This window comes from Rattus rattus, chromosome 13 (genome assembly GCF_011064425.1).
Source record: "Rattus rattus isolate New Zealand chromosome 13, Rrattus_CSIRO_v1, whole genome shotgun sequence".
NCBI lineage: Eukaryota > Metazoa > Chordata > Mammalia > Rodentia > Muridae > Rattus > Rattus rattus.
The window spans coordinates 72,142,638-72,204,654 of NC_046166.1; the positions used below are offsets into that span (position 1 = coordinate 72,142,638).

The window sequence follows — 62,017 nt, forward strand, 5'->3', positions numbered from 1 at the left end:
CCAGGTCCAGGCCAGGAGGGATGCCTCCCTCTAGGGTAGACAGCTATGGCTCTGGATGGCTGCTTCTGTGTGTGCCCATGTCCCCGGCAAAGCAGACACTCCCAGAGAGCACGGACCTGCTTCAGCAATGGGCCGCTCGATGGCTTCAGGATTTCTGTGGAAAGAATGTGGATTCTCCCATTCTTGTTTTGCTCAAAGTCCAGGGGTCATGCTTGCTCATTTTCCCAGATCTAAATTCGGGGTTTTCTGCTTTGGTAAGCATCCCAGAAATGTGGAGGGCTGGGGAATGAACTCTGCAGCCGTCCCACAAGGGCACAGTGGGTAGTCCTGCAGAGGACTGCTGTGGAAGGGGGACAGCAGCCACAGCTTGCCTGAAGTGACACAAATGGTAGGTCCATTTATACACGGTGGCTTTCTTTCCCTCTGCCTGTGACATCTGCACATCTGCAGAGCCGTATCTGCACGGCAAGGCCAATAGGGGGGCCCCATCCCCAGTACCCAGGTCTCAGAGGCCTCCCCCAACACCCTCACTCACTGCAGAAACTAGCCGGCTCCCCAAGCCCTCTGCCACACTGACCTTTGCTCCTTGGTCCTTGTATTCTGCAAGAGCTGCACCCTCACCCCCCTTACTATCTGGCTGCCAAATGCTCTTCTCCCTGGATACCACATCTGTTTGCCCCCAGTAGTGTCTCTCCCTTCATTCACACTGGCCTTCGTTCACACTGGCCTTCGAATCCGTTCCCTCCAGCTTAGCCCATTCTGGCCCCTGTCTCTAGATACCAGAAACTCAGTAATTTGTGAAAAAGAAAAGTCCCTTTCCTACAGTCCTGGGGGCTGGGAGTTCAAGGCCGAGGTGTGAATGCATTCATGTCTGCGGTAGCATGGTCTCACAGCAACCCCAGAAGAGCAGAAAGCAAAGGGCCAGAGAGGCGTGTTCCTTAGAGACGCCATCCTGCCAACCGACCTAGGTAGGTCATGGGGCTAGGAGTATATGAAAAGGAAAAAAGACAATAAGAAGGGATTTCAGAAAGGAAAGGAGAGCTGGCCAGCTGGCTTGGAGAGTGGAGTCGCTTGTCACTGAGCCCGATGGCCTCCACGGTAGGAGACGATCAACCTCTGAGACAGGTCGTCCCACACAGAGCGTCACGGTGAGAGAAGCGTGAAGTGACGTCAGAGCAGCTTCTCCGCAGATTTCCGGGGTTGGGAGACAGACAGTTGTGTGCAGAGAGATGGGGAGGGTGCTCAAGCTGGGGTGTGTCTCCCCAGTGCCCTGGGAATGTGGGGAGTGACTGAAGCACCTCCAGCAGCTGCACAGGTGGAGAGCCTGCCTCATGCTCTCAGGACCTCCCCGGAATCAATCGCCCAGCTGTGGATACAGCTGCTCCTGTCAGGTGACCATCCAGCTGCTCAGTTCACAGCTCCATGGAGCGAGCAGCAGAGCTGTGGCCCCCAAAGGAGACCAGCCAGTCCTGTCTCAGAGCTGGGGTCACTCGCTGTGGACAGAGCCTCCCAGACACAGAGGGCAGGACTGTCTTGCCCTTTGCACCACCCAAGCTGAGTCTCCTGCTGTGCCCTTCAGTTCCTCAATGGTAGGCTCTCCTTTACTTCTCCCTGGGCCTTTCTTCACCTTGGGGCTGGGGCTGTTCCCAGATCTCAGCCCCCTGGGTAGCTCAGTTTCTAAAAATAGACTTTCTCTCAGGGTGGCACCAAGCGGTTGCCCTTCAAGTCACAGGGAGTAATAAAATGGAACTCTTGTCCACCACTAACCCGTCTTCGGGGAGGAAACACTGTCTCACCAAAACCAACAAATGGACCTGAGGTTTGTGAGGGCTGTGGCCTTGTCCCCAGGGTAAGACTTCCACGTCTCCCATGGGCCCCACCAACATTTGATTTGAATTTGAAAGAGAGAGGATGAATAATGGAGGTGAGAAGTCTTTGACGTGGCAAACTGAAAACACTGAGGTGTAGAGAGGGCACGCAGGGTAAATTACTTCATCTCACTGAGCCTGTGTCCTCGGAGGGGTGGGGTGAATGCAGAGGTGTCTACGCATGGGCTACTGGGCTGAGTGGGATAAATGCTGTTTATGTGGCTCCTGAGCTGTGTGAGCAGCAAAGCTTACCGACCATATACAGTAGGGATAGAGATCTCTTCCTCTGCACTCTTTTCTATACCATGCCATCCCACCTCATGCCCCAAATGTGACCCGGCCATGACAGAGCATTCAAGGACAAGGCTGGGCTCCAGAATAAACTCCCTTTGTCACCTGTGTCCCTGAGGCACTTTGGAAGTTCAGGTGGTACAATGAAAATTGCTTCTGTGGCCATGTTCCAGGCGAAGGCCCCTGGACCGTAAGAAGGAACTTCACAGAGACTTGAGTACTCTAAGGCAGGCTGCACCATGCACTCTGGGCCCTGGGGTAATGGGAGCCAGGAATATAGGCTGGGGTTTGTAAGGAGTTAAGTTCCTGCAGTATGTACAGCTGCTTTGTTCTCTGTGAGGTGCACACACACACGCATACACACACATGTGCACGCATGCACACACACACACATGCACACACATACATGTGTACAGACAGGTAGTGCTATGCATTTGGTATCCAGAAATCTGCTGCTGCTGCTTCTCCTCTTCCTCTTCCTCCTCTCCTCCTCCTCTTTTCTTTATTGAGACAGGGTTTCTCTGTGTGGCCTTTGCTGTCCTGTAACTTACTATACAGACCCAGCTGGCCTCAAACCCAGAGATCTACCTGCCTCTGCCTCCCAAGTGCTGGGATTAAAGATGTATGTTGGGTTGGGGACTTAGCTCAGCGGTAGAGCGCTTGCCTAGGAAGCGCAAAGGCCCTGGGTTCGGTCCCCAGCTCGAAAAAAAAAAAAAAAAAAAAAAAAAAGAACTAAAGATGTATGCCACCATACTGGGCTCAGAAATCAGCTTCTTGTACCTTCTACTTGGCCATTCCAGGAGCAGAAAATGCAAGATGACTTTTCAGGGAAATTGAAGGTAATGGGATTGACCCTTAGGCAAGTTGGGTCAGCAGGGATGCTAGACACCAGTGACACCCACAGGCTGCAGCTCACAGCCACGGATCCCCAAATAATCTAGACCAACCCTGTGAGTCCACTTCCATCAGGTCCATGGTACAATGCCTTCGAAGAAAGGTCTTCCAGAGCTAGTTCAGAAGCTCAAGGCTGGAATCAGGACAGCTACTTCCGTGGGTGGCAACAGTGAGCTAATGCTGCTGCCTCTGGCTCTCAGTCAGCCTCTCTGCTTCCAAGGGACAGTGTTCAGGGACAGCACTCCATAGCTCTCCCCTGGGACTGCCCCCCTGGGACCAGCACACACAGAACCAGATGTAGTCCCCCACACCAAGCTCAGACATTCCCAGTGAATGTGAACATGGCTGGCAGACCCACATTGCACGCTCCCTCTCTGTGAAGCTCTTCCAAGATGCAAGCATTCTGACAAGGCTTTCCATAAATAACGGGCTCCCTCGCCTGTGTTCCTGGAATATGCAGACACTCAAGTGCCTGACTGATTAAAGCAGGCACCACTTCTTTTTGCAGTCACTAAGGGCAAAGGGCCTGGAGACATCCAAAAATAATGTATGTTCCAAAAGGCAAGGGGGTGTGACTTCCCTTGAGTTCTGAACTTTGTGTGTCCCCATGAAGAACACTTACAACAACATCACAGATGTGTGTTTTGTCTGTCTGGTTGATTTTTTTACAACATGGTTTCAGTATATAGCTTTGGTTATCTGGGAATTCACTCTGTAAACCAGGCTGGCCTGGACTCTCAGAGATCTGCTTGCTTCTGCCTCCCAAGTGCTGGGATTAAATGTGTGTGCCACTATGCCTGGCTACAGAAGTGTATTTTTAAAAGTCCTGCTCTTTTTAAAAAAAAAAAACCAAAGATTCCTTCTCTCTCCCTCCCTAGGGGACCAAGAGCATTGCACACGGTCTTAGTTAGGGTTTTACTGCTGTGAACAGACACCATGACCAAGGCAACTCTTACAAAGAACATTTAATTGAGTCTGGCTTACAGATTCAGGTTCAATCCATTATCATCAAGACAGGAACATGGCGGCGTCCGGGCAGGCATGGTGCAAGAGGAGCTGAGAGTTCTACATCTTCATGTGAAGGCTGCTAAGACTGGCTCCCACATGGTTAGGAGAAAGGTGTCATTGCCCACCCCCACAGTGACACACTTCCTCCAACACAGCCACACCTCCCAATCGTGCCACTCCCTGGGCCGAGCATATTCAAACCACAACTCACATAGACATTGTCAACATAAAAATATGCTGCAGACCATTCCAGGTCAGACGCACAGTGGGCTGCATTGTTTTCTTCTCTCTTAGTTTCATTGTTACCAAATAAGTAAGTTTTCAAGGCTGAAAAGTAGAGAGACTTAAAGGGTGTCACTAGGACTGGATTACTTATGAAATTTCTTTCAGGAACGAAACAGGTTATGGTCCCGAGCAGCTGTTTTCCTTCCCCAAGTCGGAGTTGCCTGAAGAGCAAGCAGGCCTTTTATCTTTACAGCCTACAACACAGATACAATGTGTCTGTCTGTGGCTAACATGTAGCACCGGGCAGCAAAAGAAGAACCAGATAGCAAGGGCTTCAAGTTGGTGAGCAGATAGTCGTTGCTGCTGCACTTGAACAAAGGCACAGACCAGACGATATTCTAAGTGAGCGGATGACACGGGCGTGTTCTAATAAAACTTTATTTATAAGAACAGGCAGCAGGTTGTATTTGCTCTTCAGGCAGCATGACGACAACCAGCGATGTGCACTGTCATTAAACCAATGATATCACGACACTGACACCACTCTACAAAAACTATTCTCCCTCTTGAAGCAGTTGGGGACTTATACTCCCATAGATGCCACTCTCCCTATTGTAAATGCCCTATAGACAGGACAGTGAGAGAAAGGCCCCGGCTTGTTGCTCTATTCTTTTACTGGGGAAACCTGGATTATTCTCAGCAGGAACAGTCTTAGCACGCTTCCATTCCCAAGAATGAAACTTTAATGTGTTTTTTTTTTTCTCTTCCCATTTTAGGTTCAGTAGTAGGACTCAACTTTAGCCCTGCTTTCTTCACATTTCTGTGGGTTTTTTTCTTCCTGATCCAGGAGATACTGGGGTGACCTGCACCCTTTCTTCGATGGCTCACCTATCATGACTAGAACATCCTATGAGGCGAACTTCTGGATGTGTCTGGGGCTTTCCAGAGAGGCATAGTTGAGGGAAACCCTCCCAGAATGCTGGAATGTGGGCGGCACTGTGCCCCTCGCTTCCTTGACTGAGCAAGGAAAAGGCTGGAGGAACAACTTCCACACCTCTCTGGTCCACGCTGTGTGTGGTGCAGCTGCCCATGCTCTTGTTCCGAGGTCCTCTTGCCACGATGGGACGAACCCCTGTAAACACAGAGCCAAAGCACACCCCTGCTTTACATGGGCTTCCCTACCACAGGAATGAGAAACATAACAGACACACCTTAATTTGTCCTTTTGTTGTTTTTAAGGCAGGGTCTCCCATTGCCCAGAGGCACTGTCACTAAGGATGGCCCTGAGTTTCTGACCCTCCTTCTCCCCAGCCTCTGTGATGCTGGAGTCCAAACCCACTTTGCACGTTGGAGCAGCAACCAGCTGCGTCCCCATCCCAGCCTTGCTCCGCCTCTTTAACACGCTCCTGTGTTCTGTCTCTCGCCTCCATGGACGCCATGAATGGGGCAGTCACCACAGAGCTTGTTCTCAGAATTCGGCCTGGATGCTTGACCAGTTCCACTGTGATCCAACCTGCACACCCACACAAGTCCCTAAAAGTGTAAAAGTGAGTTAAAAACCATAGGGATGGGGTACAGAGTTGTCACCAGCAAACGTGTTAACCACTTGATGGAAGCAACACATTCTGTTTACCTTTGTTATTACATTTTTTTATTATTTTAAAACTTTTTAGACAATTTTTTTTTCTTTTTTTCGGAGCTGGGGACCGAACCCAGAGCAAGCGCTTTACCACTGAGCTAAATCCCCAACCCGACAATATATTTTTGATCATATTCTTTCCCCACTGCAAGTCCCCTCAGATTCTTCCCCCACCTTCATATCTATCCAACTTCATCTCCACACCACCCCCCCGCCCCCAGGAGCTGAGGACCGAACCCAGTGTAGCCAATGAGATGCCTCATTCCAAGGCAGCTCTGAGACGCCCCGAAGTGTTGAGATGGAAGAATCCCAGAGGGAGAATGCTAGACAAATCTAAAAGTGAAACCTGTCTGCCTCAGGGCCACAGTTACCTTAACAGTGGTTACTGCAAGGCCCTGGGTTGGTCCCCAGCTCAAAAAAAAAAAGAACCAAAAAAAAAAAAAAAAAAAAAAACAGTGGTTACTGAAGTGTGGCCTGGGCAGGTTGGGGGTAACAATGAGGTGGGTGTACACATGGCTTCTCCAGTTCTACTGTTTGTCGGTGTAGAAATCCTTTCTCACTGATACCTAACTTCCTCCAAGCCCCAGAGTTTCCTAAACTGAGGGAATTTCCTATCTCTGGGGCTGGGGGTGTAGAGTGGAGTGTCTGACAGCAGAGGGCACCAGCAGCACAGCGGCTCCCTGGTCTGTCTGCTTCAGAGACAGCAGGGGCCCTCGTGCACCTAATGAAAGACACCAAGTCTGCCTTCTCTGTCCATCTCTGGACACTTCCACCTCCAAGTGTCCTTTCATCCTCTCCACACTCAAGCAGCCCCAGTCCACACACGCAATGAACACACCAGGGTGCGCATGCACATCCTACTGTATTGATCTGTCCTTCTGCCTCCATCCCGGGCTATGTGGAGAAGGCAGCCCAGCTTCTCTCCGGGCTTCACTGCACCCGTGGTAGGTTTTAGGTGTCTAGCAGGCAGCCTGTCCCCTCTGCGATGCTCTCAGTATCTCAATGCCACAGAGGATGAGGATGGAGAGCGGGCATGGCTGAGCTTGTAGTAAGGGAACTGCCAGAGAACCTGATTAGATTTGATGCCAAGTGTCCTGCAGAGTTCAAGTTGCCAGGTGACTCCGGGCTGCCTGCTGGCTGACAGTCCCACCCACCATCTGAGGCGTGTGTGTGTGCGTGTGTGTGCGTGTGTGTGTGTTTTGGTCCCAAATCATGGCCACCTTCTGCCCACACTGTGCTTCTAGCACAACTGAGGTCATGTTAGAGGGACCATTCTGCCCTTAAAAACCCATAGGCTGCCAACAGCTGCCAAAACTGGAACAGAGACCTAATCCATCAGCGACCTAGTCCATGGTTCCAGGAAAAGCCCTGCTTTTCAGCTTCTGTAATTCTGCTTCTTGATAGGGAAATTTGACAACCAGGATGTGGGTTTTGTGCATAAAAGACAAAGGGCCTTTGCTCTGAATAATGGCCTTTATTCTGAAGCCACAGGATGGAGAAGCCATGGGAGGGAGTGCTGGGTCTGTGCTGTGAGCCTACCCTCCTTTTGGACACTGAGTTGATGTAATAGTAAGGAGAGAGATTTTTGGTTTTTCGTTTTCCCCTGTTACTTAGGGTTTCTTTAGAAGCAAGTTATAGAAAATCCTGACCAAGGAGGGTTTTAAAAAATCTTTTAAATCCCAGCACATGGGAGGAAAATGCAGGTGAATCTCTGAGTTTGAGGCCTGTCTGGTCTACATAGTGAATTCCAGGACAGCCACAGCTACATAGTGAGACCCTTTCCCAAACACACACACAATTATCTCGAGAAAACTTGCAGCCTTTAAAATGTTGGTCATTAGGAGTCTCCAATCCAGTCCATGGGCTTTATGTATCCAGGAACAGTTAACATTGTCCCAACCAAAAAAATTTATAAATTTAGTTAAAACAACATGAGATTTTTGTTGCAATTTTCTTTTTGATAACTCAATCGTTCAGTTTGGGGCATGAATTCTGTAGATGACAATATTGTATCTCAGTGTCAAAAGACTGGACATCCGTGTAAATCAGGAGACAAGTAGGGGTTCATTGTAAGACTTCAGTAAACCAGAGTGGCTCTAAGAGATAATAAATCATGCTATTGAGCCAAGCACAGCAGGAGACATGGCCTATGGGAGGACACCCATCGGATGTGCCGGTTTCCTTTCCAAGTCCTTCCAAACTGCTCTTCCTTTTTTTTTTGTTTTTTTTTTTTTTTTTTTTTTTTTTTTTCGAGCTGGGGACCGAACCCAGGGCCTTGCGCTTCCTAGGCAAGCGCTCTACCACTGAGCTAAATCCCCAACCCATCCAAACTGCTCTTCCAAAAGCCCACATGGGGTCCACATTCCCTGGTGGGGAGATGTAACTGTGTCACGTGATGGGGAGAGGAAGGACCACGTGCTGACCTGAGAGGCATTCCTCCGAAGCTTATTGGGTACAGTTTTCCCATTCCTGAGTGTTATCGCCTTGCTCTCCTGCTGGCTGGCGTGTTTTCCCTACAGTTCTATCAACTCCTGTACCCATCAGAAGTTACCATTGTCCCCACAGCACCTTAACTATAACTTCACACAGCTCAGTTTCCCTTCAGTTAAGCTGTCTTGTCCCTCAGCATCCGCCTTCACATTTATCCTTGCAACAACTCCACATGTTTTTCTTTATAGATTTGGAGCAGGTGGCAGCAGGGGGTCTCACACTGCAACCTTGTTGGCCTGGAACTATCTAGACCAGGCTGGCCTCAGACTTACAAAGACCTGCTCCTTCTGCCTCTAGGTAGGGATTAAAGACGGGCACGCTGACACAGCTGGCCTTTTTAAGACAAGATCTCACGTAGCCCAGCCTGGCCTCCAAGTTCTTACACAGCTGCAGAAACCAACTCCTGATCCTTCTGTCTCCAACTCCCAGGTGTGGTGATATCAGACGCGGGCCCTGTGTCCAATTTACACGGCCATGAGAGTAAAACTCAGGGCTAAGTAGGGACTTCATCAACTGAGCTACATCCCAAGGCCCCCATAGTTATCAAAATCTGTTCACGTTTTCCAACTGATTTTCCATGTCTTATTACACCTCGGATTCTTTAGAATGCTGTTACACTAAAGAGAGTGGGGGGTGTGGTCTGTGTGCCGCTGGCAAGCTGAGACCCGCTGTCTCATCCCTGAGAAGGTAACACGCGAGCTACATTTGCTTGTATGCTACTCCACTCTAGCCGTGTCTGGCAGGGGCACGTGAAGCTGTGTGGTCCCTGTCATCCTCAGAGGAGAGAGTAGCACAGCAGAAACCCAGGAGCCTCTCCTCTGCAGGACTGGGGGCAGGGAGCCGAACTCACAGAGACCCTTTTCCATCAGACGCCACCAGCCAGCATCCGCACACGCCAGTCCCATGCATGGCCTCTGGTGTCCGCCGAGGTCCTCTGTTGTTTTAGATTTTTGGACCTAACCCTGGACACTGCACGGTTGCAGTGCTCATCGGTTCCGGTGTCCTCCCCCAGGCACCTGCTGCTGCTAGACTGCCTGTCCCTCACTCTGGCACTGTGGCTGGCATCCCGCTTCTTCCTCAGCCTGGGCAGGGCTTGGGATCGGGGCAGGCACTAGCAGACTTTCCAGAAAATAAGTTGTTTTCTCTTTTTTTCCTCTTTTCTCTTCCCACCTGTTTGACTGTGAAAAGTTCTCAGGGAGAACTTCTCCTCGGGATGGAGGTCCTCTAACTCAATGACCAGACCGAGACCACCGGATGTAATTAGCAAGAGGATTTGGTTTATTGTCGGGATACACAGGCACAGACACCTGTGGGCGCTTCAGTCACTCGGGGGACTGGCGCGCCCCACGGAACCAAGGATGGGCTTTTTATAGGATTCTGGGGAGCAGAAGCAAGCATACAGAAGCAGATGCATGGTTACAGGGATATAATTGGTGGATTCTAATGTGGCAAGGGTTCAGCCCGGGGGCAAGTTTCCTAGCTACCTTCCTGGAACATAACGACTGACTCGGCCCCCCAAAGGTTTAGCCCGGGGGCAAGTTCCCTAGCTACCTTCCTGAAACATAAGACTGACTCGGCCCCCCACCAGGGTGTGGGACCTCTCCCGGGGCTTTTCTCATTGTCAGGCGCTCAACCGCAGTCGTCCTGTTGCCATGTCTTCAACCATACACATCCTGCTTGGCAGCCGCTGTGTACTCAGTGTTCTAACCTTTCTCTGAACCAGTCATCTTAAGTACAGCCTTGCAAAATGGCGTTACTGCTGCTAAGCTGGGGTCTTTCATTCCCCCATTTTCTTTTAGACTTGAGTAAAATCCTTTACTCAAATCGAATTCTAAGGAATCTCTTTCTGTTGTCTTATCCTCTGGTATTGTTGGGTGAGAACAAGCGTCTGAATGACTGAGAGTCTGTTCTTTATGAACTGCATCAATCTGTTTAGAATGCAGGGGCCCAAGAGGAGGATTAGGAGGAGAATGATTAAGGGTCCCATCAAGGTGGACACCAGGGTAGCAAACCAAGGGGATCTATTAAACCAGCTCTCGAACCATCCCTGATGCGCTTCTCTGTCTGCCTTTTGTCTAACCTTTTTCTAAGTTTATTCATGGAGTCTTTAATTACTCTTGAATGACAGTTCTGAATTCTCTATAAGCCTTGTATTGTAACAGCAGATGTCTTTGTGCTGCCCTTGCAGCACCTAGATAGCCTTAGCCCTAAGTAATTCTCAACTCCTCTTTTGTGTCTTACTAAGTCTTTAGCATCAGGATTCCAATCTGGACACTATCTAAACCTATACACCAAGGTCATGACTAGCTTTTAGAACTTCTAAACTTATACAGATTGTGATCCCCGAGGCACAGTCCCAAGAAGTGTTAGGAGTACTAGCATATGCAATGTTATATCATTTGTAATGGAAATCAAGCCTATCCCACACCTATCTTGATAGAACCCAGGACAAACATGACTGAATTTCCCTCTAGGTCCCAGCTCTCAGCCCCAACAGCTAGTACACGGCTGGTGAGGGCTGAGAATTGACAGCTGTCAGGGTGGTCAGCAGCACCAGGTACAGTCCTTTCCAGCGAGGCTCGAATGTCTGGGCTCAGTGTAGCTGCAGTCTCCGACCTGGAACTCAGGGTCTCCGGGGCATAGGCTGCTGTCAGCTGTGAGCAGATTTCTTTCTGTATCACCTGTAGGTCTTTTAGCCTGGCACACAAATCATTATTACTATGGCACTATGACATGTTGGTTCAGTAACATCATCTAATACAGTCAGGGGGGCTGAGGCCCCATTTAAGATCTCAAAGGGGTAAGGCTGAATCTGGAAAAGGTATTTCTTGCTCTGAAGAGAGCAAGAAGGAAGGAGTATCACCCAGTCTGTGCCAGTCTCCATGGTCAATTTGGTCAGGGTCTCCTTTAGAGTTCTATTTATTTACTCTACCTGTCCTGAACTTTGAGGTCTGTAAATACAATGTAATTTCTAATCGACCTCTAAATACTTGGCCACACCCTGGCTTACCTTGGCAACGAAAGTAGGGCTGTTGTCTGACCAGATTACCTTGGGCATTCTAAATCGGGGGAAGATTTCTTCCAGTATCTTCTTGATGATTGTAGAGGCCGTCTCTCGTTTGGTGAGGAGCCCTGTTTGCTTGTTAAGCATTCACTTATTGACATATCTTATATTTCTTATTGCCTCTCTGGCCAAAATCTTAAAGTCTATTATATACACTTAACTACTTGGACAAACTTTTTATCTCCTAAATGAGTCCATTTCTGTATTTGGCAAAGTGAGTCTTTTCCTTGTTCTCTGGGGATTATAGCTTTCCCCTCAAGTGCGTCATTGTTTTTTTTTTTTTTTTCGTTTAAGCAATTTGGGCCTTTTCTTCTGTTTTACATTCTAAGTGAGGCCATCTCTTAGTCCAATCCCAGTTCCCAGTGGCTGTCTCTTGCAGGCCTGTAACCAGGATAGGCTCCTGCATAGCCATTTCCTGAGCCACTTTATCTGCTTTGTTACTGCCCCATGTCACTGAATCTCTTCCCTCCTGTTTTCCTGGGCAATGAATAGTACTCACAGTTGTTGGCTTCACCCAGGGCATCCAAGAGATGGCAAAGGCATCTGCAGTGCTGATGTGCTGGGGGCGTAGAAGTTCAGCCATCCCAGATGACATCGTTTTGTTCACCATGGCAGCACCCACTTCCTCGGCTTTCAGCAGCGGTCAATCAGCCAGTCGCAGAGGTCTTTCCTCCACCCATGGGCTTCTGCCAGTGCTTGACACTCGTGCTGTGGTGGCTCCAGGTCCGGACTGGGCAGCAAGGTGACCAGATTGTCCCCACCCGGTAGAGAATCTAGTCCATGGCAGCTGACCAGTGGTCCCATCTTTTGGGACACTCTATTCAAAGGCAAACATCAGCCACTCTATCACAGTTTAAGTCCTGATGGGTGATGATTGTTAGTGCCCGGCTAGCAGGAGTGATATGTTCCAAGCAGAACAGCGCTAAGCCATTCATCTCTCAGCATCAGGTACTGGTGCACTGAGACAGGTCTTAAGCTCCACATACACAGTCTGTAGATATGCATACACATGGCCTCACCCAGCCATTTCAGCCCACGCAAGCCATTTTGGGGAGCAATTTTCTCATGAGCAAGGGATGGGGGCAGTCAGGGATGACTATGAACTAGTGGGTTATCCGGCCCACGCCAAGGTCCACTGTTCTTCGGGCAGTCCATAAGTATTGTTCGTTGTCAGTAGCCCCTTGCACTCAAGGTCTTTGGATATTGGCCCACTGGGGGCATAGGAGCACAGAGCATTGGGTCCCTGTACATAGCCAGCACTCTAGGACCAAGAAGCTCTCCAGTGGCCCCTCTTGTTCTTTCTTGGGTAGTCCCTGACCCAGTGTCCTTTTTCTTTGCATTAGGCACACTGATCTTTAGCCAGGAATTCTCTTCTGTTGCCAGGTACTATCTTCCTAGGTTCCCTAACTACTGTGGCCAGTATATGATCCTCTCTCATCTTTTATCTCTCTTTAGCTCTCTAACTTTTTTTTTCAGCAACTTAGCTTAACTCTTTATATCTTTTCCTTATCTTAGCCAGATTGGTGGGGCATTTTCTAGCCCCTCAGAGACCCACCCTTGGAGCCTGGCGGCAGACCTGGAGCACTCCCTACCTTCAGGCGTATTGAAGTCAACAGTCAGGAGCCTTCCATCCATGTCTGGAACATTCTTTCTGTCCTCTAATAGGATTCTGTCTTTCCTCAGTGGTAAAGAAGACCTGTGACAGCTACTAACAAGCATCTCAAATGGGATGGTGAGAAAACAAGAGAATCTTGAGAATAGAGGTCTACTGAAGAGGGCAAACAGCATTTAGTCACACAACTAAACCAGGAGGCTCTCTTGGGACAAAAAGGCCATTGTAAATATAAACACAACTTTGTCTATGAAACAGAAAGGCGAGCAGAGGGGCAGCCTATCTGTTACCGGCTGTCTCTCTGGACTTAGATTTTCCCTTCAGGAGTACCTCTCTTCAGTGTCAGCTTGGTGGCTTTGCCTCTCAAGAGAACCAGCCTCCAAAATGACACTAGGCTTCTCAAAAAGATTAACAGACAAAAAAAAACAGAAATGCACAAAAAAAAAGACAACTGGCCACCGCAAGATCACCACAAAACCAAACTGATTCAGATGGGAGCTTCCGTGAGCTCACCAAAAACAGATGAAGGGGAGCGGATTCCACATCACTCTTCTTTCCCAACCAGAATACAAAACAAAGACCTAAGACACACAGACAAAAACCACTCTGGAAATACAGATGGCCAGGACGGCAGGTCTTTTCTCCAATCCAGGAGAATCACTGAATCCTCACAGGCACCCAGATGGGAATCTCCCAGGTGTCCCTGGGGTCCCTCCTCACCTCCTGGGACGTCTCCCAGGGCAGTGCAATCAGTGAGCCCCAGGCACGTCTACCGCTCACACTCGCTTCTCTCCTGAGAAACAAGCCTCCCTCTCAGCCCGAGATGGGAGTGACTGCGAAACCAGAACTCCAGAACTCGAGAGCAAATACAGACCCAGAGTAGCAAATACAGACCCAGAGTTGTAAATACAGACCCAGAGTTTAGCCGGCACAAAACACAGACACAGACAAAGACACAGATGTTATCTCACCTCCAAGTGGGTCTTTGGAGACGAGGGTGGTCACCCATCCCGGACGAGCCCCCAAATGAAAGACCCCCAGAGTGGGGAGACCCTCACTCAAGTCTCGGGATGACGCAACCCCCCAAGAACTCACACAAGACTGTCCTTGTTGTAATTACATGAGGTTTATCGATAGCAACCAGTGCACTGGGGTCGAGACTCGTATCCCACACAGGGGCAGTGGAGTTCGACCCTGAGAGGCTGGGAGAAGAGGTATTCAAAGGGAGAAACCACAACCTGAGGGGGCAGGGATGGCGTCATAGAATAACAGTGAAAAATCACAAGGAAGAACTCTCTGTCTCCCAAGATTGTTTCCTAGGAGAAGCTGTCTCTTACTTCTCAGATTGTTTAACTTCATGGTCCGCTAGTTCTTAGGAGACGTTGTTTCCTGCTTCTCAAAATTGTTCTCTAAGATTTATGGTCAGCTAGTCTCTGGGAGAAAGCTGTTGAACTGGCCAATGTAATTATAATAGGGCTAGCAGATAAAGCAGGCTCCCTTAAAGAACTTTTCATAATGAACACTCTCCTTCTGTGAGCAAGTGTTGAAGGTCTGGCTACTGAAAGCAGCAACTGGAATTATTATTATTTTTTTTTAGGGCCAAAAGTCTCATAAAACAACCACTAACTCCACGCTATCTTTTTGTTGTCAAAGCGTTAACCCTGGCAGGCCTCATCACCTTGAAACTCCTCTTACACTGACTTGGCCTGAGCTGCGCCACTGCCCACGCGCAGCCCGCAGCTTGCTAGCAGGCCTGTATGCTCACCACCCTCAGCCCCTACATTTTTCTACTCTGTGTTGTCCTTTCCTTAGAAGCTGTGAATGTTTAAGCAACAGGGAGAAATTTTCTTTAGGATCTAAGGTAAAGCTTTCAGGCTCTTGTTAATACCTGTTGTAGACGGGGGGCACTCACTAACCTGGAGTCCTTCATACACAACTGTTAATAGCAGCTCGACTGGACAAGGGGAGCAAAGGGAGGGGCATCTCTCCTTGGGGAGGAGGCTCAAGAGAGAAAGACAAAACTCCCTGGCAGAAAACAATTTCTCTCAAGCAAATTATTTTTAACTTTTAACTTAAGCACCAGGAGGACCAAGTAAAACTCTTTGATGAACAAAGCAAACAGTTTCATGATTTTCAACACAGTCATCGGTACAAGATTTTAAACACAGTCGTCAGTCCAAATTCAAACACGAAACAAAAGTCAAAAAGACACTAACAGACACCAACACGTCCAGAAAACCACAGTCAGGTCACAAAGAAGACAAACAATTCCAACAGTCAAACAAGTAACAAACAGACGCGCCGCACGGCTTTGGTACCAAACTGAAAGCAAAAAGTCAGATGGAGGTGGCAAAGGTCCGGGGCCCTCTGAAAGCCAAAAATACAGACAGAGGTGCCGTAAGTCCGGATCCTCCTCCTCTAACCAGAGTCCCAGATTGAGCCCCGAAAAGTCGGGCTCCTAACACCCTTGGAACGTCTTCCAGGGCTGCGGGGCGAGAAGTCCGAGCTCGTCAGCTCCTTCTTCGTCCCGCCCAAATTCCAAACAACCTGGCTGAGCGCTCACAGAACAGACAGAATAGGGCAGAACGAGACAGAATCAGACAGACGCCGGCCGGCTTACCTCCCAGTGGGTGGTCGGTGGTCCCTGGGTAGAGGATCTCCTTTCCCGGCCAACGCACCAAATGAAAAGTTCTCAGGGAGAACTTCTCCTCGGGATGGAGGTCCTCTAACTCAATGACCAGACCGAGACCACCGGATGTAATTAGCAAGAGGATTTGGTTTATTGTCGGGATACACAGGCACAGACACCTGTGGGCGCTTCAGTCACTCGGGGGACTGGCGCGCCCCACGGAACCAAGGATGGGCTTTTTATAGGATTCTGGGGAGCAGAAGCAAGCATACAGAAGCAGATGCATGGTTACAGGGATATAATTGGTGGATTCTAATGTGGCAAGGGTTCAGCCCGGGGGCAAGTTTCCTAGCTACCTTCCTGGAACATAACGACTGACTCGGCCCCCCACCAGGGTGTGGGACCTCTCCCGGGGCTTTTCTCATTGTCAGGCGCTCAACCGCAGTCGTCCTGTTGCCATGTCTTCAACCATACACATCCTGCTTGGCAGCCGCTGTGTACTCAGTGTTCTAACCTTTCTCTGAACCAGTCATCTTAAGTACAGCCTTGCAAAATGGCGTTACTGCTGCTAAGCTGGGGTCTTTCAACTGCTCTCTGGTGCCTCTGATGTGTCAGAACTGGATTCTAACGTTAGGAGGACATAAATTCACCCCCCAAGGGCATCTGTAGACTGAAATACTCTGAAGTCCACTACAACTTTAATTTTAGCTTCAGTAATTGTGCCTGCAGTCTGTGACTTGCTTTTGACAGGACAGACTATTTGAAGTCACTCAGAGAATGGTGAGGCCCCATGCAGTGTGGAAGAGAACATGTGGGGAGCCCAGTTCTCGGCCTGCCTCTACTCCTCCCCTGAGGCCATGCACCAGGCCTTTGGGTGCCCTCACGGGAATTCCTGAGTGAAGCTGGAGCACATTCAGTCGGGGGAGGTTTTGGGAAGGTGCAAAGTCTGCCCCAGACCCAACCTCCCACAGATGGTCATGTGCCCTGTGTAAGTGTTTATGTGTATGCATGTGTTTGAACATGAACTATGGAAGTTCAGCCCAATACATAAGGCCAGGTCTTTAATGCTCCACAGGGGGAACAGTTCCAAATCTCACACAAACACACACAAAAAACACACACACAAACACACACACACACACACACACAGAGAGAGAGAGAGAGAGAGAGAGAGAGAGAGAGAGAGAGAACTCAGAGCAAATGCTCTATCATGAAGCTACAAAGCCCAGCCCTGAACTTTCTAGTAACTTTGTTTTGAGACAGGGTCTTACCACATAGCTCTGGCTGTCCTGGAACGCACTCTGTAGACCAGGCTGGCCTCAGAGATCCACCTGCCTCTGCCTCCCAAGTCCTGGGATTAAAAAATGTATGCCACGCTGCCTAGCCATCTGAGGTGCTGGAAACAGAGCCTGGCAGATATCTGAACTCAGGGAGTGAGAGGGTCGCACTCCCTCTAAAGGCCCTGGTAGGATCCATCCGCCACTCTAGACGTGGGCGACCCAGGTGTTCTTGCACTCTGTGGCAGCATTGCTCCAGTTCCTGCCTGTTTCTACACCCACCTCAGCTCCTACCCTTGCTGGTCATCTAGCACACTCACTAGACACTGGATCAGAACCTACTAGAATCAAATGGCTTATCTCCAAACTGTAAGCTGACCAAATAAAAAGCAATCCAAGACTTCTGGGAGATATGGATTCTAGTGGGACACTGTGGCGGTTTGAATGAGAACGGTCCCCGAAGGCACATATGTTTAAGTGCTTGGTCCCACGCCCGTGGACATGTTTGGAAAAGATCATGATGTGTGGCCTAGTGGAAGGAGGTATGTCACCTGGGGTAGGCTGTGTGGTTCAGAAGTCCACACCAGGTCTAGTCACTCTGTCTGCAGCCACAGACCAGGATGTAAGCTCTCAGCTATTGCTGCAGCGCCAGGCCCGTCTGCTTTCAACCTTGGTCATGGACTCCCCCTCTAAAACTGTAAACAAGGTCCCAATTAAATGCCTCCTTTTGTAAGACTTGCCTTGGTCGTGGTGTCTCTTCAGAGCAATACAACAGTACCTAAGACACCTTTCAACCTGCTCGTAATATAAAAATACTGTTCTCTTCAAGGCCCTGAGAGGTGTCTCACCAGCTGCTGCCGTCAGTCACTGCTTCTTTAAGAGAAGGTTCTAGAGACAGATCCCTACTGTGATGTTCGAGATCCCCCTGGTTGAGGGACCTGCACACTTACTATTTAAGTGAGAGATGTCAGAAACAGATGGTCACATTTCTGTCCACACTGACCGTTCGTGGTAACAATAAACTCACGGCTATGTTGATCCCATTGGCTTGAGTTTACTGAGTACCTTGCACCTGTAGACGTTACCATATCAACCACAGGCTCTTCTACACCATCATGGCTCACACATTACACCAATACTTACAGTACAGATTGTCCAGGATTGGGTGAAGGAGGCTGCGGGGCTCAAAGTGTGCTTCCTGCCGGCTGGAGCAGAGAGCAAAGGGAGGCGGGAGGTGGTCAGCTGTCGAGAAACCTGTGCGAGAGCTTGTTTTAGGTTGAGCTGTTTCAAGTACACATCTGGCGCTGGGTGAACTGGGTTTTAGGTGAGCCACGAATGTCGCCAAGGCAGGATCATGTGGTCAGGAGTCCCACATATGGAGTCTCCATTGGATGCACATGAAGGTCTGATGACAAGTACCCGGCTAGAACTAGGCCTCAGGGGCAGGTGACCCTGGATAAGCCACTGCATGCTGCTGGGGTGGGGCATTCATGGGCCTGGTTTCCGGAAATGGTTTTGGCGTTTCCATGTTTGTACGTGTATTGGGTCAGTCTGAGTGGTCGTACTTTGTGCATACGTGAATAAGCTAGGGCTCAGCTGAGCCTCACAGTTTGTGCAGGGCACAGGGTGGCTGCCTGCTCGTGCCCACAGGGGCAGGGCCCTGCCTCGGCATCTGCTCTCCAAGTGGAACAAGTCACCGCTTCATAGAGTGGAGTCCCCCGGCCAGGCCCAGCCTGAGAGCCGCCGTCCTACATGCACAGGCCTGTGCTCGGCAGCCACCTCTCCTGCGTCAGGGAGTCCGCCACAAGCAGAGGCCACAACTGTCTTCCCATGACTTGGATGAGGGAGTTTCAGTGGGTGGGGGTTGGAAGAAGCTTGGGGGGGGGGCACAGGTTGAGTGTGCTGTAAAAATAAAATCGGATGGTTCATGGGTGCCTCGAGCCAGATTAGGCCCAGCTACAAAGGAACAGAGAACGCCAGACTCTGCAAATTCCTGCTGCTCTGGCCACACTACCAATCTCTGCTTAGCCGCCACCGCCACCACCCCTGAGACCCCAATGGAGATTTAGAGCAGAAAACTGCCCACAGCCAAGCTCGCCTGCAAGGCCCTTTATCTGATAAGCTTTACTTTCTCAGGGTGTAAAGCGTAGGGAGGGTCTGGTTTTTGTCAGCAAAGATAAGACCTAGAGGTAAGAAGATTATTCCCTCCTGGCACGGAAGAGGGAGGCCGTGAGTTAGGACTGTAAGCTGTTCGAGCAGTGTGCCTGCCATGCTGGGCTGAGGTCCGGCCTTACGGAGTGGTCTTATTATGGAATGAGAATGGTTTATCACAGGTTCTGCTCTCGAGCTGGACACAGCAGGGATGGTACCTTCCACCTTTGTCAGACTCCTGTGTGCACCTAAGGCTGGCCTTGGAGGCGAGAAAGAAGCCTAGGAACCCCCAACAGCCAATCGTGGGAGAGACTAATGAATAGAATGGGAGATAGCCCAGCAGTGGGAAGCTGGCGATGCCCATCCTGAGGCCATGGAGTCTGAGGAGAGGCCTAGGGACCAGCTGAGGCTCAAAGACAGGGCTTCAGAGAGGGCATGTGGGTAGGCGGGGAGGAGAGTGTGCTGGGAGCATGGACCATCAGAGACCATCAGATGAGGAACAGAGAGAGAAACCTACCCAGAAAGCCCAGTGCCTCCCTGGCTGCACACGGCTCGTTCTGTCTCGTTATGTCTCAGTGAAGCAGGCCGGGTGTGAAATGAGGTAGAGTGAAGAGCTTGGGGGCCCTCATTCCCTGCAGCACCAGTGCCTAGGAGGTGCCTCAGCCCCTGTGAGGCCTGCAAGGCCTGGAGTCGCTGGCTGACATAAAGAGCTGCCACAGGAGACAGGAAATAACAAAACGTGGTGTATGTGTATGAAAATGTCACACAGACACAGTGGGGCCCAGTACCATGCACACTAACTTAAAAATAACAATTTTTAAGAAGTACAGGAAGGTGGAGCGCCCAGGCCAAGCTTTGGACAACCCAGTGTTCTCCGCTGACTTTGCTGCCAGCTGCTGTTGTCTCTGGCAAAGCCATGGCTTTAAGATCTAACGACAGGTGGCAGGATGTTCCCAAGGGTTCAGGTCAGGACTAGGGACAGCTGAGGCCACACTGCCTGCCAAGGGCCTGAGTTCACACCCTAGAGCCAGGTCGGGGGTGGATGCCAGTCTCCTGCACACAGGGGATTCTGTCATCGAGGTCCCTACAGAAAGCCCAGAACAGGGGCTGCACATGGTGGTGTCTCCTGTAATTTCTAAATTAGGGAGGTAGAAGCAAGGCCAGCCTCAGCTATACAGTATGGGCTATGTGAGACCGTCTTAAAAAATAAAGAAGGAAGGAAGGAAGGAAGGAAGCAAGGGAGAGGGGGACAGAGGGAGGGAGGGAGGGGAGGGAGGTGGGAGGGAGGGAGGGAGGAATGGAGAGAGGGGAGGGAGGGAGGGAGGGAGGGAGGGGGGGATGGAGGGAGGGATGGAGGGGGGATGAGGGGGGGGGGGGGGGAGGGGGGGGGGGGGGGGGGGGGGGGGAGGGAGGGGGGGAGGGAGGGAGGGAGGGGGGGGGGGGGGAGGGAGGAGGAAGGGGAGGGGGGGGGGGGGGGGAGGGGGGGGGGGAAGGGGGGGGGGGGGGAGAGGGAGGGAGGGGGGAGGGAGGGGGGGAGGGAGGGAGGGAGGGGGGGAGGGAGGGGGGAGGGAGAGAGGGAGGAGGGAGAGAGGGAGGGAGGGAGAGGGGGAGGGAGGGAGGGAGGGAGGGAGGGAGGGAGGGAGGGAGAGGGAGGGGGGAGGGAGGGAGGGAGGAGGGGGTGAGGGAGGAGGGAGGGAGGGAGAAGGGAGGGAGGGGGGAGGGAGGGAGGGAGGGGAGGGAGGAGAGGAGGGAGGAGGGGGGGAGGGAGGGGGAGGGAGTAGGAGTGAGAAAAGAATGAGAGTTTAGAAGGAGCAGAAAGAAGAGGGAGGGAGGGAGAAGGGAGAGGAGAAGGAGAGGGGGAGGGAGGGAGGGAGGGAGGGGAAGGGGGAAGGGGAGGAAGGAAGGGAGGGGGGGGAAGGAGGGAAGAAGGGAGGGAGGGAGGGAGAGAGAGGGAGGGGGTGAGGGGGAGGGAGGGGGGGGGAGGGGGGGGGAGGGGGAGGGGGAGGGGAGGGAGGGAGGGGGGAGGGGGGGGGAGGGGGGAGGGAGAGGGAGGAAGGAGGAAGGGGAAGGGAGGGGGGGGGGGGAGGGGGGGGGAGGGGGAAAGAAAGAAAGAAAGGGGAAAGGGGAAAGAGGGGAGGGAGGGAGGGAGGGAGGGAGGGGGGGAGGGAGGGAGGGAGGGAGAGAGGGAGGGAGGGGAGGGAGGGAGGGAGGAAGGGAGGGAGGGAGGGAGGGAGGGAGGGAGGGAGGAAGGGAGGGAGGGAGGGAGGGAGGGAGAGAGGGAGAGAGGGAGGGAGAGAGAGAGAGGAGAGAGGGAGAGGGAGGGAGGGAGAGAGAGAGAGAGAGAGAGGAGGGAGAGAGAGAGAGAGAGAGGAGAGAGGGGGAGGGAGGGAGGGAGGGAGAGAGAGGGAGGGAGGGAGGGGGAGAGAGGGAGGGAGGAGGGAGGGAGGGAGGAGGGAGGGAGGGAGAGAGGGAGGGAGGGAGGGGGAGGGAGGGAGGGAGAGAGGGAGGGAGGGAAAGCCAGAACTAGACTGGGACCAGAGCAGAGGAGAGCGAGTCACCATGTCAGGCCAACAGGGCTTTACTGTGCACAAAACTGCATGGATGCAGTTAGTCACCTGGCAAACAGACTCAGATGGAGTATGGCTGCTGGTGTATGAAGCCGTTCTGAGAGAGGAGGACCGAGTCAGAGACAACAGATCCAGTTGGGGCAATAGTAAATATTAGCTGAGCTAAATTAAAATTAGGATAGTAAAGAGATCAGTTCAGATGATTTAAACTTTTTACAAAGTTAGCGGTCCATCTAGGCTAGAGAGACGGCTCAACTGCCTGCTCTTTCAGAGGTCTAGCTTGGATTCCTAGCACCCCTGTGGTGGCCCCCAACCATCTGTAACTCCAGGTCTGGAGGATCTGATGACCTCTTCTGCCTCAGAAGTCACCGTACACACATAGTGCTCAGACACAAATGCAAACAAAGCACCCATACACATAGGAGGGGGTAATTTACCATTGAAGATGATTGATTTAAACTCACCTGGTTTACTCGATGGTTTGCTCTAGAGTTTCTGGTGACTGCAGCTCTCAGATGTGAAAACCAATTATTTTATTCAAGTGAGCTTTGCTTTCTAGTAAAATCGCTCTGTGTGTGTGTGTGTGTGTGTGTGTGTGTGTGTGTGTGTGTGTACTCAAGCAAGAGTTTGACTCCATGGGCATGGAGCAACATCGATACAAGAGCTCCATTCTAAAGACGCCACATCACGTCAAGGGTGCTGTAGAAGCATTCAAGGCTGGGGCTAAGATCTAATGGAGTCTGACTGAGTGTTGAATCTGCTGGCTTTTCCTGAAGCAAGGACCAAAGAGAAAAAGTTGAAATGCCCTTGATAACTATCTGAGACGTCTATCCCAGCACCCCCAGGTTCATCTGAAGACCTCACCAAATGCTGTCAGCACAAGACTATGTTTCTCAGCAACAAGGATATGGAAATGTGGGCTTCTCAAGGCAGGCAGGAAGGTCAGACCTAAAGCCCAAGATTAGAGGAGGCAGAGACTCAGGAAGGAGGAACTGCAGTGTGAAGGAGAAGACCCAGGAACCCAGGGAACCTGCTCATAGGTTTCTCCACACAAAAGTATTTTAAAGGTTTGTTGGTTTTGGGGTGTGTGTGTGTGTGTGTGTGTGTGTGTGTATGTGTATGTGTATGTGAGTGTGCGTGTGCATTTGTGCACACAGGTTCATGTGCCTGAACTCCTGGAACTGGACTTATAGGCCGAGAGAGTCAGGCATCAGTAAAATTACCACGTCTTAGCCTCAGAAGAACTTTTCAAAGAACAATTTGCAAAGAGTTAGAAAACAAACAAACAGACACCTTCCCAGTCCTGTGACTGTGGATATAAAAATGAGCAGTGAGCAAGGAGTGCCTGAGTGTTAATCCTGGCCAGCCTCTCCCCCCCATCCCCCACCGCTCTGAGCCACCAGTTGGGAGGACAGCAACACAATGGACCCAACCAGCTCAGTCTTCCAGGCAGCTGTAGGAGGGGAAATCTTTAAATAGGGACAGCTGCTGCTTTCTCAGGGCTATTTCTGGGCATGTGGCTGTTTAGTTCAGGTGAAACACTATGAAATATCAAACAAGAATCTTATAAATCAGCTTAGCCACACGGATGTGTCTCCTAATCCATGTAAAGGAACACACAAAGCGGATCATATGTTAAACAGACTTTAACAGGAATCTGTAACCGTGTGTGTAGGAGACCTGTAGCTTATCTACAGTAACCAACAGGAAGCCATACTTCTGCAACAATGCACCCAAAGCTGCCAAGGCTTAACAGCTCCAAGCTTCCATCCCCAGAGCAGCCAAAAGCAAAGGGCTCCCTGCCAACTGCATCTCTTACACTGACCTGTTCGCTACTGGATCCTCACACAACTCGGTGGCCAGGCAGAGAGCCGGCTATGCTCCCAAATGCAAACCTTCAACAGCTTGCCTGAGGCTGCGGCTGAAATAGCAAACTGTCCAGAGAGTCGTGTTGAATATGGAGAAGCAGGGAAGGGGGCCTTCAATCGAGGTCACCACCACAGGGTCTCTTGAGGAGAGAGACTGAACCCAAGAGTGAACACTGATGTCGAGTGGGCTTTCAGAACCAAAGGCCGTGTTCAGACCATGGCAAGGGGGAGCTCCAGGGGGAAAGAGGATTGCAGCAGGGTGGACCTGACAGGAATCTCTGAAGGCAAGACACAGTCAGACACCTCCTGGGAGATGGGGGAGGCTAAGGTCCGAGGGAAGAGCCTAAAGCAGCCGGGTGGGTTTCTGAAAACGGTGCAGACATGCACAAAAGCCCTAAATCGGGGTGTAGGGATGGGGGTGTGCTGCCTTTTGCCTCTGGACCACTTATTAAATCTAGAGTTGTCCAATAATCTAGAGGTGAGTTTTGTGACATTGTGACATGATATCATCTACAAATTTCATGTGTGATAACACTGAAGTCACCAAACAGAAAAAAGGAAATCTCAGAATGTTTTAAGCACGCAGAGGCCTTCATGTTGGGCTGTGTTCATAGCTTTCCTGCCCCATTTGGCTCACTGGCTTGGACTGGACACTCTGCTCCATCCTGGGTTATGTATTATTGTGGTCTTGTTCCTGAGGTGATTGTGAAAAACAAGATCCTTCAACGCAGAGACAGCTCTTCAAAGTGTGTAGAGCCAGGCTTCGATTTTCAAACAGTTCAGGGCAGACTCTCATGATCAGATAAATAACCCAGACAATATAGAACTTGTCCTTCCTCTTCTCTAAGACTCTGATCTCCGAAGGTCATGGATTTCCCGATAACCCAACACTTATCACTGTGATACCCTGGGAAATCAACATCTATGCGTGGGATGTTTCTATTCAGTTTCAGTTTCGATATAAAGCGTGAATATTTACCATCTGAAATTTATTCATTTAACAAAGGTTAAATCGTAAAAATTTATTTAGAAATGTATTCATTTGAGGATCTCACTATGTGGACTTGGCTGGCCTCCAACTCACAGAGATCTTTCCGCCTCTGCCTCAGGAGTGTTTGTAGTTTTACAAGGTTCCGGAGACGGAAACACACCTGAAGCCACTGTTTGGGGACAGGGACATCTGCTGTTCCTCACTCTACTTCCTGCTGCAGGTGCTGTCACCACAGCTGATGAAGGCGGAGAGAGTTAGGGCCATGACGGTTAATGCCACGTGCAGACTTGACATGCCGCAGGCCACACGGGTATGTGACTGCACGTCACTCTGTGCTGAAGGGTGCTCCCTGGGGCAGTCGCATGTGTGAGTCATCAGAAAGGAGGAAAAGGAGGAAGGAAAGAAAAGCAAAACGAAGAAAGCACTGTAGTCTGGGCTGAAGACCTCGTCAAGGGGCAGAGTGCTTGCAGAGCCTGCGCACAGCCCGGGGCTCGAACCTAGCACCACATAGCCCTCGCGTGGTAATGCATGCCTGTAATCTCAGCAGTCAGGAGGTGCGGACAGAAAGGACCAGCCTGGGCCCTAAGAAAGAGAGGGAGGGAGGGAGACAAAGTAGCACAACCTGGGGCATAAACAGAGACTTCTCTCTGCCCTGGACTGCGTGTGTGAGGTGACTAGCTGTTCTGGGGTCCCGCTTCCTTGACTTCCCCACACGATGGGCTATAATCTGAAAATATGAGCTGAAACAAACACCTTCCTCCGCCAAGTTGCATTTGTCATATTTTGTCACAGCAACATGAACCAAACTAGGAAACATGGCGACAGAGGAAAAGAATGGTGACAAAACAGAATGCTAGGCGAAGGCCAACCAAATCAACAACGCAGAAGAACCATGACAGAAAAGAGGACCGACTGATGAGTCTTCAATGACAGCAAACCTAACGTGCTACATAAAAGTCTGAAGATAAAAATAACAGTAACGTCAAGGTGTGGACGTGCTCACCTTTAGTTCCAGCACTCGGAGGCAGGGGAATCTCCTTGAGTTTGAGGACAGCCTGATCTACACAAAGTTCCAGGCCAGCCAGGGCTACACAGGGAGATCCTGTCCACACAGACACCACCACCACCATCACCATCATCATCATCTCCATCATCACCACCACCACCGTCACCATCATCACCATCATCACCACACATCACCACCACCACCACCACCACCACCACCACACACCACACACACCACACACACCACACCACACACAGGAACAGAACTGCACACAGAGTAACTGCTGTGGAGTGGCTTTGATCACAGCACTGCACAGGACCAGGTGCTGGCAGACTTGGACCTGGGGCAGTCCTTGGAGCATGGGACATGTGTTTCCTGTGGAGCTCTGGCTAGCCATCCTCAGATGGTTAGATGGACCTGAACCACCCTGACCTCCTATTCTGAGACATGACCTTCCCTCCTGCATGTGCTCCTGCATCTGCCATGGGCTCCCTCACCAGAGCCTGCGTTCTGCTGGTTGGGCTTACAGCATCGAAAAGTGTAAGCAAGACCTCATCTCTTGGGGAAGTCTTATAATATTATTATAAGCTATAATATTATTACAAAGCAAGCAAAACCAACAGACTAAAATGATAGCTGTTCTGGAAACCGAGTGGCTCATTTATACAAAACCACGATGACTAGGGAAGGCAGAGTTATATCTGTCAGCAAAATGCTGACAATGAAGACCAAGAACTTCAACCCCAGGATCTCTGGTGTCCTTGGGTCACCATGGACAGTCCCCACAAAAACACGAGTAAGAAAAGCATCCAGAACTACAGCGTGGTCTGACTTCTTGGGTCGTATGTAGTTTATATGAAAATGTATGAGGGAAGTGCAAAGTTAAAACCTAATTAAATGGCTGGCCTTCCTAATAAAGAGAACAGTTCAGCCAGCAAGAGCAGCGCTGGAGAGAGGCCACCATACAGCCTCAGTCTTCTTCAGTAACATTCTAGACTTTCCTGAAGATCACTGAGGAGTGACAGAAGCTGCCAGGGTTCTGTTTGTCTGTTTTTATTAACCTGGAGCTCCATTACAAATGAAGCATTTTCCATTTAAAGGGAAAGAAGGCGTGGTCCAAGTGCATCATCCCAGCCACCTGCCCGTTACTCTCATGCAAACGGCTCCTGGACGACAAGGTGCAGGAGGCCAAACCAGAGCAAGCTGGCACTGAATTAAAGAGACTTCTGGGAGAGGGAGAACACTGAAAGGGGAAACTGCTTTCAGGTCCCCATACGAGCAGTAAAAGGCAAAGGGTCCAGGAACCCCGGTGGGCTCCACACTGGGTCCTCTGGGTCCTGCTGCATCCAGAATTCTTCATGGCTTGGTAAGTATGAAGTTACCTTAAGGTCAACCCATTGGTGCTCCGAAATAGATGCATTCTGCATGCCCTCTCCAGGCACTGGATCTGCCCAGGGGCGGTATCCACAACCGAGTTAACCAAAGGACCGCTGGAAAAGATGTTGCATGGTACTGAGGGAGAAAACTCCAAAAGTCCTAAGAGGAAGAACTGGAGGCAGATGACAGAGCACGTGGTCTTTTGTGGTGATGACCTTGCGGGTGCAGAAACAGAAACAGATGCAAAGGGAAGAGGGGAAGGGTGGGGCTTGAGATCCTGAGTCTTTAGACCTTGAGTCCCATCCTTCAGGGCCCCAGAATTGCAGAGCCAGGGACCATCTGGATCTGCTTGTCCTGGCAAACATCCTGCTGTTCTTCAAGCCCTCCAGCATCCTTCCAGCACGCCCGTTCATGGAAGGAGACATCCTGGGCTTTTACCTTCACATTCAGAGCATTGACTGAGGCCTTACTGAAGGTCTTGGGACTGAAGTGGACATGGATAAGCAGTTACAAAGAAGCCAAGAGGTTCTTAGGTGCAGTCAACTCCAGTCAGTCTCTCCTCCTGAAGACCAGACAACAAGCCCAGCCCTACCCACAAGGAAAAGGAACCCTGATCACTTCCTGGTGGTGATGTCACAGGTCTCAGACATTCCACGTATCCGAGAGAACAAGGCTGGGGAAGCTGAAGCCCTTCCAGGGAAGGGCTCTTCCTTCTGCTGGAGGGACCATGGCAGCGAATCGGGGAGCGAGGACCTTCTTATCCGTCTTCCTGCTGTGCTGCTGGCAAGGTGTACAGCCCTGGCCGAACAGAGAATTTTCAGGTAGAGTCCCCAGAAGACTGGCAGATAGAAAACCATAAGCATGAATCAGGCAGGCAATGAGGTTCTCTGCTATTGTTTGAAAGGCCCCTTCTAAGCTCTAGGTGTTGAAATAATGGCACCAGTAAAAGCCTCAATCGTTACGGTAACTGAGCATATGGTAACCTGGATTAAGGCCTTTACATAAAGGTCTGTGTAGAACGTGACTGGTTTTCCTGGCTACTTCCTGCCATGAACATTCAGTGGAACACTGTTTTGGAGCAAGGCTTCACTAGACACCGTACTTGCCTAACTGCGAGGAATAAATCTATGTCCTTTGTAATGACACAGCCTCAGGTCTTTTATTATAGCAGCACAAATGGACTAAGGCATTCTCCCTCCTGCGTATGCCTGAACCATTGGACCAGTTCCCTGAGGAATAAAGGAAAATCAAAGTTTCTGTCCATGAAGTCTTTTGAAATTCCACAAGTCTATGGAAGAGTCATTATACTGTGTGTTTTAATTTTCATCAACTTGCAGAAATATTCTACTTAAAGGGGGGTTGCTAGGAGCCTCAGGATGGGTAGATGTTCTTGAATTTAAATGACTGTGCCCATTTAGCTAGTTGATTTTTGCTTGATCATTGAGTGTCTTTTGTCAAACTCTATTTCTTGAGACATGGTCTCAAAATTGAACCCAGATTGGTTAAAGTATCTGGGAGGGTAGCTCCGGGAACCTCCTGTCTCTGTCCTCACCATGCTGGGATACAGACTCCCATGAGCATGCCCAGACTTCACATGGGTGCTAGGTACACAGGCTCAGCTCTCACGTTTGCACGTAGGTGCTCTGCTGACAGTCACACCCTCAGCCCCACAACTTTAAAGTTATTTTTCACTGAAGTTTTCATTCTGTAAATTCACCATGCATAATTAATTCCACACAACGTAGAGACATTTTCATAGAAGTATCTAGCATGTGGTAAACACATTCCTCCCCATTTCTTTCTACCCTGCCGTCTCCATTTTCCACAGCTCTGAAGAAACTCCATAACCAAGGCAACTTATAAAAGAAAGCATTTCATTTGGTGCTCAAAGTTCCAAAGGGTTAGAGACTGTGACCATCATGGTGGGGTGCAGGGCAGCATGCTGAAGTAGTAGTCAAGAGCTTATATCCAGGGACAGCTGGGCTTTTGAAAACTTCAAAGTCTACCCACAGTGACACAGTTCCTCCAACAAGGCCACACTTCCTAATCTTCCCCAAACAGTTCCAACTACTGGGGACCAAGCATACATGAGCTTGTGGGGCCGTTTTCACTCCAGTCGCACCTACCTTCCACTTAGCTCTCTTCCTTCTCCCAGAGGGCCTTGCTTTCCCTTTATGTCATATACACATACACTGTAATTAGGTCTCAGAAACCAGATGCCTTTCCTTACTGTGGTTATTTCCAGATACATCTCTTTCCTGGAAATGCCACGTCGTCGTTTCTTATGGTTGAAGGAGATTCAGTCATGTATAGGCCTCAGCCGTTCCTCTGGTGTTATGCCTCAGCCACTCCAACTGGTGCTGTGAGCTCTAAGTTGGCTCCATAACTGGGCTGTGTGCTGTGGTAATCAGTGTTTAGTCAGCTCCATCGGGTGCTGGTTTGAGGTCCTCTGGGTAAACATCCAGGAACTGGTTCACGGTAGCTACTGTTCTGGTTCTTTGAGGAACCTCCATCCTAAATTCCATAGTGAGTAGACTGGTTCACATTTGCACCATCAGTGAACAAGGGAGTGGACAAGGGCTCTTTTGTATCGCTGGCTCCTGCTGTTTCCTCAACGGCTGCCATTCTGATTGGGTTCTCAGCATAGTTGTAATTTGCATTTCCTTGATGGTTTGTGAGGAAAAACATCCTTCATGTTTAAGAATCACATCTCTTATTTTGAAAGCTTTCTGTCCATTTCATTGTCTACCTTTACTGGGATATTCAATTTCTTGATTCAATTTTTAGTTCTGCACACCCTAGCTATTAGCTCTCTGATGTGTGCAGTAAGAATCTTGGTATCTTTAAAAATCACAAAAATAGGAATGTGCTTTCATTTTAATCCCAGGGGTAGGGTGTTGAGCTGACTCAGATTATCTGAGGTAGCTGAGTATGGTTTACCTCATGCTCTGGCAGAGGTGTGATTTTACCTGCTGTGGATAGTTTCTGTGATTGTTTTGGAATTCTCGGGGCTCTCTAGGCCCTGGGGGGTAGGGGGCTGTTGGTGGTGGGTAGGTTTCTTACATAGTCATGTACAAAAAAGAAAGAAGAAATTAGATATCCTCACAGTGAAGCTCAAACTTGCTTCAAGGAACTCAACGTCCCTAACCAGCAGGATTACTCTTAATAACATCGCCCTTTTCCTTTCTATCTTTTTTCCTCTCCTATCTAGTGTTAGGGGGTTGAAAGGGTAGAGAGGGTGGGAAAGGACCCACGAAGTTAACTAGCACTGGTTACAGACAGGTGTGTAGCTAAGACTCTCTCCTCTCTTGTAGGATATCTCTTCATTCCATTGGTCTTTACTGTCAGTGCAGGTCTATAATTCCATCAGAAAGTCCTTGCCTATGACTATAATTTGAAGCACTTGCCTTTATTTTTTTTTTTTTTTTTTTTGTCTAACATTTCAAGACTTTACACTGAACCAATTCAAGACAGTCATGAGCCTACAGGGCTGAGATAAAAAAAAAAAATCTAACTTATAGAAGGATCTCCAGTCTCCCTACCATCATTTGTCGAAGATACTGTCTTTTCTTCAACTAGCATTCTCAACATCTTTGTAGAAACTGAAGCAGCTGCAGTTCCATCAGCTTGTCTGGAGCCGCTACTCTAGTCCGTTATGTGCCTGGTTTTGTGACAGGACCATCAAGTTTTTGTCACTATGGTTCTGTGGCAAATCTTGAATTCAGGTTGGGAACACCTCGGGCTTCTTCGTTCATTCCTGACTGATTTCTCTGTCTTAGATGTCTTGCCTGACTGAGGTCTTTTCTGAATTCAAGTGTGGGAACACCTAGGACTTCTTCGTTCACTCCTGAGCCATTTCTTTGTCTTAGATTTTTTTGCCGATCTGAGGCATTTTCTGCTTCCAAATTAATCTTTTTTTTTTTTTTAAGGTTCCAGAACTGTTCCATTTACCTATTCTCTTTTGTGTCCGTGGAGTATTAGTCTTGGATAAGTAACATTTTCTTTATCCCCCATCTTCTCTATTTCTTTTATCGGCCTTAAATGTCAAGTAGCTCATTTTCTTATTCTTTAATCTTTTTTTTTTACAGTCCAGTCTTCATTCCCCCTCCCGGTCCACCCTCTGACTGCTCCACATCCCATATCTTCCCCCATTCAGGAGGATGTCCCCCGACCCCCACCCCACCAGACCTCCTTACTCCCTGGAGCCTCAAGTCTCTTGACAGCTAGGTGCATCTTCTCTCACTGAGGCCTGACCAGGCAGTCCTCTGCCATATATGTGTTGAGGGCTTCATATCAGCTGGTGTATGCTGTCTGGTTGGTGATCCAGTATCTGAGAGATCTCTTGGGGGTTCAGGTTAGTTGAGACTGCTGGTCTTCCTATAGGCTCACCCTCCTCAGCTTCTTCCAGCTTTTCCCTAATTCAACCACAGGGGTCTACATCTGACTCTTACAGCTGCTTGTTTGGTCTTTCGGAGGGTGGCCATGCTGGGCTCCAGTTGACCCACCTGCAGAGGAACTCCTGGGAGGCCTTCAGCCTATAGTGCTTCAGAGGCGCAGACAAGCTGGTGACCTGCCCAGGCAGAAGGTGCTGGCCAGGAGGCCAAATTAATCTTAAGATTGAATTCTTTCCCAATTTCTGTGAGGAATGCTCTTGGAATTCCGATGGGGATCGCATAGAATCTGAGCATTTGTTTTGATGGCAGTATTAGCTGCTCGCTGCTGTGGTAAGAGGTGAGACAAAAGCAATTTAAGAAAAACTATTTCATTTATAGCTCAAAAGCATAGCCTCATGGTGGTAGGCACATCCACAGGGCAGCTTGTCACAGAGCACCCACAGTCAGAAGCAATGAATATTAACGCTCATCTTGATTTTTCCTTTTTACTCAGTCCAGGACCGAATCCCCAAGTGTGGGGATACCTCAGGGTATCCCCACACTTGAACTAACTAATGTAAACAACTCCTCACAGCCATTTCCAGAGGCTAACCTCTCTGCCAAGGCTTGCCCAGAGGCTGTCACTGACATGGTCCTAGATGATGTCAGGTTGACAATGTTAATCACCACAACTCTGCCTTCTTCCATCTTTATACCAAAACGTGTCACATGTAGGCGCGTGGCCATCTCGTAATTAAAAAAACACATTTAGTCCCCACTGTCTTTAAACAGCTCCGACACTGTTCCAAAGTCCAAGTGCCATGTCTGATCTGTAAAACAGAAAACAAATATCAAGCTTCTGATGAGTGCTAGCACAGGAGAAGCTTATCATTCCAAAAGGGAGGACCATGGCACAGCAAGGGATGCTCAGACCAAAGGAAGAACAAAACCAAGCAGAGCAAACAAATCCCGCAGCTCCATGTCTGGCATCTGGCTCTGGAGGCAGAGTCATCTGGGTTCCATAGGATTTGGTTAGGCCTGCCCCTCCAGCTCTGCTGCCTGCAGAACACATGGCCTGTCTCTTGGGCTGGCTCTACTCTATGCCTTCGGTTTCATCCGCAGATGTCTCATGGCCCTGGCATGTCCAGGATCCTGAAATCTCCACTGAAATGCAGGCTTCGTAAAGTTATTTCTCAGGAGCTCCTTGCAGGGACCTCAACCCTGTTACACACTGCTTGGCCTTTGAAGTATTCTGGAACCATGGTGCATGAGTCCATGGCCCCTTCATACTGCATATGTCAGTGTCAGGCGGATGCTGCTGGCAACTTCTGTCTCCAGCTTATAATGGAGGCTAGGCTTGGCCCACAGCTGTGTTAGTGTCTGTCTTAGAGGCTGATCACGGAGAGCCACATCACTAGGTGTCACTTTCCAGCCGTACGCTCCTTGGCTGCCTTCTCAGTTCTGCACCTTTTCTAGCATCCCAGTGCAGAGATGGAGTTTTTCTCTTTAAGAATCACAGCCTTGGGCTGGAGAGATGGCTCAGTGGTTAAGAGCGCTGTCTGCTCTTCCAGAGGTCCTGAGTTCAATTCCCAACAACCAAATGGTGGCTCACAACCATCTGTAATGGGATCCAATGCCCTCTTGTGGTGCGTCTGAAGGCAGCTACGGTGTATGTAATAATAAATAAATAGATTTTTTTTAAAAAAGAAATCATAGCCTCGATTGCTGCTGCTAGGGTGCCCCTTTAATCAAATCCCAGCACTCAGGAAGCAGAGGCAGGTAGAAGTCTGAGTTCAAGCCCACTAACTATGGAGGAGGATCCAGGACAACCAAGGCTACACAGAGAAACCTTATCTTTAAATACCAAAACCCACCCCCCACACACACACAAAAGATTCACAGCCTCTTTGAAGCACCCACCTTAGCCACAGTTTTAAACCCCTTTTGTTGCCAAAGTTCATTCTTTAAATCTTTCCACCCAGCTTTCCTGTTATTTTCAGAACAATCTGGCTTAAGCACAATAGGCAGGGGCTGCTGCCGGAACGCTCTCTTGCCTTGAGATTTCCTCTGCCAAACTAATTCGCCCACCCACTTTAAACTGACCCTCACCCAAGTTCTCAGGAATGCGACGAGGTCCTTGGTCAGAATACAATGTGAGTGGTCTCTAGCTGGTAGAATGCTTGTTCCCTTAAACCGTAAGAACCAGGACTCACTGCCCAGGTTTCTCTAAGCATTCCTATACCCCAACCTTCCACCAGGATAGTCCATCGAGCTCTGCTTACGATAGCAAAGGGTCTCTATAGACCAACGTTCCAATTTTTTGTGCATTCTTTTCACGGGCCACTTCCAAAGAAGCACAAGCTTACCACAGCAAAGGCCCTCTTATTGGTGCAAACACTGTCGGACAACCACTTGTTGTGATAAACACCTGAAAAAAACTAAGGATGGATTTTGGCTCTCAGTTCAAGGAGACAACGAAGACAGCAGGAGACTGGGCTGAGTGTCACGGTGTGTCTACCGCCGGGAAGCACAGGGATGAGCACAGTGCTCGGGCTACTTTCTGTCTTTCGTTCAGTCTAGAGCCCCCGTTGAGGCAATGGTACAACACCCAGGGCTGTTCTTCCTACCTCCATTAACCTGATAGAGAATCTCTCACAGGAATGCCCGGAGTCTTGTTTCTTGGGTGATGCTGGATCCTACCCAGCCAGTAATCGGTATTAATGACCACACCAGTGTAGACATTTTCACAGTACCAGTTCTTCCAGTGTAAGGACTTAAGAGGTCTCTCCATGTGCTAGCATCTTCTGATTCCTTCTCCAGTGTCTTAGAACTCTTCATTGGATATCTCTTTCCCTTTAAACTTATCCCGGAGTGTGTTTCTCAGGCACCCGTAAGTGGGATTGTTCTCTGCTGTCTCTCTAGGGCGTTGGTTAGTGTTCTGCTGGAAGGATTCTGGCGTTCGCAGGTCCCTAACCTGACCATGCTAAGTGACCTTTATGCTTTCTTCTTTTTTGTGTGTGTTTACACTTTTTTTTTTTTTTTTATTTTTTAGATATATTTCTTTCCTTACATTTCAAATGTTATTCCCTTCCGGGTTTCCTGTTCATAACCCCCCCATCCTCTCCACTGCCCCTCCTCCATATGTATAGACTTTGGTGATGGTTTAGTCCTCCTTACTGGCCCCCCCAATAATTCCCCTGCACAGTGGTTTGGGGTCTAACCTGGATGTGTCTTGGGAGGACCAAGGGCTTCCCCCCTTCCACTGGCACAGTCCCTTAACAAGGCTATTCTCTCCTCTTACATATGCAGTTGGAGGCCCATATGTATGGAGCCCATATGCAGTTGGAGTTGGGTCAGTCCATGCTCTTATATTCTCTGATTCCTTCAGCAGGGGGTTCTCAGTTCAGTGGTCTTATTTGCTGTATTCTGGCCCTCAGGAATCTACTGGTTGGTTGCACTTCTTTCTTCATCCATTGTGGGTGGCTCTTTTGGGCATGGCTCTGAATGGGGTTCCTTAAACTCCTTCAACTCTTTTTAAAGAAGGGAAGCCTTCACATCATCTGTCTTGAGTTTCTGTTTGTTTCTCCTTTTCATTTTGGGCTAATAGCCACTTAAGGGTGCATACCATGTATGTCTTTCAGTTCAGTGGTTTGCTGCTAAAGCGTTTGTTTTGATTGTAATATTCCATTCTGTATTAGACATGCTCTGGATGTGTTCTGGCTATTATAAATAAGGGGAGATCTGTATCTTTTGGTCCCTTTCAGCATGTATTTTTAGATTTCCAGAATGGTTGTACCAGTCCAAGAGTGTTCTTTTATCTAGTTTTGATCTTAGCCATTCTCACTGGTGTGAGGTGAAATCTCAGGGTTGGGCCACATGTAAAGATGGAACATTTCAGGTGTTTCTGAATGGCTGTTCTTTGAGTTGAACCCCATTTTTTAATAGGGTTATTTGTCTCCTCAAGGTCTAAAGTTCTTTGTATATTTTTTCCATATCCTCTATCTGTTGTAGGATGGATCTTTTCCCAATCTGTTGGTTTTTTTCCCTTTTTAAGAAGGAGATCCCAGGATTCTTGATCTTAGAGCATAAGCCATTGGTGTTTTTGTTGAGAAATTTTTTGGCATGTGTTCAGAGGTTAAGAGTGTGTCTGGTTTGATTGGTCCTTGATCCCTTGGACTTCCAGAGGTCATGGAGTCTGCAATTCTACATGTTGACCTCCAGTTAAACCAGCACCATTTGGTGGCTTTTTCCATTGGAACCATCTGTGACCAAGGTGTGGGATTTCTGGGTTCTATTCCCTATCTGTCTGTCTCTGTACCAATACCATGCATAGGCTCTGTAATACTGCTTGAGTTCAGGCAGGTCCTTTTATTGTTGAGCATAGTTTTAGCTATCCTGGTTTTTTGTTATTCAGATGAATTTTGCAAAATTGTTGTCTAACTCTTTGAAGAATTGGAAATTTTTTTTTTTTTTTTTAATCCTGAGCATCAGCATGTATTTTTTTTCACCAATCTTATATAATATATATGGGCCACAAAGGCTCTGAATTTAAACTTTGTTTCCTATCCCCTATGGATACTTTTTTCCCCTTTTAAGAAGGGTAGGAGCAGGCTGGAGAGATGGCTCAGAGGTTAGAGCAAACATCCTGAGTTCAATTCCCCAACCCATCATCTGTAATGGGATCTGTTGCCCTCTTCTGGTTGCATCCATGCAGGCCTGTCCCCATTGCTTATATACGTATCCCTTCCGGTTTCTCCCAAATCCCCTCCCCTCCCCAATGGGTGTTCCCCTCCCACCCTCCCCCTTCCCAAATAAAAAAAAGAATTGAAAAAAAAAGGAGTAGGAGCATCTGCATTTTGAGCTTCCTGTGGTCTGTGGATTGCATGTTGGGTAATTCGAGCTTTTTGGCTAATATCATCTTATCAATGAGTGCATACCAAGTGTGTTTTTCTGTGATTGAGTTACCTCACTCAGGATGATATTTTCTAGTTCCATCCATTTGCCTATGAATTTCATGAAGTCATTGTTTTTGATAGCTGAGTAGTATTCCACTGCATAGATATACCACATTTTCTGTATCCATTCCTCTGTTGAAGGGCATCTGGGTTCTTTCCAGCTTCTGGCTATTATAAATAAGGCTGCTATGAACATAGTGGAGCATGTGTCTTTGTTGTATGTTGGAGCATATTTTGGGTATAAGCCCAGGAGAGGTATATGTAGCTGGGTCCTCAGGTAGTGCAATGTCCAATTTTCTGAGGAAACTCCAGACTGATTTCCAGAATGGTTGTACCAGTCTGCAATCCCACCAACAATGGAGGAGTGTTCCTCTTTCTCCACATCCTCGCCAGCATCTGCTGTCACCTGAGTTTTTGATCTTAGCCATTCTGACTGGTGTGAGGTGGAATCTCAGGGTTCTTTTGATATGCATTTCCCTGATGACTAAAGATGCTGAACATTTCTTTAGGTGCTTTTTGACCATTCGGTAATCCTCAGCTGAGAATGTTTTGTTAGCTCTGAACCCCATTTTAATAGGGTTATTTGGCTCTCTGGAGTCTAACTTCTTGAGTTGTTTGTATATTTTGGATATTAGCCCTCTATCAAATGTAGGATTGGTAAAGATCTTTCCCCAATCTTTTGGTTGCCATTTTGTCGTAATGACAGTGCCCTTTGTCTTACAGAAGCTTTGCAGTTTTATGAGATCCCATTTGTCGATTCTTGATCTTAGAGCATAAGTCATTGGTGTTTTGTTCGGAAAATTTTCCCCAGTGCCCATGTGTTTGAGACTCTTCCCCATTTTTTCTTCTATTAGTTTGAGTGTATCTGGTTTGATGTGTGTTGTTGTAAAAATATAAAAATAATAAAGTATAGTTGTCTTTTACCCTGCTTGGTCCAGCACCTCAGTGCCCCAAGATATCTGCTAGATACCTTGGCGGAAACACATCCCAGCCGCACACTTTCCTACACTCAAACCCTCACATAAAAGAACACACAACACGGGGCTGGGGATTTAGCTCAGTGGTAGAGCGCTTACCTAGGAAGCGCAAGGCCCTGGGTTGGTCCCCAGCTCAAAAAAAAGAACCAAAAAAAAAAAAAAAAAAAAAAAGAACACACAACACAGTAATCTTAGATCCGATTGATATAAGATAGATATAATTGCCCACTTAAACATACAAAGCCCAGTACCATCCATCCCTTGAGAACATTAGTAACAACCTGTAAATACACAGAGCAGAATCTTAACATCACCTGCCATGGCTTCTCACCCTCTCCTCTCTCTAGTCTCCTCCTCTTCCTTCAAACTTCTCTCCCGCCCATCCTTCCTTCTCCTCCAATGACAGGCCTCCTTCTATCTTGGTTCTTTTTTTTTTTTTTTTTCAGAGCTGGGGATCGAACCCAGGGCCTTGCGCTTGCTAGGCAAGCGCTCTACCACTGGGCTAAATCCCCCACCCCCCCCTCCTTCTATCTTGTACCTGCCCCTCACCTGTACTTTACAAATTCAATGGGGAGGTGGTTCTGGTGAAGTCACCTGAGTTCTGAGTATGTGACTAGGCAGCTGTCCTTGGGGCAGTGGAATTAGCATCAAAATACAGAAAACTTCAGGGCAAACCACAACAGATGTGGAGTACTTTCTTCTTAAAATCACTTTTCAGGTATTTTATTTAGAAATTTTTACATCTATGTTCATCAAGGGAATCAGTCTATATTTTTTATTGTGTCTTTATAGTTTCTCTGTGTGTAAAGATAATAATTTCACAAAAAGTTTAGCAGTGTTCCTTTCTTTTGTGTTTTATGAAACACTTTGCAAAGGAGGTGTTGGTGATCTTTTAAGGTCTCGGACCAGCAATCTGGCTCAGCAAGTAGAGGTTCTTGCAACCTAAATTCCCATCCCTGGATCCCACAAGGTAGCAGGGGAGAACAGATTCCTAAGAGTTGTCTTCTAACCTCCTCAAGTGTATCATGGGACACACATGCTGCACACACACATGCTCACACACACTTACACTCATCCTATCTCAACATACACACACACACACACACACACACACACACACACACGTTGTCATAGGGCTGTGAGGAACAGACATATAAGGCAGAATACAACAAATTATTTTTCTTTATTTTTAAAACTTCCTGCAAGTGCAAGTCCCTGGGTTCGGTCCCCAGCTCAAAAAAAAAAGAAAAAAAAAACTTACCTTGTATCTTATAGTATGAGATTTTACAGAAAGCCCTGTGGCGACTAAGAAGAATGTACATTCTGCGTGTTTGGATGTAATATTCTGTAGACATCTTCTAACTCCATTTGATCTATGTTTACTTCAGCTGTTTATCTTCATTACCAAGTAGCATCCGGTAAAAGCAGGATACTAATGTCACTCACCCACAAGGACATCACTGGTATCTGTGTCAGTCTGTCTTTTTAAATCTAGTAGTATTGTGTTATGAAGCTGGATGCCCCACGGTGGTCGTGCATGTGTTTAAAACTGTAATGTTCTCTATAGACTGCTCCCTTTATCAGGAGGAGGTGGCATATCACCTTTATATGGGTCTGAACTCTATTATGTCAGATATCAGAAGACCAATGCCTGCTCACTCCCTACTCCAACTCCCTGAGGTGCACTTCTCCATCCCTTCATACTCACCTTGGATCCATCTCTGACAGACATGTTTCTTGGAGGCAAGACATAGATGAATCCTGCTTTTTAATCCAAACTGCCATTCTGTGTCTTTCGATTGAAGAATGGCGACCGTTAAGGCTCGGGGTCATCATTGAAAGGTTTTGTAATGGTTGGTGACCACTGATGGTCATTTAGAATCATCCAGGAGAGCAAGCCTTGAGTTCTCACTGAGCGCCCAGGACTCTCTCTATTGCACCATGGTCTAGGCCACTTCCACCAAGAAGGAAGAAATCCCCAAATTCCCTAAGTCCCGCCGGCAAACACACTTGGCCTCAACATTATTTTCTTTGCTCTTTACTTTTGGAAGTTTAATTGTAATGGTTGGTAGACAGTTCTATTTTGATCAAGTCTATTTGGGGCTCTGAATGCAACTTTTGCCCGTACATCTATATTTTCACAGGATTTTACTATTTTTTTTTAACCAAATAGCTTGTCAGTCACTTACTCTGTACTTTTCCCCATCTATATTGATTATAGGATCGTTTCATCTTTTAATAGCTGATTTTGTTTTGGTGTTTGATTTTTCAGTTGGTTGGTTTTGGTGTTTTTGTTAGTGGTTTCAGTAAGAATGGTCCCCATAGGCTCCTCCTCTAAAAGTGCTTAGTCGTCAGAGAGAGGGGCTGTGTGTGAAGGATTAAGGGTGGCCATATTGGAGAAGATGTGTCTGTCACTGGGATGATATTTGAGGTTTCAAAAGCCCAAGTCAGGCCATTGTTCCTCTTTCTCATGCCTGCAGATCAGGATGTGCTTCTCAACTGCTTCTCCTGGAACACCCCAGTTTAATGCTTTTTAAGAGTTGACTTAGTCGTGTCTTCATAGCAATCAAATAGTGGCTTTTTGTTTTGTTGACACAGGGGCTTATTATGTAGCCCTGGCTGGCCCACAGCTTGCTATTCAGACCAGGCTGGCCACTAACACACAGAGATCAGCCTACCTCTGTTTCCTATGTGCTGGGATTAATGGCAAGTGCCACCATACCCAGCCTAACTGTTGATTTTGTGTGTTCTACTTATTCTGCCTTTTTTCTTCCTTTATTAGATTTCTTAGTGTGATTGATTACTTATCAGTCTTGGCTTCAAGCCCCCTGAGAGTCTCTTTTGGCTTGATCTAGTGTATTCTGTGAGTTTTTCCACCATGTTTACTGGGTTTTTCTTTTCCAAGTGTCTAATCTGTCCCTTTTTCAGAATCTCCATCTCCTTACCAGAACAATATTGTGTCCAACGTTGTCTTCTGTCAGCTGCTTATTTCAGCCCCTTTGAATTTGAGCTCATTTTAGAAATCATTCTTTTCCACTTCATCATCTAGATATCTTTAGAGTTGGTCACTGGAGAGTCATGTGACCCTGGGTTCTCGTGTATCTTGTGTTCCTGTGTTGACATTTGTGCACCTGTTCTGATGAGTATTTGTCACACTGATATACATAGACCTTCTTGGTGAGTAGCTTACTGTTTTAATAATACTTTTTACTCTTTGGAGGTTCCAGGCATGTTTCCAGTGTGTACGAACCATATTCTTCCAGCACAAGCTCCTCCCACACCTAACTCTGCCCCACTTGGTGTTACTCAGATACACCGGAATCTGCAGTCATCTGCTGGGCATGAACAACCTACCAGTGGCCACATCCTCGAGAGAGTGATGCTCACTCCCTCAGCAGCCATTTACTGTGGGACGCAGGGCTTCTCCTATCCATGCTGAAATTTTGACTAGCTTCATCTTGTGCAGTCTGCTCTTGACGTAGTTTGAAATCTTGGTTTCTCATACACAATCTCGTGAACCCTTTGGAGCTTCACAGTCACGGTCCCGCATGGCTTCTTCGGCTATGGTGGATGGGTTTTGACACAATCCATGTTTTCTTCTCAGTTAGTCGCATACAAACGCTGTCACTCTAGAGGCCCAGAAAGGTCTAAGGCCAGTAGCAGAAGGTGTGGTGTGTGGCAAGTGTGCTGCTCCCTCTTCCCGTCTTTCCTATGAGCTGACAGGATATGAGATCTGCCTGCACTGAGGTCTCTACAGGTTCAGGTTCAGACTCTGTGCTTTCAATTCCTGCCGCTGCTATGATGTGACTGTGTGGGCGTGGACCTTCAGTCCTCAGGAGCTACACATACTTAGTTATGTTGGCTGAGGCTTTTCTCTTCCCTATTCTGTAAGTTAAAGAATCCATCCATGTATGACGATGGTTGGTCTTCCTTTTTCTCAAATATAATATGATCATTTAGATAGTAAGGTATTTTACAGCAGAGGGTGTCAGAAGGATCTAGAATTGGTACAGGATGCTTGTCCACACAAGTGTTTCTGAGAGCCTCACTTGTCTATCCCTGGGCGTGACTCGACTAGGCCTGAAATTTCCTTCATTAGTTTTGTTAAGGGTTTGCTCTCAGTGCTTTCTAGTCATTTTCTCCAATGACCTGGTCAAAACTGGGATAGCATTCACTATCTTCTCTAGCTTGAAACCTCACTGAACCCTGCGTGACCCTCATGATCTTTATCAGTTTAAGAAAGGTCACCACGAGGTCTAGCCTGGGCTTAGTAGCACACACCTTCAATCCCAGCACTCCAGAGGCAGAGGCAGGAAAATCTCTATGAGTTCAAGTTCCAGGAGAGCAAGGGTTTTGTAGAGAAACTCTGTCTCAAAAAAAAAGAAAGAGGAGAAAGGAAGGAAAGAAGGAAGGGCAGGAAGGATGGAGGAGGGAGGGAGGGAGGGAGGGAGGGAGGGAGGGAGGGAGGAGGGAGGGAGGGAGGGAGGGAGGAAGGCAAACAAACCCGCAAGAGAACTGGCTGTACCGTGTATAACTCTCAAGGTCTCGTGTATAGCTAGAGATTTGGCCATAGCTCTATGTGACCTCCAACATCATTCTCAGCTTGAGATTTGGCCATTGCCCTTTGTGACCCATCCCCTAAGGTCTTCCGCAGCTTGAGGAAACAGTGAAAAAAGTCTCTCCATTGCCCTGAGGGGAACAACACAGCTATCCCCATCCTATCCTGGAGAAAAGTGGTGACTTAAATGTGTGTGATTTCCACATGGGAAGGTGCTGTCCACTTACGATAACAGTTGATGTGAGCCTTATGATGAAGAAGGAGTCTGTCTCACATTCACTCAACTAACCAGAGTGAGCTAAGAATTCAACAGTGAACTCCATGAAGCCAGAATGTGCTGATGTGGTCACTGAGAGGACAGCAGAGTGCCTGACCTCATGGGTACATGCCATCTAGAATGCATGACTCTCCCGAGGAGGTAGCAACAAGAAAAGTACGGTAGAGCAGCTACACTTGACAATGCAAATGAACAGGCACAGACGACAGGAGCGTACACACCACGCATGTGCACACGGCTGACTCGCACAATGCTCCCATTGTGATTACGGGACAGACACGAGATGAAAAGAGTATTTTTAACAAAGTGCTGGCGCTGTGCAGCTGTACCCATTCGTAATGAACCGTTAATGCCTCGCGCAAAGAGGAACTGTACTGTTTGTTTGGTTTACCAAGGTCAGCACACTGAGAAGCAATTGTCATCACCACTGCAGACCTCCTTACATATTTCCCATTGTTCTGAGCCGTGCAGATGAACACATTGGGATGCAGATGGCCATCATTAAAGCTTTTGAGAACAGCTTTATCACTGGTTTAGCCACAACTTTAGTTCTCCCAGACAGAGCTCTGTGCCTCAGAATGGGAAGGTACGGTGGCCCTGCCTGCCATCTTTGGGGGTCCCAGGACCTGGGACTGGGAGAAGAGGCCAACCTTGAGCTCATACTAAGAGATGTACCAGACCAAGGGACATCACAGTCCCTCATAAAGAGAGGTCATGTCAGAAGGAGGGAGTAGTAGTGGATGCTACAGAGAAGAGGCCGGTCCTCAGAATTCCCATGGTGGCCAGATATAGCCAAACCCCATCTGTCCAGCACGCATCACCAATAAGAGCCCTGGGCCCTGGAGACAACAGCCATCCAGAACCCTGGACCCATTCATCAGAGACTCCACTCCTCACCTGCAGACACACCAGCCTGGAGGGCTCTGCTCATGCTGGACGGATGAGGCGACCAGTCTCTGGTCTGCCCCATGGAACCCAGGGTAGCACAAGAATGTGTAGGGCCGCCCAGGGCTCTCAGAGAAAAACGTGCATGAGGTGTCTTCACACAGGACAAGCAAGTATTTGGGTGGCGACACGGGAAGCCTAAACCAGGGGCTGGGTAAGTAGTGCTCCTCACTGGTGCTGAGCTGGGCTCCAGCTGCTCCAGTGGTGGGGTCTGAGGCTGGAGTTTCTCAGCCCCATCCAGACAGTGCCACCAGCCATGCAAGAAGCAAATCAAAGCTCCCCACAAAACAAAGTGTGTGGCCCTCTTCGTTCTTTTGTCCCTGTGATTGAGCTGAGTTGTCCCTGATCATGGACACTTTTTTTCCCATCTTTATTAGATTGGGTATTTCTTACTTACATTTCAAATGTTATTCCCTTTCCCAGTTTCCAGGGAAGCATCCCTCTAACCCCTCCCCCTCCCCTTCTATTTGAGTGTTTCTTTCCCCGTCCTCCCCCCATTACCGCCCTCCCCTCAACAATCCTGTTCACTGGGGGTCCAGTCTTGGCAGGACCGAGGGCTTCCCCTTCCACTGGTGATCTTACTAGGATATTCATTGCTACCTATGAGGTTGGAGCCCAGGGTCAGTCCACGTATAGTCTTTGGGTAGTGGCTTAGTCCCTGGAAGCTCTGGTTGGTTGGCATTGTTGTACATATGGGGTCTCGAGCCCCTTCAAGCTCTTCCAGTCCTTTCTCTGATTCCTTCAACGGGGGTCCCGTTCTCAGTTCAGTGGTTTGCTGCTGGCATTCGCCTCTGTATTTGCTGTATTCTGGCTGTGTCTCTCAGGAGAGATCTACATCCGGTTCCTGTCAGCCTGCACTTCTTTGCTTCATCCATCTTGTCTAATTGGGTTGCTGTATATGTATGGGCCACATGTGGTGCAGGCTCTGAATGGCCGTTCCTTCAGTCTCTGTTCTAAACTTTGCCTTCCTATCCCCTCCTAAGGGTATTCTTGTTCCCTTTTTAAAGAAGGAGTGAAGCATCACATTTTGGTCATCCTTCTTGAGTTTCATATGTTCTGTACATCTAGGGTAATTCTAGCACTTGGGCTAATATCCACTTATCAATGAGTGCATATCATGTGTGTTTTTCTGTGATTGGGTTACATCACTCAGGATGATATTTTCTAGCTCCATCCATTTGCCTATGAATTTCATGAAGACATTGTTTTTGATAGCTGAGTAATATTCCATTGTGTAGATAAATGACATTTTCTGTATCCATTACTCTGTGAGGGGAATCTGGGATCTTTCCAGCTTCTGGCTAATATAAATAAGGCTGTTATAAACATAGTGGAACATGTGTCTTTGTTGTATGTTGGAGCATATTTTGGGTATATGCCCGAGAGATATAGCTGGGTCCTCGGGTAGTGCAATATCCAGTTTTCTGAGGAACCTCTAGACTGATTTCCAGAATGGTTGTGCCAGTTTGCAATCCCACCAACAATGGAGGAGTGTTCCTCTTTCTCCACATCCTCACCAGCATCTGCTGTCGCCAGAGTTTTTGATTTTAGCCATTCTGACTGGCATGAGGTCGAATCTCAGGGTTGTTTTGATTTGCATTTCCCTTATGACTAAAGATGTTGAACATTTCTTTAGGTGTTTCTCAGCCATTCGGCATTCCTCAGCTGTGAATTCTTTGTTTAGCTCTGAACTCCATTTTTTAATAGGGTTATTTGTCTCCCTGCGGTCTAACTTCTTGAGTTGTTTCTATATTTTGGATATAAGCCCTCTATCAGTTGTAGGATTGGTAAAGACCTTTTTCCAATCTGTTGGTTGTCGGTTTGTCCTAAGAACAGTGTCCTTTGCCTTACAGAAGCTTTGCAGTTTTATGAAATCCCATTTGTCCATTCTTGATCTTAGAGCATAAGCCATTGGTGTTTTGTTCAGGAAATTTTCTCCAGTGCCCATGTGTTCGAGATGCTTCCCCACTTTTTCTTCTACTAGTTTGAGTGTATCTGGTTTGATGTGGAGGTCCTTGATCCACTTGGACTTAAGCTTTGTACAGGGTGATAAGCATGGATCAATCTGCATTCTTCTACATGCTGACTGCCAGTTGAACCAGCACCATTTGCTGAAAATGCTATCTTTTTTCCATTGGATGGTTTTGGCTCCTTTGTCAAAAATCAAGTGACCATAGGTGTGTGGGTTCATTTCTGAGTCTTCAATTCTATTCCAATGGTCTATCTGTCTATCTCTGTACCAATACCATGCAGGGTTTTTTTTTGTTTTGTTTTGTTTTGTTTTTTATCACTCTTGCCCTGTAATATTGCTTGAGTTCAGGGATAGTGATTCCCCCAGAAGTCTTTTTATTGTTGAGGATAGTTTTAGCTATCCTGGGTTTTTTTTTTTATTCCAGATGAATTTGCAAATTGTTTGGTCTAACTCTCTGAAGAATTGGATTGGTATTTTGATGGGGCTTGCACTGAATCTGTAGATCGCTTTTGGTAAAATGGCCATTTTTACTATATTAATCCTGCCAATCCATGACCATGGGAGATCTTTCCATCTTCTGAGGTCTTCTTCAATTTCTTTCTTCAGAGTCTTGAAGTTCTTATCATACAGATCTTTTACTTGCTTGGTTAAAGTCACACTGAGGTATTTTTATATTATTTAGGACTATTATAAAGGGTGTCATTTCTCTAATTTCTTTCTCAGCTTGTTTCTCTTTTGTGTAGAGGAAGGCTACTGATTTATTTGAGTTAATTTTATACCCAGTCACTTTGCTGAAGGTGTTTATCAGGTTTAGTAGTTCTCTGGTGGAACTTTTGGGATCACTTAAATATACTATCATATCATTTGCAAATAGTGATCTTTTGACTTCTTCCTTTCCAATCTGTATCCCTTTGATCTCCTTTTGTTGTCTGATTGCTCTGGCTAGGACTTAGAGAATTATATTGAATAAGTAGGGAGAGAGTGGGCAGCCTTGTCTAGTCCCTGCTTTTAGTGGGATTGCTTCAAGTTTCTCTCCATTTAGTTTAATGGTTTAGCTACTGGTTTGCTGTATATGGCTTTTACTATGTTTAGTTATGGGCCTTGAATTCCTGTTCTTTCCAGGACTTTTATCATGAACGGGTGTTGAATTTTGTCAAATGCTTTCTCAGCATCTAATGAAATGATCATGTGGTTTTTATCTTTCAGTTTGTTTATATAGTGGACTACATTGATGGTTTTTCATATACTAAACCATCCCTGGATATCTGGCATGAAGCCTACTTGATCATGATGGATGAGTGTTTTCATGTGCTCTTGGATTCTGTTTGCCAGAATTTCATTGAGTATTTTTGCGTCAATATTCATAAGGGAAATTGGTCTGCAGTTCTCTTTCTTTGTTGGGTCTTTGTGTGCACTACGTTTAAAAGTAATTGTGGCTTCATAGAAGGAATTCGGTAGCACTCCGTTTGTTTCAATTTTGTGGAATAGTTTGGATAGTATTGATATGAGGTCTTCTATGAAGGTCTGATAGAATTCTGCACTGAACCTGTCTGGACCTGGGCTCTTTTTGGTTGGGAGACCTTTAATGACTGCTTCTATTTCATTAGGAGTTATGGGGTTGTTTAAACAGTTTATCTGTTCCTGATTTAACTTCGGTACCTGGTATCTGTCTAGGAAATTGTCCATTTCCTCCAGATTTTCAAGTTTTGTTGAATATAGGCTTTTGTAGTAGGATCTGATGATTTTTTGAATTTCCTCTGATTCTGTTGTTATGTTTCCTTTTTCATTTCTGATTTTGTTAATTTGGACACACTCTCTGTGTCCTCTGGTTAGTCTGGCTAAGGGTTTATCTATCTTGTTGATTTTCTCAAAGAACCAGCTTTTGGTTCTGTTGATTCTTTGTATAATCCTTTTTGTTTCTACTTGGTTGATTTCAGCTCTGAGTTTGATTATTTCCTGCCTTCTACTCCTCCTGTGTGTATTTGCTTCTTTTTGTTCTAGAGCTTGTAGGTGTGGTGTCAAGCTGCTGATAAATGCTCTCTCCTGTTTCTTTCCACAGGCACTCAGAGCTATTGATTTTTCCTCTTAGCACAGCTTTCATTGTGTCCCATAAGTTTGGGTATGTTGTATCTTCATTTTCATTAAATTCTAAGAAGTCTTTAATTTCTTTCTTATCTCTTCCTTCACCAGGCATTGTACAACTTCCATGTGTATGTGGGCGTTCTTTCCTTAATGTTATTGAAGACCAGCCTTAGCCCGTGGTGGTCTGATAGGACGCATGGGATTATTTCTATCTTTTTGTATTTGTTGAGGCCTGTTTTGTGACCGATTATATGGTCAATTTTGGAGAATGTACCATGAGGTGGTGAGAAGAAGGTATATCCTTTTGTTTTAGGATAGAATGTTCTATAAATATCTGTTATATTTGATTCATAACTTCTGTTAGTCTGTCTATGTCTATGTTTAATTTCCGTTTCCATGATCTGTCCATTGATGAGAGTGGGTTGTTGAAATCTCCTACTATTACTGTGTGAGGTGCAATGTGTGCTTTGAGCTTTAGTAAGATTTCTTTTATGTATGTAGGTGCCCTTGTATTTGGAGCATAGATATTTAGGATTGAGAGTTCATCTTGGTGGATTTTTCCTTTGATGAATATGAAGTGTCCTTCCTTATCTTTTTTGATGACTTTTGGTTGAAAATCGATTTTATTCAATATTAGAATGGCTACTCTAGCTTGCTTCTTCAGACCATTTGCTTGGAAAGTTGTTTTCCAGCCTTTTACTCTGAGGTAGTGTCTTTGTCTCTGAGGTGTGTTTCCTGTAGGCAGCAAAATGCTGGGTCCTCATTAAGTATCCAATTTGTTAGTCTTTGTCTTTTTATTGGGGAATTGAGTCCATTGATGTTGAGAGATATTAAGGAATACTGATTGTTGCTTCCTGTTATCTTCGTATTTGGAGGTGAGATTATGTTTGTGCGCTTCTCTTCTCTTTGTTTTGTTGCAAAAAGATTAGTTTCTTGCTTTTTCTGGGGTGTAGCTTTCCTCCTTGTGTTGTGCTTTGCCGTTTATTATCCTTTGTAGGGCTGGATTTGTAGAAAGATATTGTATAAATTTGGTTTTGTCATGGAATATGTTTGTTTCTCCATCTATGTTAATTGAGAGTTTTGCTGGATACAGTAACCTGGGCTGGCATTTGTGTTCTCTTAGGGTGTGTATGACATCTGTCCAGGATCTTCTGGCTTTCATAGTCTCTGGTGAGAAGTCTGGTGTAATTCTGATAGATCTGCCTTTATATGTTACTTGACCTTTTTCCCTTAATGCTTTTAATATTCTTTCTTTATTTTGTGCATTTGGTGTTTTGACTATTATGTGACGGGAGGAGTTTCTTTTCTGGTCCAATCTATTTGGAGTTCTGTAGGCTTCTTGTATGTTTATGGGTATCTCTTTCTTTAGGTTAAGGACATTTTCTTCTATGATTTTGTTGAAGATATTTACTGGCCCTTTGAGTTGGGAGTCTTCACTCTCTTCTATACCTATTATTGTTAGGTTTGATCTTCTCATTGTGTCCTGGATTTCCTGTATGTTTTGGGCTAGTAGCTTTTTCCATTTTACATTATCTTTGACAGTTGTGTTGATGATTTCTATGGAATCTTCTGCTCCTAAGATTCTCTCTTCTATCTTTTGTATTCTGTTGGTGATGCTCGCATCTGTGACTCCTGATCTCTTCCCTAGGTTTTCTATCTCCAGGGTTGTCTCCCTTTGTGATTTCTTTATTGTTTCTATTTCTTTTTTTAACTCCTGGATGGTTTTGTTCATTTCCTTCTCCTGTTTTGTTGTTTTTTTCCAGTAGTTCTTTAAGGGATTTTTCTCTTTCCTCTTTAAGGGCTTCTAGTTGTTTCCTTGTGTTGTCCTATATTTCCTTAAGGGAGTTATTTATGACCTTCTTAAAGTCCTCCATCATCATGTTAAAATGTGATTTTTAAATCTAGATCTTACTTTTCTGGTGTGTTTGGCTATTCAATGTTTGCTCTGGTGGGAGAATTGGGCTCTAGTGATGCAATGTAGTCTTGGTTTCTGTTGCTTGGGTTCCTGCGCTTGCCTCTCGCCATCAGGTTGTCTCTGGTGTTATCTTGTCTTGCTGTTTCTGACAGTGTCTTGACCGTCCTGTAGGCCTGTGTGTCAGGAAGGCTGTAGACCTGTTTTCCTGTTTTCTTTCAGCCAGTTATGGGAACAGAGTGTTCTGCTCTCAAGCCTGTAGTCGCTCCTGTCGGCTGGCTTTCAGCTGTCCCTGTGGGCGGGAACCAGAATGGCCTGCCCCTACTTCTCCTATGTCCCTGTGCACAGAGGGCACAGATGGCACAAGGCATTTTCCTCTTTAGTCAGGAATGTGGGCAGAGAGTAGTATCCTCTGGTTTCCCAGGAGTGTTTGCCCCTCTGAAGGTCTAGCTCTTCCCCACACCAGATTTGGGTACAGGGAGCGGTTTGACTAGTTCAGTTCAGATCCCGGCGCAGTCTGGACCGCAGGGCTCCTGCAGCTTGACTGCTCCTATTGTCCTGTGTCCAGAGGCACTATACAGTTTCCTCTTGGGCCAGGGATGTGGGCAAAGGTGGGCAGAAGTGGCAGTCTCTCCTTCCCTGAAGTCTCAGGATTGCCCACACTTCTAGGTGATCAGCTCTCTCTCCCACGGGGTTTGGGAGCAGGGAGGCGTGGGCCGGGATCAGTGAGGTTCGGGCACCAGCTAGAAACAGTAAGTGTCTGGTCCCAGAGGAATTTTGCCTTTGTGTGTCCTGAGTCCACCAGGCAGGTCACTTGGAGCAGAAAAGTTGGTCTTACCTCTGGTCTCGGGCCTGAAGTCACACTCCTCAGGGCTGGTTTTCAGCTCTCCGTGAGGGCAGCAACCAGAAGGGCCCTGCCCCTACTGCTCCTGGGTCCCTGTGCGCAGGGGGCCCAGATGGCGCTGGGCATTTTCCTCTAGAGTCAGAAATGTGGGCCATGGACACTATCTTACCATCCTCCAGGTGACTCTAGTGACCAGGAGGGCAGGTTCTACTCAGTGCCATGGGGAGTCCTGGTTTCCACAAGCACAGCTGCTGCATGGGTAACACCTTTCCCATCTTCCACAGGAGCAGCTCAGGTCCCAGGGGGCTTCCTCAGACTCCATGGGCAGGAGCAGCACTCCTTGCTGGGTCCTTTCTGTACAGTAGTCTGGGGCCATCTCACAACAATCCATTCACAGAGACGGGGGTGAAAATCAATTAATGTTGTAAAACTATAGGATTGGGTTTTTATTTTGTTTTGTTTTCCTATTAGGTTCAAGTGGTAAGCAATGGCCAAATTTTGAAACTGTGGACGGTGATATAGCTACAGTGTTCGGTAAGGACTCTCCAGATGGAGCACCTGTCCATGGTGAGGGGCGGGGCGGGTACTCCCCAAACCTTTCCAGACAGTCAGGTGTCAGTCATAGGCACTGTAGGAACTGAACTGGTTTGAGGTCAGAACCACATTCTTCTGGCCCACGACTTTAGTGTTAAATCACTTAAATCATAGAATAACCATCGGAACCAAATCACACTTGGAGCTTTGCCCCTCAGTGTGGGGTCCAGAGACCACTATATGTCTGTCACCCGAGACTTGTTTCATACATCCTGCATCAAGCTCTGCTCAAGCCTTGCACATCAGAAACCACATCCAGCTTTACATACTGATGCAGTATGCGTACGACTGAGGAGTATGAGACCAAGGAACAGCTCCTTGGCCTCAGGAGCACGTAGGACAGTCCCTAGGGGTGAGGACTTGGGCTCTCCTGGGGTTTCAGCCTTTGTGGCCTCACTTTAGGATTTCCTACAAAACTCTGGTAAGGGCTCAGAGCACAACAGGATTAAGGCCATTGGTCTGACCCACACTGTCCCTCAGAGGCAGAGTACAAACTGCAGATGTAAAGCTAAGTTCTCTGGTAGCCATACTCCAAACCAGCATGGTCCACTTGGGAAAGCACTTCAGCATGTAAGCAACACCAAAAGACTGATGTGCTAGTCGGTCTTTAGCACCAAATCTACAAAGTGCCTTGTGTACATCCCACTCAGAGGCCAATTCTGTCTGGACCAGCTATATACCCTTCGGTGTTCATGTCCCCAGGTCTGTCCTGTGCACTGTGATCACCACCCTTTGCAATCCTCATTTTACACTTGGTAAAGTAAGGCCTACAGAAGCTGTCTGAGCAGAGTCTGACTTGCAGCTTAAGACCCTGGGGTGTCACTCTACCCACGATCACCAGTCAAACAGGGTCAGTAGTGAGTATGGGTAGTAAGGGAGGACAGGGTGTGAGTGTGAAGCTGCTCTCAGAGGTGAGCCTCATCAGGAAGCTTATGATGGGAATGTCAGGTGACAGAGGCCCATCCCCCGAGGGACTTCTTCCAGGAAGGTCAGGTCTGCTTGTTTCTGAGTCTGGGCTGGGGAATCATTGTGGACAGCTTGACTGACGGCTGATCACATGAGTAAATGAGTGTTTCCCAGTTCCCCTATGTTACCCCGTCTAACCTCCCAAGCCTCTACTGTGTTACCTGCAGCAGTCATACTTCCCTCCATGCACTGGCTTCATTTTCTGACACTGAGATGAGCAGGCCACACACGAGTATGGCCACACACGTACTCGAGGTAACTTCTGAGTATGGTCCCGGATGGCCATCATGCTGCAGGGATGGGCAATTTCCAGCTGCTGCTTCTCTGGCTCCCACTATGACACTCGCACAGTGTGGGATGCCACAGGCCTCACAAACAAGCACCCCATTTTACAGAAGGTACACTGAGGGTCAGAGACATGAAGACATTCATCCTTACTCAGGTCTGTGTGAGAACAAAGCCAGAATGAGGGTTGGAATTGGTTGGCTACAAAGTCCAGGATGCATATAAGGGACTTCCTGGGAATGAAAATAAAAGAAGACAGACTGGCTGGATATGGTGGCATGTGCACACCTTTAATCCCAGCACTTGGTGGCAGGGGCAAGCAGATATCTGAGATCAAGGCAAGACTGGTTTATATAGTGAGTTCTATAGTGCAGAGTTAAACTATGCAGACACTACGTCGTCTCAGAAGAAAAGCTGAACATGTTTAGAATACAAGAAAAGTTGTTCTGTCAGTACTTGAGGGCAGAGTCAGGGCAGAATGATAGTAGACGGGAATGTGAATCATGATCAAGGCTGGGTTTTGGAATTGACTTCAAAGGATGTGGTAGATTATTCTCACTATGTCAAAATGCCAGGGGTCATCATTTATAAAGGACAAAGGTTTATCTGGGATCAGTTTTAGAGTTTCCAGACCTTGTTTGATTAACTATGTTGCTTTGAGCAACTGGTTACATGTCATGGTGTGAGTGTGTGGTTGTACAAAACATTTACTTCATGTCCAAGAAGCAAGAGAGAGTAAAGGACCAGGATCCCACCAAGGAAGTAGATACCCCCACTGGCATAAAGCCCTCCACTAGGCCCCACCTCCTACAGAGGTTCCACCACCTCCCTTGTAGATACCCCCACTGACATAAAGCCCTCCACTAGGCCCCACCTCCTACAGAGGTGCCACCACCTCCCAGTAGCACGTCTGAGGAATCAAGCCTTCTAAGACACAGGCATCAAGGGACCTTCAACATCTGGATTATAAGGGTGCTCAGAGGATACTCCAATGATCATAATCTTCCTGAATTAAGAGAGGCAGCAGAATGGGCAGCATCCACAGATTAATTACCCAGAGTAAGGCCACTGTCCACAAGTTACTTGAGTTTCCTATTCACAGTACGGCAGGCTACCTGAAGTTCAAATTCTTCACAGAACATTGACCCTACATTACTGTCTCTGTATCATGTTCTTGTGTGCTTTTTCCAAGATGAAATTCTAGTCCGGGAGATTCTGGAGCCAGGGAAAGTGCCATATTTTGAAAGTCGAAGCCCACCAACAACTTTTCAACAAAAAACAACGAAGGAAAGAAGCAAGTATACCCTTTCACCCCTCAATTGCCAAGTCCCTTAAGACCTGCAGTGTTGAATATGTGGCGCTATTTCACGAGCACTCACTAGATCCAGCCATATTTGGGCAGGAGCAAGTAGATACACAAGAGAAGCCAAGATCTAAGACCACTGTTAGAGCCTTCCTGAGCTGGAGGGAGTCACCTCCAAGACAGAAGAGGCTTGCTTCCCTCTGCAGTGATCTCTGAGAGACATTCATACATGTTATTAGACCCAGGATCAGAATAGGGTTCAGTCACTGCAGGAACACAGAATGAGCCAGGTCATTATAAACACATACCATCTGCTTGTGCTCACCTATGGCTTCTAAGGGAAACCCTTCTATTACACTAAGTGGCCAAGGTCCAGCATATAAGGTGCCTAAAGTCAAGGACAGTGGGAGGACAGAGGGAAAGCACATACTTTGCAAAGCACAGGATCTTGGAGAAACGCACTCAGAGGCAGGCTCAACACTTCCTGGGAGGTTCTTGTGCAGATGTGACTAGATCGTAAGGTTCACCCTGTAGCTTCCTAGTCCCAATCCACCAGGATCAAGGTAGTTGGGTGACAGCCGACTATTTAAAGATTTAACTTTCCAGCACAAAAATTTAATTAGAATTTAAACCCTGTGCCATCAACCTTCCAGCCCAGTGTTAGAAAATAGGGCTCTGTCTAAAAATGTTTACAAAAATATAATAAGAAAACACTTCCCTGTTTCTTTCAATGTTTTTCCTTAAAGAAATCCTCATCAAAGAATCCACTGCTTCTAGAAGACATCATAAGCAGTCATCTTCTGGGACCCCGCATACCCTTTCCTTTGATGGTAAATATAACCCCACAATCCCTTCCTGGATGCAGAACCTCTCTCTTAGTTAGGGCTTTCACTGCTGTGAAGAGATACCATGACCAAGGCAACACTTATAAAGGAAAACATTTAATTGGGGCTGGCTTACAGTTTCAGAGGTTTAGTCCTTTATCATCATGGAGGGAAGTATGGCAGCATGCAGAAGACATATTGCTGGGGAAGGACTGAGAGTTCTGCATCTTGATCTGAAGACAGCAGGAGACTGTGTTCCACAGTGAACAGAGCTTGAGCATGGGAGACCTCAAAGCCTGTCCCCATAGTGACACACTTTTTCCAACAATCCCATACCTATTCCGACAAGGCCACACCTCCTAATAGTGTCACTCTCTATGGACCAAGCATTCTGACACATGAGTCTATGGGGGCCATTCCTATTCAAACCACCACAGAACTTAACGGGGGAGCCTCAGCCAGCCAGGTGTAGATGGATGGTTCTACTTGGAGAAGGGCAAAGATTCTTCTGCTAAAGCCTGTGGCTGCTTCACCAAGTTAGGTAGGTTTCCTACTATGTCCCAAGCCTTAGGATGTCTCAGGTGTCTAGTCCTGCATTGGAGCTCAGCATCCCACAGCTCCCAAGACATGTCCTGGGCCTGCCTCTGCATAATCCAGACCTGGATAGCCCAGAAGAAATATCTCCTTATAGGTGGACGGTTACCAGGAAGAAACATAAGCTGAGTCCTCTCCCAGACTTGCAACTGACTCTAAGGGTAGAGTAGGATAGAGTAGAATAGAGTAGAGTAGAGTAGAGTAGAGTAGAGTAGAGTAGAGTAGAGTAGGATAGAGTAGAGTAGATAGGGTAGCATAGAGTAGAGTGGGATAGAGTAGAGTAGGATGAGGGAGGTGGGATGAAGAGTAGAGTAGGATAGAGTGGAGTAAAAGTAGAGTGAGAGTGGGATGGGGGGGAGGATGGATGGGGGAGGAGAGGGAGGGAGAGGGAGAGAGGGAGAGGGAGGGGAGAGGAGGAGGGGAGGAGAGGAGGAGAGTGAACAGAATAGGATAGAGTAGAGTAGAGTAGAGTAGAGTAGAGTAGAGTAGAGTAGGATAGATGAGAGGAGAGTAGGGAGGGTAGACTAGACTAGAATAGAATAGAATAGAAAGAGCAGGGCAATCAAGTGCTCGAGTGCCCCTTGGAGCAGACAAGAATTGGGGGAAAAGCCTCCTTCCACCATGAGTCTCCTACCATTGATATGGATAGGAGACATAGCTCTTTGCTCCAAAGAGTAGATATAACAAAGTGTACGTGTAGCAAAGGATGGACAAGTACAATGTCTGCAGAGCAAACCCATGTGTGACCAGACCAAGGCTTCGGGTATAGGAGAGGGAATAATATATTAATGTGGTAGTGGTGTAAGGCCCTGGGAACCTGCATTTCAATCCTGCATGGCTTCTCCAGCTGCTGAAGCTGGGGACAAGTCAAAATAATGAATCCATGGCATAAAAAAGAGCACAGTTCTATTTAAAATGACTGTCCTAACACCTCTGAGGTTGTCCCGCTCATCAATTTGATGACATTGGCTGGTAGAACAATACATAAGAATCCTTCTAGCTGTGTGGAGTCAGAAAGAGTACAGGTAAATCCTATTGAAGAGACTGCCCTATATATAGTGGCAGGCAAAAGCAGACTAAGAGACAAGAGAATAGCCTCATAGGTGAGGAGATCTCAGGTTATAACTGAGAAGGGAGAGGTGATCCTGAGGTACCACCCAGGTCCTACACTGGCTATGCCCTATGGGGACAATGTGCTTGTCCACTGGAGGTCAGCCAGTCCAGTATGTTGCTCTCATTGCTGCCCATGCCTAAAGACTGATCTATGGCCACCACATGAACCCCCCCACTCCCGCCCCTCAAGTCGTCCCAGAGCTGCTGGGACCTGATAGAGACTTATTCTGGCCCCTCGGCACACAGCACCCATTAGTACAGCTGAAGCCCTCACTGAAATGATGTGATTCCTAACCACTAAGCAGAGACCAGCCTCTGACAGGACTGAGTAAAAATGCATGAGTTATAACTTCATGACAGAGACTGAGGGCCAGCCAGCTTAAGAGGAGACTTGGAGACACCAAAGACTAGTGTGAGGTCTTGGTAATATGACAGTAGGGTCTACAGACGAAGAAGGTGGCAAGAGTGGGAAGCAGGGCCCTTGGACTGCTGGTGTAGAGCCCTAAGCAGAACCTGATCTAACTAGCCAGCATTAAAGAAAAGAAGCCCCAGTTCCCAGCAGCAGCAATGTGGGCAAAGCACGAATCCCTGAAGAGCCCCACCAGACTCCCTGGTGGGGGTCTGTTGCCAAATGATGCTTCAGTGATGGAGGCTAGGTGGGTCTGGGAAATGGAAGGCAGGCAGAGATCTCCATCTGTTGCTTTCACACGATTGTCTCAGTCAGAGAAAGGATTTAGATAGGCAACATATAAACTGGGAGGAGGTTTAATTAGCAAACATCGCACACCACAGGATTGAGAAAACGGCTCAGTCACTGAGAGCATTTGCTGAGGCCCCAAGTTCTATTTCCAACACCCATGTCAAGTAACTCACAACTGGAGTGATGCCTCTGCCTGGCAGGCACAGGCACCTGCATGAATATCTCTCTCTCTCTCTCTCTCTCTCTCTCTCTCTCTCTCTCTCTCTCTCTCTCTCAGGAGTAATAAATAGCTTCAGACAATAGCAGCACTCATCAGCTTTGTACTAAATCTGGGCATGTGACACAGGGTTGCGTAGGCTGCTCTGACCTGGAGATCTGGCGAGAACTGCATGGCTGCTCTGTCTTGTCGGGGTGCGTTCTTTCATCTCATTCTAAGGGCTGTGAATCCCGCATCCTGAGTTTTTGCTCCTCTTCCTGATCAGTTCCTATGTCAGGTCCCTAGGGCACAGAGAGATGGGTTGCAGCCTTTTGTCGGTGTCCCATGCCCGCACTGACAGCAGCCAGGCAGTTTCTCTCCATGATCATGTCACAGACTACCCACAAAGTCAAGTCTAGACCCCAGTAAACCAGTGAGAGGCAGTGTATTGAGGCAAGGTGTAGCAGGCCATCTTCAGCCTCAGCACACAGGTCCTCTGCTGGAGCCTCTCCCGGGGACAGGTGAGTTCCAGGAAAAGACACTCAACCAAGTGAGCGAGCAAGGCCGTAAATGCTACTGCCCCTGGAGGCCACCTGAGCTCTCTCAGTCTCTCAACAGGCAAGTGAGCCAGGCTGACCTGCTGGCTGCACACCTTTGCTTGGATGGTCATGGCCCCTACCAAGGGAGGGAGACGGATCAAAGCCGCATCTCCAGAGTGTGCCTTGGATACAAGAGGTGTGTGCTATGCTGAGTAGAAGCACCCACCCTTTTCCCAGATGTGGCCATGGGTGCGGGGGTGGGGTCAAAGATGGTTACACTTGTACGTCTCCGGTACACAGCAGAGGCACCCCCCACTAGTGTTTCCTCATTTTTGCAAGTGACGCTGTGCACTCTGCCCTGGGTTGAGGACATGGAGACCAGAGGACAGGAGGAGGTGAGATGTAAGCCGTGGAACTCTATGTCAGCCTCAGCTATACCACACTCCAGTGCCATCTTAATCTTCACATGGACTTTTCTGGCTGTGCATCACATAGCCAAGAGTGTTGTATGGCAACAGCATACTGTGGTGAGTGCGTGCCAGCTTGCGAGAGAAGGCATGTTTTTCTGCCCAGCTTCTGCCATGTTCAGTGGTGATGTTGATGCTATATGTCCAGGGCTGCAGGTGGAGCAGGTAGGGAAACAGCCCCATGACTACTGGCTGCAGCGGGGGTTATGGGAAGCAGAGGCAGTGAGAATATACACACTTATGGCTTTTGGCTTTGTGACAGAAGGCCCAAAGAAAAGCAAGAGGTAGGTGGCCTATGGGCCAACCTGCTTCTCCTCCTTGCCCCCTGGGCAACAGTGTCTCCGAGGCTCAGGACACAGCAGTGTGTCGCTCTTTGGGAAGAGGATGAGCTCTTGGCACACTCATGTCAGAGGTGGGACCTTGAAGCTATGGAGAGAGCAGGAAGGAAACTGCAGAAAATATACTGTGGTCTCTACCACTGGCTAAGATGGCACAAGTAAACTACCAAGTGCTGTTGAGGAAGACCAGATGTCTGTGTCTGCCTGCTCTAAGTGGGCTGCTGTATGGTCACGTAGGTATCGCCTAGGAAACAATGGTCAGGAAAGAAACTGGAAATCAGAAAACCAAAAAAAAAAAAAAAATCAGAATAAAAAGGGGGACAGGTTAAAAAAGGAGAGCAAGGCGCTTAAAATAGCATCCATTGTGACATTATTTTAAGCTAACAAAAAACTTCACAAGTGTCACGAAGAGCTTATAAATTTATTTCCCAGCACTTCCAAGGTCAATGGTGGTAATAAGAATGGGGACACTCACATTCATGAAAACTCTTAAATGATCCACAAAAACATTAGCAATAACAGAAACAAGAAAACAACAACAAAATCCCACCTCTCAGTTCATAGGAGATAGTTTTTTCTGAAGCCAAATATGAATGACCAGAACCTGGGAACATAGATTCGGGTTATTCCAAATTTCTCAGTTCATAGGGCATAAGAAGAGTTTATTATGGAGTCAAATATAAGTAGTCAAACCCTGGGGAACATAGATTCAGGTTATTCCAAACTCCAGGTTCAGACATGGCCACAGCTTCACTAAGTTTTTACAGTAATGGAACAAAGTAAGTTATAGATCAAGATACTGTAAAAACACACTGATGGAAACAAGGCAGGCAGCTACAACCAAGGAAGAAATCTCTGCTATAGGCCTTGGATGGGAGCCGATGACATCCTTGGCTTTCGGATTGGTGGAAGCTAAGGGACTGCTTGTACATTCCAAGGAAGTTAGGTCAGACACAGTGGTGGGAAGGAATGGCTTAAGGCTAACACTGTAACTGGACACGCAACATTGTAACCTCTCTAGGATCACTGCAGTTCTAACAATCAGAACCTTGCAGAAGGTTCAACACAAGGCACAAGTTCCTCCTAGGAGCTTCAGTTCACATCTACACAGCTTATACAAACATCTCCACCTCTCTACTGTGTTTCTGGCTCCAGAGTCCATCAGGATTCCATCTGCCCACTGCCTCAGTGTCCCCAGCATGGCTGCTTCCTCATATTCTTGGGCTCTGGTGACCTTAAAGGACACTGGCCTGTTCCTCTGTGGAATGGCTTTCACTTTGGGTTTATGAGCATTTTTCTGCCTCCGGGAATTTGAAACATTCCATCTGGCCCTCCAGTATTTGTTTTATGATGAATGAAAGTTTGACACAACTCTATTTCTATTTGAATTTATTGTTTCTTTGTATTATTTGTACTGAATAAGCTCACTGCTCTCTTGGTGGCCACAGGGCAGCAGGCTACAAACATGAATAAAAAACATATGCTCACTCTATATGCTTACTCTGAGACCCACATGGCCTGGATTCAAAAAGCTTGCAGTTAAACAATATTTGTGGCATCTATTCATTGTCCTTAACTTTTCCACAGACAAGCAGAAAGAAACACTTTTTCAGCTAAGAAGCCTTGAAGCTCTGGAGAAAATGATTGACAAGATTCGAAGAGCCGTTGGTAAGCAAAAGCTATGGCACATCCTCCCATGGGCTCAGGTCCTGAACCAGGCAAGCAGAAAGGGCTGATGAGACTCAGCAGGTAACAGTGCCTGCTGCCAAGTCCAACAGCCTGACTTCAACCCCTGGGACCTGCATGCTGAAAGGAGATAAATGAATACCCAAGTTACACATACAGTTTTTTTAAAAAGGAGAAGGTGAGCTAGTGCCAACATTGTTGTCTCTGCTTCCTAGCTGTGAACACAGTCCTACCAGCTGCCTCATGTCCCTGCCTATGTGATTTCCACCCATGCCTGTCCACCTGTTTGCACCTGATGTAACCAGAAGGCGGCACTGGTGGATCACCTACACCTCCTGAATCCCAACCACGGCAGAGAGAAGTCAGTGCTACTGACATGAGACGTCAAGGGTTTGACACAGGTTGTGGTGACAATCAATGGTATAGTAATAATTACTCAAGAAAAATCTCTCCCCTAACAGAGACTAAGCTCAAGAACCAGCAGAAGCTCCAGAAAAGTAGAACCAAACAATTCCTGGGGAAACTAATCAAGCCCTAAGTACCAGGACTGGCAAGAGGGCCAAGCCACTGCTGCACATGGGGACAGATAGAGTGGAAGCAGCCACCAACCTGTGTGAAGGAGAACTGTACTCAATGAGCACCAAATAAAGTTAGCATATTTAAATATTAAGTCTTCAGATAGGCTGTTTTATTGCTTTGTTTTTTTTAATTATTATTCAAAGTAGTGAAAGACAACTGGAATTGGAGGCCATGAGGAGGGGTGGAACCCTAGTTCAATAACTCCTAGTAATATATGAGGACTCACAGTAATGGAAGATACAGAGCCTGAACCATCCAACTTCTGTAATGAGGTGTACTGGCTAGTCTTATGTCAGCTTGACATACAAATTTAGAGTTATCCAAGAGGGAACCTCAACTGAGAAAAAAAAATGCATCCATTAGATCAGCTGTAAGGCATTTTCTCAATTAGTGATCAAGGGTGAGAGGGTCCATGGTGGGTGGGGCCATCCCTTGGCTGATGTTCCTGGGTGCTCTGAGAAAGCAGGCTGGGCAAGTCATGAGGAGTAAGCCAGTAAGCAGTACTCCTCCATGCCTTCTGCATCAGCTCCTGCCTCTAGGTTCCCCCCCTGTTTTTGAGTTCCTGTCCTGACTTCCTTCAGTGATGAACAGTGCTATGAAAGTACAAGCCCGAGTAAACCCTTTCCTTCCCAACTTGCTTTTTGGTACTGCTCATCACACTAGTAGAAACCCTAAGACACCAGGCAAGGCTTCCAGTGGTGGCACTGGATCACCAACCCAGACACAAAACGTTCAACCTACAATCGGTTCTGCCTGTAAGGTGTGCGGAACCACACAACCATTGTGGCACACAACTTGTAAGAGTGGCCAACCAATGACTGGCATAATTTGAGGCCAATGCTATGAGAGGGAGCCCATGCTAGACACTGCCTGGATAACCAGTGTCAGGGTTCTCTAGAGCCTTATGGAATGTCTTTCTATAGTGAGGGGATTTATTGTGATGACTTACAGTTTGTAGTCCAACTAATCCAACAATGGGCAGCTGTGGGTGGGAAGTCTAAGGATCTAGTAGTTGTTCAGCCCCACAAGGCTAGTTGTTTCAGCTAGTCTTCTGTAGAAATAGGTTCTAACAGATGTGCTGGCAAGTAAGTGCAAGCAGTTGAAGAAGAGAGAATCTTCCTTCTCCCTTCTTCCTTCTTCCACATATAGGCTTCCAGCATAAGGTATGGCCCAGATTAAAGGTGTGCATTACCACTTCTGGATCTGAGACTTGCTTTGCCTCAGGCTGATCTTGAATTCAGAGATCTTCTTGCCTGAGTCTCCTGAGATTAAAGGCATGTACTACCTTGCCTGGGCCTCATCTTTTCATGGCCACTAGGATCTCCGTGCCAAGATCCAGGTCAGAAACATGTGTCTTTGAGAATCAAGATCTGGATCACAGGTGTGTCCTCTGATTCTGGATTGTAGTTCATTTCCAGATATAGTCAAGTTGACAACCAGGAATAGCCATTATAATCAGGATCAATTAAATAATTTTTAATGAGATTCTGCTATACTTATAGATTGGTGACTAGTCCAGTTGTCATCTGAGAGGCAACTCTGGCAGCTGAGGAGAGCAGATATAGACACCCACAGCCAAACAGTAAGCAGAGAGCCCAGGTTGGAGGTCTGTATACAGTCCCTCCCATCAGAGCTGAGAGAGCCCAGAGGAAGAGGGGGTGAAGAAATTTGGGAACCAGAGGATTGAGGACAATAGGAGACCATAGCCTACAGAATCAACTGAGCAGGGCATATGCAGGTTCACAAAGACTGAGGTGCCAATCATGGAGCCTGAATGGGTCTGTACCAGGTCCTCTTCATATATGTTACGATTACTTGACTTGGTGTTTTGGGGGTACTCACAGTGGGAGTGGAAATATCTGTCTGGGGTAGAGGGGAGGTGTGGGGACTAAGAGAAGTGGAAACTGAGATCAGGATGTATTGTATTAAGTGAATAAATTTTAAAAATCTTAAGTATATTTTAACCATATTTCTGCCACTA

The 62,017-nt window shown here is 47.5% G+C and overlaps 1 protein-coding gene across 1 annotated transcript; it reads left to right on the forward strand.

Annotated features, from left to right (window-relative positions):
• The first annotated feature begins 27,615 nt into the window (after positions 1–27,615).
• On the forward strand, positions 27,616–60,092 carry LOC116914671 (sperm acrosome-associated protein 7-like). The gene is made up of 6 exons (XM_032919077.1): positions 27,616–27,778; positions 50,324–50,386; positions 52,890–52,991; positions 53,747–53,830; positions 59,359–59,439; positions 59,919–60,092. Exons 1-6 carry the CDS (start codon positions 27,685–27,687, stop codon positions 59,993–59,995), a joined length of 501 nt encoding a protein of 166 aa, XP_032774968.1. The 5' UTR covers positions 27,616–27,684; the 3' UTR covers positions 59,996–60,092.
• The last annotated feature ends 1,925 nt before the right edge of the window (positions 60,093–62,017 follow it).

Bases quoted from the DNA above. Each gene is read 5' to 3' on its own strand.
- LOC116914671 (XM_032919077.1), top strand. From the start codon at position 27,685: ATGGCAGCGAATCGGGGAGCGAGGACCTTCTTATCCGTCTTCCTGCTG. The intron at 50,387-52,889 runs GTAAGGACTCTC...GCTTTTTCCAAG, and splicing joins TGATATAGCTACAGTGTTCG to ATGAAATTCTAGTCCGGGAG. The intron at 59,440-59,918 runs GTAAGCAAAAGC...CTCCCCTAACAG, and splicing joins CAAGATTCGAAGAGCCGTTG to AGACTAAGCTCAAGAACCAG.